This window comes from Netta rufina (assembly GCF_964035555.1).
Source record: "Netta rufina genome assembly, chromosome: 4".
Lineage (NCBI taxonomy): Eukaryota > Metazoa > Chordata > Aves > Anseriformes > Anatidae > Netta > Netta rufina.
In genome coordinates, this window is record NC_140127.1 from 7,956,930 (window position 1) to 8,017,877 (window position 60,948).

General features: G+C 44.8%; 4 protein-coding genes across 4 annotated transcripts; 3 read left to right on the forward strand and 1 right to left on the reverse strand.

Annotated features, from left to right (window-relative positions):
* Positions 1-16,774: 16,774 nt before the first annotated feature.
* Positions 16,775-26,517, forward strand: LOC311209022 (alcohol dehydrogenase 1; the record flags this gene model as incomplete). The annotated part of the gene is made up of 9 exons (XM_084286075.1): positions 16,775-16,792; positions 19,064-19,165; positions 19,882-20,020; positions 22,155-22,242; positions 22,350-22,569; positions 23,259-23,519; positions 24,010-24,145; positions 24,497-24,635; positions 26,493-26,517. 9 exons carry the CDS (start codon positions 16,775-16,777, stop codon positions 26,515-26,517), a joined length of 1,128 nt encoding a protein of 375 aa, XP_084142201.1.
* A 2,552-nt stretch (positions 26,518-29,069) lies between these two features.
* On the forward strand, positions 29,070-32,937 carry LOC311208970 (alcohol dehydrogenase 1-like; the record flags this gene model as incomplete). The annotated part of the gene is made up of 9 exons (XM_084286020.1): positions 29,070-29,087; positions 29,167-29,268; positions 30,242-30,383; positions 30,660-30,747; positions 30,857-31,076; positions 31,199-31,459; positions 31,746-31,881; positions 32,306-32,444; positions 32,913-32,937. 9 exons carry the CDS (start codon positions 29,070-29,072, stop codon positions 32,935-32,937), a joined length of 1,131 nt encoding a protein of 376 aa, XP_084142146.1.
* A 4,968-nt stretch (positions 32,938-37,905) lies between these two features.
* On the reverse strand, positions 37,906-45,236 carry LOC311208971 (alcohol dehydrogenase 1-like; the record flags this gene model as incomplete). Its single annotated transcript, XM_084286021.1, has 11 exons — positions 37,906-37,930; positions 38,399-38,537; positions 38,837-38,972; positions 39,255-39,515; positions 39,637-39,856; positions 39,966-40,053; positions 40,330-40,471; positions 41,447-41,548; positions 41,628-41,756; positions 42,113-42,337; positions 45,168-45,236. 11 exons carry the CDS (start codon positions 45,234-45,236, stop codon positions 37,906-37,908), a joined length of 1,536 nt encoding a protein of 511 aa, XP_084142147.1.
* A 6,468-nt stretch (positions 45,237-51,704) lies between these two features.
* On the forward strand, positions 51,705-59,727 carry LOC311209021 (alcohol dehydrogenase class-3). Its single transcript, XM_084286074.1, has 9 exons — positions 51,705-51,755; positions 52,711-52,812; positions 53,391-53,532; positions 54,112-54,199; positions 54,923-55,142; positions 55,602-55,862; positions 56,593-56,728; positions 57,416-57,554; positions 59,396-59,727. The coding sequence occupies exons 1-9, from the start codon at positions 51,744-51,746 to the stop codon at positions 59,418-59,420; spliced, it is 1,125 nt and encodes a 374-aa protein (XP_084142200.1). The 5' UTR covers positions 51,705-51,743; the 3' UTR covers positions 59,421-59,727.
* The last annotated feature ends 1,221 nt before the right edge of the window (positions 59,728-60,948 follow it).

A 60,948-nucleotide genomic window follows, 5' to 3' on the forward strand; every position in this document is an offset into this window, starting at 1 on the left:
TCACGTTGTCAGCCTGAGATTGTGCGCTGCTGAAAAATGGGTAAAGATGCTTGGTGGAATGAAATGAAGGTAATGACTGCATTTGCATAGTGGAGAGTGTTTAGGGTAGGTTGTCAGCAACAAATTTATACCGAAAAGGGCTTTAAGAGAATTTTTCAGTGTTTACTTCTGAGTAAGCTTCACTCAGTGCGAAGCTTAGTGCTTCGCTCTCTGCAATGCTATCATGCAGGGACCGTATCACTGCATGTCCATAGTGCCTCCTTGAGGTCTCAGTATTTTGGCCATGACTGATCACGGTTCTGAAAGCAGGATCTCTTACTGAGTTGTGCACAGGAAGCGGGAGCACAGGGTGTTTTTTGAATAAAGCTGCATTACACCGGCATTTCTCTATGTGCTTGCCAGGGCAGACTTGCCAGGGTGTGTGGACTATCCCCGTGGTCCCAAACAGCTCTCACCGGGGATGTGGCAGACCATCCGAGGGTGGGGGATGTTCCTGGAGAAGTAGTACTTCCCCGCCGCGCAGCTGGAGTGCGAGTAACGGCGCTGGTTCCGTGGCACATCGTGGCTGGCCTCGGCTTCACACCCTGGCCTGGGGCTGGTGTTCATCGTGTGACCGTCCCTGCTCTCTTGCAGGGTGTCTTCCTGCAGGGCAGGCTGGCTCTTCTGCTCTCCAGCCGAGGCCAAATGCTGGAGGTGAAGAACAGGAATTGACATTGACTTTTCCGCTATTTTCTGCCTATTTCTATTTTTTGTAAAGCACTTTATTTCTTATTTTTACCTCTTCCATAAGCATTTTGGAGAAGCTGTAAGCACAGGGTGGTGAAAGCAGGCTGCCTACTGCTCCATACCTAGGTAGTTACCTCAGCCAACTAAGTTACATCAGCGCAACCACTGCTTGTGGTCCCTTTGGAGCTGCCTTCATTTCCTTGCTGTCTCTGCTCACATCTCAGAATACACATGGTATTGGGCAGCTGAGACCCTCTTTTTTTTGCAGAAACAGATATATGGGAGTGGAGGGAGAAGATTGCTTTCTGATTGTGGAGAGAAGTGCAGGGACAGGTAGTGCCAGCAAAGGAAACGTCTGGGCCTTTTGGATTTCCATCTTTACTAAAGGTCGTGCATCCAGAGAGGAGGTCCCGCGTCTCCTAATACTTGGTGTCGGTTCTAGATTTTATTCTTAGATGTTGAATAATAGACTTGTGGCCATTATTACTGTTACCTTGATTATTTGTTCCTTCCGTGCAGGAGAAATCACAGATATTCACACTGTTCTTTGCCTCTGACACCTTTGTCAGGATACTCAGTACCATAACCTTGAAGACTGGGGACATTCCAAGAATGGTGGTTTATTTAAGGCATCTTGCAAATCTCACACAGCGGGTTTGTCTAATCTGTTTTGTGATGGCCTGGAATCAAGTTAATCTATAAATTAACCTGTGGGTCTCCTGGCAGTAAGAGTCTGCACAGGCTGAGAATGGAGTAAGTGTTCATCAGCTACCTGTTAGGGTCAGGAAGCAGTGTGTGGTTGCTGTTAGTGTTTTAGGGAATATGTGGAGAGAAGAGGTTTGGAAAAGGAAAACAACTCTTAACATTTTGCAAGGTTATTTTTATTGCATGGCTGTGTATGACTCAGGAAAAAAACTCCAGTGAACTGACAGATTTTGCAACATGTGCAGAAGATCACTGGATGCGATGGGTGCCCATCTGAAAACAAAAAGTGCAAATTCTAGAGTTGAATGTCCTGCATTAAGGTCATTGTATGCCCTGACAAACCAAAAAGGTCAGTGTTTGTCCTCTGTTATCATACCATTTCAGTGCAGCTCTGCTAGGATGGAAGCAACTGTACATATAAATGTTTTGTAGCTAATGGCAAGCTCTTTTTATTTTATTTTATTTTATTTTATTTTATTTTATTTTATTTTATTTTATTTTATTTTATTTTATTTTATTTTATTTTATTTTATTTTATTTTATTTTATTTTATTTATTTTTAAATTTGGGAATGCCTGGAAGCATATGGAGTAACTTAGGAAATAACATGACTAATAAACAAAAGCTGAAAATAACTAAACAAAATACAGGGAAGGGCAGGAGATTAAAGCCAATACTCAATTGCGTATGATTTGAACTACCAAATCATTTTAGTTGCCATTTTCGTCCCATACAGCAATACTGGCACATTGCAGGTGTCCTGGTGTTATTCCTGCAGACTGCTGCCCTGCAGAAATTATTCTTGATTAAAAAGCCCGGGCAGCCTGCCAGATGCTCTGTGCTCTTCAGTAGTGTTAGAGTGCAGTCAGTAATTTTCTCTGATATTTCGGACGTTTAATTTTTCATAAATTGAACGATAAAGTCAATTTTCACATCACCACCAAGTTTTGTACTAATGGAACTCTACTAGCTTGTTCCCGATTTAAATGAAATTAAATTTGAAGTCAGAGTTTTGGTTTTGGAGAAAAAAAAAATAAACCTGAATGCTAATTTTAAGTAGCAGCTCTAAGGAAAGCCCTGTTTTGAACCGTGAAGCAAGGTTTGAAGCAGTTACCAATTAGCGCTATCTTTGGTTGTGATGATTAAATTGTATGATGGGTTTGTGTTATTCTGTGTTATTGTAAGCGTGTTCAGAGGAAATATTTTGGTTTTAGTGGATAGAAATGGTAGGTTGCAGCAAAGCTGTGGAATGATGGATTAATCAGCACAGTGAATTCAAGGTTGCAAAGAGATGCCATGATTTGTGTATTTTCGAGAAGAATTTGACTCTGAATTGTATAGCTCACTGAACTTTGTGTTGTTGTGTCGCTTTTTGTTTGTTTGTCTTGTTTTTAACCACATCTAGTAAGACTGCATGAAATGAATTTTGATCAAAACATTTTGTTGGGCTTGTTGACCACCAGACATCTGCCTATCCAATGTCTGCTTTTAATGCTGCAAAAACAATGCCTCTGTGCCATTAAGCTCTGACGTCTATGCTGTCACAGAAGTCCAGCCTAGCTTTCATCTGCTCTAAACTCAATCAAATACCAAAATACCAAAAGTTGATAGGAGACTTTAACAGAAAGAGGGAAGGAGGGAGGGAGGGGAAGGAGGGAGGGAGGAAGGAAGATATCATAACAATATTGAAATAGACTTTTTTTTTCCAGATAAATATAAAAATAGACATTGTAAAAAGTAATTCTTTATAACAATGGGATGTATAAGATATACTCAAAGTTAAAAATATCTGTATCTGTTTAAAAAAACAAAAAAACAAAACAAAAAAAAAAAACAACAAAAAAAACACTTTTCTCCTGGTATTGGCTGTAGTGGATTGATGGAATAACTAAAATAATGGAAATGGCCAATTTGTATAATATCTGATAACTTGTATAACTTTGATTAAAAAAAAAAAAAAAAGAAAATAATTGGAGATTAGCTTTTCCAAAGCCCTAGAATTTTTCTAAAATGTGTAGACCTTTAACATATTCTGTCTCTATGTTTAAGATGAAATGCTTACTGAAAAAGAGTGTATACGGTAATTTGTAGGAGCAGAATATACTTTCTTTTTCTGTGGCTTCTGATTATCTACATAATTCTACTTAGGCTTTTATGTTGATTACTTATAAAGGACTAACTATGCCTAACTCAAGTTTTTTGAAATTCACGTGGGAGGGTTTTCTTCTTTACTGAATTGTTTAGTAGATTTTCTTGGGTAATCTAAACCATCTTGTGAAACATGCATATAAAATCCCACTAGTTATTTAGAAACCTCAGAGCATTACATCCCAAATTCAAAGTATTGCCTCAAAGTATGTATAGAAAGTATAAAATTATTGTTGGCAGAGTGTGTTTGGGGGATTTTAGGTGCGTTACTTTGTCACAATGCTGTGTTAATATTTAAATTAGTGAAATTAAATGCAGTAACTTCACAGACAGTTGGATGTTTGACAGAACTATGCTACCAGCCAGCACGATTGTTTTCACACTGTAGATAAAATCACACCCCAAATGTTGATTATCATTGCAGCATTCAAAAATACTTCAAAGGCTTCCCATTTCCTTATGGAGGATGCATACAGTAGTTGCTTAGAGCCGTCTGTTATCTGGCTCTGATAATGTACTCTTGAGGGACAATGTAATTTACACTGTTTATTGCTTTATTTGCCAGCTCTCAACTTTTACCTGGAAAGCGTGTCAGAAGTCCCGGTGGTATAATGGAGGGAAAGGCTGAGCTCCCTGAGAAGCAGTGCTGCAGAGGGCTTCCTTCTCAGTAGGGTGCCAGGCCGGCGTGCCTTCTTTTTTAGCTACAGCAGGTAAACATCCCTCCGTAGCAGGCAGTTGTGTGTTCCCTTGGGCAGGGGTTTTCAGCTGAGCAAGTGGAAGCCCAGATTTGCTGTGCTGAGCAGCCTGCAGAGGGCAGGGGGCTGGGGATGGATGGATGGAAGCTCTAGAATCCCCCCGGTGCTTTGTGACACCGCGGCAGCAACGCCACCACAGCTCCTGCCTCTCATCAGCTGAGAGAAATGCTCCTTTACCACCAGTTCACCCATCACGTTTTTATCACTCTTCCTCTTCAATGTGAGAGGAATATTAATGACCAGGAAGAACTAGTTTATGGAGAGAAGTAATGTCTGCATGTGGATGCTGAAAAAAATAGATGCACACAGGACTGTAAAATCACCTGGCCTTGGTTTTGTGTGTTCATGAAAATTCACACTTTTGGAGAAGATTTCAGGGATGAATTTTTCTGGAGTACAAAAGTACAGTGTTAAATAGTCTACCTGTTCATTTTCAGCACGGGAAATTGGAAAGTAAATCTAAGAAGGGGATTGATGCATTACGAAGTGGCCACTGTTTCTTACCCGAGATGTCTTTGTCAGTGTGTCTCAGCTTTTAGGCTCTTACATCACTGCTTATATTCCAGAAGGCACAGCTATCAGAGAGGGCTTTTCCCTCCCTTTTAAAGGTAGACCACAATTTTGGTCCCACTGGGGTGCCTTAGTGATCTGTTATCCTGTGATCTCAGTTTCAGGGCATTGTACCTGCGAGTGATTTCTACTCATTTAATTTTTGGCTTTGTTGGTTTGCAAGCCATTTTGGAAACAAAGAGGAGGATAAAAGCTTTGGCTAAGAGGTCAGCAATAAATTAGGTTTTATCCCACTCCAGGAGTGGGAATATGTGGTATTGTGCACAATAAATGGGAGGATTAAAAAAATAATAAAAAAATTGCTTGTTTGTTTACATTTGGAAGGGAAAAAGGAGTGTTCCTGGTGTGACTCTTGTATTAATCACTTTGACAAATGTTTGGATAACTTACAGGCTATCAGGCTAAGATGCAGTTGAATCTCTTCAAGAAAAAAGGTGGCTGATAGCAGAAGCTATCTGAGAAAGGGTCCGTGCAGCTCCTAGCTTTTGATCCTGCAGCCCAAAATGGCCTGTTATCATTTGCTTTGCTGTAAAGCCCATGTAGAAAAGAGGCTGTTGTGGAAGCACAGAGGTAGCATGAAGCGTAGGCTGATTTTGAGTTGTCACGTGTGGGGAGGCAAACTGCCAGAACCCCAGCACATGTGTTAAAATGTGTGTTCGGTTCCTGAAAGCACTCGTACAGATTCTCTTTAAATCAAGCCAAGGAGAACGGCATGAAATTGTGGATCTACTTCCTCAGGAGCTCTGTGTCTGTGGGTTGGGGGAGAGCAAAAGAGAACCAGAGTTAACAGAAGACACCAGCACCTTTGCTACACGTAACAGGCATTGTTGTAGGGAGAAATTCAAGAAATCCAAAGGATGTGGAAGGCACTGCAAAATAGGAGTCTTTCATGCTGCTCTTCAGTTAATTTTCCATCAATGTCCTATATGATAGTCAAGTAAACTATGTCAACAGAATGGCTTCCCAGGGACCATAGCTGTCTGCCTACAGAGCAGAGTTCAAGCTGCAAACCTTGTTTTTCCAGTGCACTGCAGCTTTTTACAGTTGCTTGGGGTTTACACGTAGTTGCTATAAAAGCAACTTAAGCAAATAGCCAGTTGAATTCGTTAAAAGGTATTTGCTGTTAAGATCTCAAATAACGCAGTATTGCCTTTATCCAAACATAGCAAACAAAAGTGAGGTTCTGGAACAGCATTTTAGTGAGATGCAGTACAAGGAGCTTAACCCTATCTGGTAAATTGATGAAAAGGATCATTTGGGAAATCTTCTTTTCTTTTTACAAAGCAAAGAGTAAATTCATAGACTGAAATTCAGTGTAATTCTGTGACTGGGTTGCATATCAAGAGCTACTACGGCCAAATAACAATGCATAATATGTTAAATGTTAAAGAGGCAATGACATATCTAAAAGAAGAAAGAGTCGGGTAAAGGCCAGTAATGTTAGTTGCCAAAGTTATGTGTCTTGGGAGAGATGGATATTCTACAGTTCCTTTGTTCAGCTTAGCCTGTTGGCTACAGTGGAAAGTTAAAGGACGAGGCATTATTAAGGTATAAGAATCTGCCAGTAATTCTGGCATGTTGCTTTTTCACACTTTCCTTTCCCCAGAGTTGATCTATATTTCGGCCATTACAGCACTAGAAAAATGCTGAGATATTTTTTCATTTTTAAGGGAATAGCTCTTATGGGTCTGTATTCTGTTGTGCTATGAAAAACCCAAGTCCAGTTTTCCAAATGTTAATTAATTAAGATAACTTTCTCAATGCCAGATGTTCTTCAGGCAAAGGAAATACCATCTCTGTTTTAGATCACGTTCATGGCAGTTGCTAAAACAAGTTTACAGGCAGAACAGTCTCGGTCAATAAATAGCAACTGAGAGTAAGCAATGAGAAAACCAACAGAAATGCTGGATAAAGCCAAGTGGAGAAAAGTCTGTGATCTTTCTATGTTCAAGTATCTTCAGCATGTGAGGGGAAGGGCTGCCATAAAATTTTGAGGTCTGGATCCTTTCATGAACTGCCAGTTGAAGATGTTGCAAGGCAGATCTTATCAGTTCTTACTATGGGCAGGGAACCTGCTCCCTTCTGGCTGAATTCCATGTTTTTATCACTCCTTCCAGGGCTGAGTTTAATATGTTCCGTAACACCAGATATGATTACTCAACAAGTAGGAATATTTATTTAGTAATTAATTGCCTCTCTTGGTTCTAATTTCTGGCTAAAATCAGGCAGTAAATATCTTTGATTCTCTGAGCTTTTTCTTTCCGCATATTTATCTTACTGGTATCAGATAACAATAATTGCATTTTAAGAAAGGCAGAGATTGTATATCTCTTGTTTGAACTGGCCAGGGCTCATTGCAGCAGTTCCGGTGATGGCTTCCTCAACACCTTTCACTTGATTTCACGCTTGAAGTATGTAGCTGCTTGTTTTCAAGGAGTAGTTGGGTTTTGAAGTATATGAAGGCAACAAATTTTTTGGAGTTGTATTGACAGTGCATTCTTGACAGTGAAAAGCAATTCTAAAGAAAGAGCAAATTTGCTTGGTAAGGTCCTCTCTCATTCATACTTCTTTGATTGGGTTATTCAGAGAAGCGTATTGTTATGAAATTCCCAGAAATGAATTGAAAGCAGTGTTATTGGCAGCCTTTCATGTTCACGTGAGATAAATGTGGACAAGAGATTAACCAATGCCTTTATCTCTGTAATTTTCCTGCTGCATTTCTATGAGGAGACTTTGATAACTGAACAATGCTGATCTGAAAGTCTAAGAACCGAACATACTTATCATGAAGGAATTAACTGACAAATCATTGCTTTCTTCATCTGTGTTTTGAAGCAACAATCTTTTGGAGTTAGAAGAAGGCTTGGTCTCCAAACCAATTCACATCATTTGACTTGCTGCTAAGTCTAACTAATAACTCATGAATGTGATTGCTAGCTGTTTCGCAAGCTGTCCTAATTGTGAGGATTTTGATCAAAATAATTTAACACAGCCCACAGAACAGGGATCATCAAACATAAATGTATGGCATTTATGAACACTGTGGCAGTAACATCGTTGTATTGCAAGGTAAACTTGGAGAATTACACTAAACTCTCACTGAAAGTCCTTTTACCCATTTTGTGGAGGAAATACAGCCCCAGCCAACATACTCCATTTAGGCTCTGGATATGTAGGTGCCCAAAACACTCTCTCTCCAGGGCAATTTGCAACACCGCTGTAGGAAGTTACAGGTCTCAGGTGTAACTTTGCAATAAGGATTCCCATGTTCATCTGTACCTGCCTTCTGGGTTTTCTGCAGGTTTTTCTTTGCCAGCTGGTCCCAGGAGGAAGGTGGGGTCTGACAGCAGAGGTACAGCTGTAGGGGACAAAGGCCCACAAAGGCATCTAGGAGTGCTCGTGCTGTGCAGGGTCTGAGCAGCAAGAGGTCTGGTGTGGGGTGCACAATGCTGTAGCTGTCTGAGCAGCTACAAGGTCCTGTGCAGAGCCAGACTTCTGCAGGCACAAGTCATTTTGCCTCTTGTAACACCACCTCTTGTGTTGTGAGGATGTTTGCCCTCTGTCACTGCCACTCCTGTAATGTTTTGGTCCCTAAATATGCCGGTGGTGGACATAGAGATTCCTCCACTTCCACTTGCACAGTGCTGCACACGGAAAAGGTGAGGTGGGCTTGGAAAGGAAAGCCAAAACAGCTCTACAGGCAGCATGTACCACTGGCTTTGGAGGTTACTAAGTGTACCTTTTTAAAATTTATTTTCATTTTGGATTTATTTATTGTATGCAAGTTGTAGCACTGTTTGGCACTCCAGTGTTCTAGCTTGTAGCTTGCATTATTTAAGAAAGCACTTTTATCTTCTGTTTGTAATCTACAGACCCGGCTGTATTAAGATTTTCCTTGGACACACCTGAATATTTCAGGTGTGGAAGACTGAATCAGAGATGGAAGCAGAGATGAATTTCTGTATTTGTTTGTTTGTTTGTTTGTTTTGTAATAGGAAAGGACAAGGAACTAGTTTTAGAGGACAGTACTAAAAAGTTATACTCCTATTTACATTTACATATACACTTACATTTATACCTACTCCAAAATTTATTAAAGAAAAATCCTTCTTTGAATCCAGCTTCAGCTGTACAAAGTTAACAAAGCTGTAGAAAAATAAACTGAGAAGTTACGTGCTTCACCCTGCTGTCCCTAGGGCAGATAATCTGTGGTATGCTTGTCTAACCCTGTCTTACAGATCTCCAAGATAACAGCTCCGCACCACTCACCATCTCTAATGTAATCTTTTTTTTTTTTTCTTTTTTTTTTTCCCCACCAAGAAAAAAACTTTTTTTCTGAAGTATAATTTGAATTGTCCTTGATTCAGTTTAAATCAATTCTTCACTTGTCTGCTGTGATGATGGAGAACAGAACATTAAAGAGAAAAGCTGCACAGAAGTGCTACAAGGCTATGATCAGTGTTTCACCATCAGGCATCATTGCCCTGCTTAGGAAAGCTGTGATTTTCATAAAACCTTTTTTACAAGGTTTGTGAAATTTCAGGTGCGGCCAGAACTATTACTTAGCAACCCTAAGCAGCTGCTGAACAGCAGAAAACATCCAGAGATATTTACATTTTTCCCTTCCCTTCCTGACAGATATACCAGATTTCTGAAGCCTGGAACCCCAGTAGTGCTCATCTGTGCTGTGGCAGTTTCCCAAACACTAGTACACGACTGCAGGTTAGTGTACTAGCCCCCTGTTTGTTCTTTTCTTGGATTCAGGTCAATTTATCTCTGATTTGGTTTCCAAATAGACTCCCGTTCCGTGTCATATAAGTTTGTTGTGACTCTCTGTTTGCTTATGGAGCAATTCTGTTCAATTCTAAACTTGACTCTGCAGGAGGACGTCTGAATTATTTGACTGCTCACAATGTAAACTGAGCAATAGGTTCAGCCTACAGGAAGGTTTTAGCTTTTAGGGAAACCAGAACCACCTAAAGTGAAGATGCTGTAGCACGTCACGTTTCAAGTATCTAGGTTCTGTGTCAGACACAGGAACTGGCATTCAGCATTTAAAACTGTTGCTGCATATCACACACCCTCCAAAAAGAAAGGAAAAATTGAGAACGTTTTGGTTTTGACTACTAAATCCAGGCCCTCTCTACATACCCCACCTGAGGGGCTTTCAGTCAGGATGGCCACGGGTGGTATTTCTTGCCAGCACAGGGGTGCAGCCAACTGGGAGGGTCCATGCTGACCAGTTACTCCAAATACCTGTGTCAGTACCTTGGCTTAGGGCAGCTTGGCTGCCAGCTGTAGCCAGGACACAGCTTGTGCCTGCCCTTTGCACCCCAGAGCCCAGGAGCCAAAATAGAAAAAATACCTGAGTGGAGTGGAGGACTGCTGGGCTTCCCTTTGAAATATGGTTACCTCTTGCCATCAGTCCCTTTGTTGAAATGACTCGATAACCTCACTTTCCTGTGTTGGAAACTAGGAGAAAGATCAGTTATCTGCTATTCAAGTGCACAGGTAGCTGGAAATCTATAGGTAGATGATGAAGTAAGCACACATTTTTTCATAGGTACACCCATGTTGTTGATGCATGCTTTACAAAGATGTAGGCAGCTGTAATGGCTCATTTGGAGATTAATCTGCTCTGATTTGGCAAGGTGGCACAAGGGCTGTCTCGGGATTTCTAAGGAGAGATTCTACAGTGTGATGGGCACATTTAGGTGGCTTGCATGTATTAACAATGCATTTACTTATTGATATATTTGTAAAACAGACCTTGAGGATTGCATTTCTAAAATCCTCAGTGCTTGGAGATAAGATGGGAGATGATTGAAGAGTGCCAGTGTTTCTTTGATTTAAACAGAACTTTTTATTGCTAGGGATATGTTGTAGATCCAGCGTGCAACTAATTAGCTAAGCACACTGAAGCTGATACTTTCACTGTACTGTTTACTTGTATTGGTTCATATTGCTGGAAAGTATCGCTTTACTGCACCAGATTTTAAAATAAGCTTTAGGTAAGCACACATTCTTCTTGTGATAATTTATTTGGAAAAGTAGAGGTGAACTTCAGTATGATGGCAAAATCTAAGGCTGACTAAACTTTAGATCATCTTTGGAATGTGTGGCTTAGTTGTCTCTCTTCCAAGAAGGTGGCTCGATCAGCTGAAACATCAGCATCTAATGTCTTGTGAGCACTCCTAAGGGCAGGAGTTAATAAAACTGTTATTCATACTCATTCCATTTTGCTCCATTTTTACTTTTAACATAGTGCCATATATCCTTTATTCTTCTCATCTATTTTGTAACTAGGCTGCATTTTTTTTTTGAGATCTAAAGGGAAGATAGAAGATATTAAAAAAAAAACACAAAACCACAAGCATTTGTATTTGAATAAGGACTTTCCTTAGATACTATTTTTTGTCTTCAAATTACTTGAATACTTGCTCTAAACCCACAAACTTTCATAACTGGTGCTTAGCTAATTTGCAGCTTCCACCTTTGGCTTTAGTTCTTCGTTTTACTAAAAGGAGTAAGGCATTGTCCCACGAACAATTCCCAGTTGACTTATTACATACTATCTTTGTGTTCTTGAAAGGTGCTGCTGTTTATTTCCAGAAGTCTTTGGTTATGTTTCTCACAAAACTAGGTGTTGTAATTCTGTGCTTGCTTAATCCAGCTCCATTGCCTTGTAATCCACATTTGTATAATCTTTAGATATTCACTCCAAGCTGTTCGAACAGAGCTGATTTGGCCTGACCTGTGTGCTATCTGAATCTTACCTCAATTTTAACTCTGTTTTAGTATTATACTAGTGATCACCTGCAGTGTTTCATGTACCTAATCCTTTGGACATCCTGAAGCATGTAGGTGGAAGAAATACAAAGGAGATGAGCATTCACAGCTTCCATGCTATGCAGGATGGGGCTTTGGCAATGTTGCATTCTTTTTCTATTTACTATTAACCTGTAGAGTCTAGAGCTGAATCTTTTGTGTTTATCATTTTCTGAAGAGTAAGAAGTGAATTGTAAAAAATTAACTTGGAAATTGCTGTCAGGGAGAAGAAATACTGAAGTTTCAACTTGAAGAACCGCAGTGAGAGCAAAACTATTTACTTACTTAGTTTTGGGCAGTTAAATCATGGTTTGAAAAGAAATATAAATGTACCTTAGTAAGCTTAGAAATAATATTAACAGTATAGATGTGGGAAAAAGGAACCTATGTAAAAAAAAATGCTAAACTATTGGCTAAGGTTAATAATGCTATTATTTGCATGACAATGCTTAGTTTCCACTAAAAACTGTAAAGCATAATTTGCCTTAAAAGCATTTTCTATGAAGAGTTAAATTACTTTAGCTGTGATTATAATTTCATCCTGTTAAATTAGGTCAGGTTCTGTGCAAGACAAAAATTAATCTTGTTTATGTTAAATGATAGTGGTTGCAGAAATTACTAGTGCTTTTTACCTGGAGTCAACTTCATGCACCAGTTCAGGAAAGCAGCTGATGCAAGGCTGTCCAGCCCTGAGGGGAATGAGGAGTGAAAAGCAGGCTGTAATGCTTAAGAAGTGGGAGTAAAAAAGGATCATCCCCCATTACATGCTCCTATAGTTAGAAACTGCAGATATGGATACCATCTGCTGAGCACGTTCAGAGTTGTGTCCTTTGCACAAGTAATAGTCACAAAGTGAAGATGTCCTGGAGCCACAGAACCACAAAATGGTTTGGGTTGGAAGGGACCTTAAAGACCATCCAGTTCCAACCCCCTGCCATGGGCAGGGACACCTTGCACCAGACCAGGTTGCCCAAAGCCCCATCCAGCCTGGCCTTGAGCACCTCCAGGGATGGGGCAGACACAGCTTCTCTGGGCAACCTGTGCCAGTGCTTCACCACCCTCAGAGTGAATAATTTCTTCCTAATACCTAATGTCAATCTACCTTCTTTTAGTATAAAACCATTCCCCCCACTGCCTGACAAAGAGTCCCTCCCCAGCTTTTCTGAAGGCCCCCTTTAGGTACTGGAAGGCCATTAGGAGATGTCCCTGGAGCCTTCTCTTCTCCAGTTGAACAACCCCAATTCCCTCAGCCTGCTTTCACAGGAGAGGTGTTCCAGCCCTTGCTCTGTTTCATGGCCTTCCTCTGCACTCTCATACATCCATATCCTTCTTGTGCTGGGGCCTCCAGAGCTGAATGCAGCCCTCCAGGAGGCCCTGAGTAGAGGAGAATCACCTCCATCACCCTGCTGGCCATGCTTCTTTGGATACAGCCCAGGATATGGTTGGCTTTCTGGGCTAAAAGTGCACTTTGCTGGCTCATGTTGAGCTTCTCATCAATTTACACCACTAAGTCCTTCTCCTCAGGGCTTCTCCCAAACAATTCTCTGCACAGCCTGTGTTTGTGTTTGGGATTGCCTCAGCCCAGATGCAGGACCTTGCACTTGAAGGGCATTGTTGAACTTCATGAGGTTCTCACAGGCCCACCTCTCAGGCCTGTCCAGGCCCCTCTGGACGTCATCCCTTCCCTCCAGTGTGCTGACTGCACCACTCGGCGTGGTGTCATCAGCAAACTTGCTGAGGGTGCACTCAATCCCATTGTCCGTGTCACCGAGAAGGATGTTAAACAGTGCTGGTCCCAAAAACGACCCCCCAGGAACACCATTCGTCACTGGCCTCCACCTGGCATCGAGCTGTTGTCACAATTTAGGGAATATTAGTGCCATGTATTGAGATGGACAACTTAGACAAAAAGGCTGGTAGTGATTACTTATGTCCTAATTGCATAAAGAGGAATAGATTAAGTAGATAAGCTTAAAGAAACTATACTTGTGTAGTTAACTGCCCTAGAGGGGAACAGGATGGGGTCTTGGGAGCAGTTATGTATTTTGTGGCAGTGCCAAATCAAAACATTGAGCAAGAGCAAACCGAAAAGGGGCAGCACTGCAGCTTCCCTGCATTCTGGGGCTGCTGCATGCCTTGTCCCCAAGCCCCACTCCCAGCATCTTGAGCAATCTGGCAGAGCAATGCAGATAAAGCACTTTCTGCAACACAGTTATGCAAGTCGGCTTGTGTTTCACTGGCTCCATGTGCAGTCCTTTATCTTGACAGTTTTTCCCTAAAGACTGTGCCACCTACACCTGGACAGGATCTACTGCCCAGTGCTCCCAGCAGGAGGCAACCAGTCTGGCAAAAGGAAATGGCTTCCAGGTGGCTTCCACTCCAATCCCTGGAAAAATATTTCAGGGAAATGGCATGCAAAAAGGTGAGGACATGAGGGGAGCTTTGAGGGGAAAGGAAGCATAAAGGGAACAAAGAAGAAACTGATAATGAAAGATAGCTGGGAACTTTGGAAGAAAGGAAAAAGACAGCTGTCGAGGAATAGACTGGATTAGAAATTCTTCATTCTGTTGTATTTTATTTATTTATTTATTTATTTACATACAGTCACTAGGTCCTGCCTCCCGAGGCTTTGTGAAAGAGGTCAGCACAGTACAGGAAGGTGAGCCATGTTGTTTTGGGTTAATTTCTATGCAGAGTACACAGAATGTATCTTCTACCTTGAAGGTCTCAGTGGGAGAACTTGGAGGCTTTTCCAACACGTTGTATTTGTGCTGACATTTTGTGTTACAATACCAATTCTCTAATAGCACCACACCTCAGAAATGTTCAGCTTGACAGAACAAGGCAACATGATGAGGCGACTGTGGTATCGCCTGCCCTTTCCTAGAGGTGCCCAGCCTTCTACTTTGGGCTCTTCAGCCATCACCCCAGCAATCAAAGAGCTGCAGCCCCTTCTTTCAGACATGGTGATTATCTGCATGATCTCTGTCTTGGCAGTGAGTTGGTGTCAGTGCCTTGCTGTAAGCAGGACACAGGAGAAAGCATGTGTTGCTTCCAGTTACATGATGGGTCAGTCATAGTGTCCACGTGTGAGCTTGGCCAACGCAGGGCTTATCTGAGATTCCTTTGCCTTAGATGTGCCATGAAGGTTACACAGCTAACAGAGCCTGTAAGCACATCATGTAGTGTCTGCTATACTGCAAGCAGTCATGGCTAATCAGCAGCATCACTGGAAATCAATATGTTTATGAAATCAGGTTCCCTCTGAACTTTGCTGAAAGCAGATGAAATTTCTGTGCCGTCTGTAGCTTTGTATTTTCAAGAATCATCCTTTGAGATGAATTATGACCACTGCTGTATAAAGAAGTGTTACACTGTAAAAGCACTGGGGAGTGGGGAGACTGCAACAGCAGAGCTGCCCCTATGGGTGAGTACCCCGGGGTCTGCCATTCCCTGGAGGTAAGCCAGGTCACCACCTATGGACTCTGTGAGCCTTTTTACAGAGGAAGCCTCAGGTCACACCCTCCTCTTTTTTTCTCTAAGGGTCTTGGAAACATTTCAGCAGGGGCTCTTGGTCTCTGCTTTTCTAGCCTGGGCCAAACGTGGTTTGCGTCCCTGGCTGGCTGGACCTCTTCAGCCTCTTGCACTCTGTTGTCATCCCCAAAGCATTCACCTGACATTACATATATCTGCCACATTTCTCCCCAGCTCCTCTTTCTCTACACCTTCTTAAGATAATTAATCATAGAGGTAATTCTGAGACACCACTGTACTTAGTGCTTATTACTTAGGCTATATGTGGTATTTTATTTCTTTTTTCGCTTGTTTCTGAAGGCAAAATCTTGATTTCAAAGTGTTGGAAATAATTTGAAAATAGACGAAGCTTGAAATCCACAGCAAAGGCATGCGGTGCTGACCACCACCCAGCCTTTCATTGTGTTGTAAAGGTAGAAATCTTAAAAATAATTAATTAAATAATTAAAATAAATAAATTTAAAAAATAGCATTTGGAATATATTTTTATATATTAGAATAGAAACAAGCCTCGAGGAGCTCCCCAGGCTGCCCATGGTGAACCCTGCTTTCAGGAGATGTCCTGCCCTTGCCTGTTGGTATGGGAGCCTTAACCTGATTCAAAGCAACACGGAGCCCTTAAATGCACCTGCACCTCCGACTTCCACTCGTGATACGTGGGCAGCACAACCCCTCGATGTTGTGTCAGGAGAGGATAAGTGTGTGGGTGCCTGTGGAGCAGAGGGGCCTGGGCTTGCTGGTGCTGGTGGATCCAACTGTTCAGGCAGTCTGTTGTGAAATCAGCCGTGTTGCACATCGTAAGAAACATGCATCCTCTCAGCTCCTGGCCAGCTGTTTTTTGTTTTCCCATCAGCATGATCAGCTCTTTGGCCTTGGTCAGTGATCACTGAAAGCAAGCCCAACAGATTAATGAGTAGCCCGGCTGCAAAACTAAGGAATCGGAGGAGCAATTAGGGCTGCAGATTGACAGTGTGTATTTCTTAAGCATCTTGCACAACAGCATGTTCTAAGTCATCAGCTGAGCTCTTAAGAGTGTCAACAAAATAATTCAACAAAGCCCTCGTGTTCCCATGACCCTGCCCCTGTGAGATCAAGAGCAGCTCTCCCCCTTTCTCCTTGCTCCCACAGCTGCACTGGGAGCAGCAGGCTTGGAGGGCAGCCTCCCGGCGAGGTGGAAGGAGGGGACAGCTTCCAGCTGAGGCCAGCCACCGATGGGATGTGAAAAGGGTGGGGATGAGCCTGACAAAGGAATTGGGAAAACCAAGATTTCAGCAGACGGGTGGCTTATTTTCTTTCTCGTGCTTTGGATGTTTAAGGGGTGGGACTCTGAGCTTGGCAGCTCGGCTAAAAGGTCGGAGCAATGCACTTGCAGGAGCACTTTGCTAGACAAGCTTCTAGTGTATTGGACAGGACCTGCGGAATCAGCAACCTGAGCGCTTCACGGCTGACCCAGTCCCTGGCACAAGAAATCAGTGGTGGCAAGATCTGAAACAGACACACCAGTCAACATGAGCACAGCAGGCAAAGTAAGCAGAAATGTTTTTATAAAAGTTTTCGTTTGTTTGTTTGTTTGTTTGTTTGTTTGTTTTTCTGCAGCTGAGTAATGTATCTTAAATGCACTTTCTTTGCAGGGACACCACAAATACTGGTAGTATGGTATAAATGACAGTTTTGGAGAAAGCTGGTATGGTAGAGCTGCCGTTCCATGCAGAACACAGTACGCTCCTAGGAAATGGTTACTACACCCTTCAAGGCAATAATTATTTATGTATTTATTTTAAATACTGAGGCAGCATAAGCTAATGGTGCTAGAATGAGAATTAAGTCACCCCAGGGCAAGCAAGCTAATTTTAACCTCTGTTATAGAATGTAGTGTAGTAAGTGTTCAGATAAATAAAAGTATTTACCAGCTGTGTTGATTTCCATTCTGAGATCCGAGGCTGGTTCAAACTGTTATTAGCTTCTTGACATTTCCCATCAGTTTATTAATGGTTTGTCTTCAGAAAACATTGTGTTATATTTCAGGGTTTGTTTGTGTTAAGACAGTCATTAAGTTTGAATACGCATATAGTGAGTCTAAGGGTTAAGTTAATGAAGACCAAAAGCGAGTATCACATGCAATGCCGTACTGAGCTGGGACTGAATCGAGTATTTACATCTCTGATAGAAAGTGATGAGAGACAGTGAGGTTGCTACCGCTGCTGATGTCAGTGTATCAAGCTTCTCAGGCTACCTGAGAGATGCTAAAATGCACTGAAATATGGCAGAAAGGTCAATGGAGAGGAAGCCATACACAGAAAATGCCTGAAGGAATGCACCTTGCTGGAATGTGCCTTAAGAAAGTACCAGGACCTTGTGCTGCTACTGCCAGCTGTCTTTGCTACTCCAGAGCTGAACAAAACAAGAAAGAGAGGAAAAAAATATATATATAATAAGGGTTTCTTTAACTCTGAGATACAGCAAGTGCAAAATTAATTTTAATTCATGTGGGGATAAATTCAACAAGTTTGGCCCTCCATTCAGCCTTCGACTGACAGTCATAAATAACGTATTGAGGAGGACCTAAACCACTTTATTTTCACTGTGTTTGTCTTGGAGTTAATACATGAGTTACCGTGCAGATTACTTGGTCATGCAGCATGATCTTTACCCTCTGTAAGAGGGTGTGTTTCTGCAACTTACTCAACCTCTGCTGCACTGACTTGTAAGGCTGGTGGAAAACAGGAATAGACAAAAAATAAAATGCTGTGACTCCAGCCAGTTCTTGATGTAAGAGATCAGTTGGGTGAGAAGGTGCAAGTTGGTGCATCTGTGGGACTCTGTTATGGCTGACAAAAGTTCACAGGGCATCAGCCGTCAGCACAGAGCAGAGTTAACCAGTGTCTAATTGTAATGAGAGATATATTTGTTCTCAGCAGTCCACGGTTATTGGCTGCTTTTTGATCTTTAAGCTCTGCATTTGCAAGTTGTGTAATCATTATCGTGCAGTGTGCGAGAGAGTATAAATAAAAATAATAAAGCCCTTTTTTTTTCCAAAGAAATTTCCTCTGCCCTTTAAATGTTGCCCTTTAAAATCTGATCTTCGGCTTCACTTGTAAATTTTTTACTGATCGCACTTGCACGTGGCACATGAAGCATTAAATTTAGTGCAGATGTCTCTCAAGTGTCTTTTTCAAAACACTGTGGTCGTTCCCACTTCGTGTCTGCCTGCTCCCTAGTGCTTGTTTTCTTCACTACCGGTTGACAAGTTCTTGCTAATTAGGCGTCTGTTTTTACTTCAAAAGCTTTGATATGAGAAGGTTGCTATCGTTCCGCACCAGAATTGTGTGGCACAGTGGTGTTACACTGCACAGGAGTCCCCAGTCATGCAGGATGCTTAGGCATGCGCTGAATTTCTTGTATTGTCAAGACGATTCCACCTTGCAGCCACGGAACTTAATGGAGTCGCTGTTGGCCATAAGGGAGACATGGAAAACCTTATTCCATGGGCTGGAGTCCTTTAAAGCTATGGGATGAGCAGCCACCACAAAGAAAGAGCGGGATTGAATGTGGGAGCAGAGAGATGAACAAAGTCAGGCATGATCTTGCTGGTAAAAAAAAAAAACACATGGGCTTACATGTATATACAGTTAGTTTCGTATTGGTTGTGTTTTCTGTTCACTTGTTTTTTTCTCTCTAGTTTTCCCCCTACCCAAGATACGAGCAGGAATTTTGCATGTAGAAATGTAAGAATCTGTCTTGGTGTGGCGACCTTCCCAGTGCAGGTGCCATTCCCTTTTCCTTTGCTCTTTTTGCAGGTTATTAAATGCAAGGCAGCAGTACTGTGGGAAGCCAATAAACCATTTTCTATCGAGGATGTGGAAGTTGCCCCACCAAAAGCACATGAAGTTCGCATTAAGGTACTTAAAAACAAGTGCTATGAATTGCATTCAATCTTGCTGTTAGTCACAATTATTTCTAGAGGTTATTAGGATCCAGTCTCGGAAAATATTAACTAGGTGGGTAGTTACTATTCAGGGAGATACTGTGGAACATACTTCAAGTCCTAAGTGTGATCACGGGTCAGGTTTTTGTTTATTTGTTTTTTTAATAACACACCTGCAACAAGGCAAAAATCTGAATCCCCAGGAAGCAAGAATTTCTCCTTTACTTTCTTAGAATATGTGCTAGGAAACCGCTCGGCATGGCTGGGTGCCTCCTTTTTCATCTGGGTATTGAGCATCTGATACAGTCAGATGTTTTCATTTTAGAGCAGTTTCTAGCGTTGTTCAAGAGAGGTTTCCTCACATGGGGTCAGTGGCTGCACTTGTTAAAATAAAAGCTGTAAAGGCATACCTGAAAGTTTTAAAAGAAATACGGCTGTGCTGAATGCAAGAAAAGGCAAAATGCAATGTAGAATACTACGTATAGCTGATTTTTTTTGGCTGAAACAACACAAATGAGGACAATCATGAGTCACATAATCAAAGGCGTGAATTTAGATTAGTTTTATTGTGTGCATATGTGATTTTGGAGAGAAGAAAGTGGCTTCTCCAAATATATGACATACGTTGACTTCTGTACGTGATATGACATAGTTAAATGCTGAAGCACTCTTGTTCTTCCTCTAAATCAGATCTTGGCCACGGGGATCTGTCGCTCCGATGACCACGTGGTAACTGGAGGACTGGTTATGCCTTTCCCAATAATTCTTGGGCATGAGGCGGCTGGTGTTGTGGAGAGCGTTGGGGAGGGAGTAACTTCGTTAAAGCCAGGTATGAAACAGCTTAACACTGAACACAAACCCTGTGCTGAGTTTTCAGACTCCTGTTTATGTCATGATTGTTCTGTGCATGAATACTTGTATTGCTGAGCGTGTTCCAACTTTGGGTCTTTTCAAGGATATCTTAAAGAACAGTATGTGCTGTTTGTTCACATCTTTGTGTTCCTAATCTCAATTTATTTTCAGATTTTTTGCATTCTATTGCATTTGCTCTTGGCAAAAACATCTGCACCTTGCTTTCCACCAGTATCATCCTGTAGGTTCTCTGCTCTTGGTGAGAGGAAACCAGGTATTGGCTGAAGACTTTGTAATCACAGTTTATACAACTAATCTCTCTCAAGAATAATATAAGTATAGTTTATCATCCCTTGGGAAAAAGCACTAGAAAACATGTTAAAGCACCTTCATTCTCCTAGCATCTAAATAATCTATTAACTTTAGTAGATCAGAACTTAGGTCTTTGTGTGGCATTATTTCATTTTAAGAGTATCAGGACACAACTGAGATGCCCTCCCTGCTGCAAGTTTGCTTGGGTTCAATGTCAGTGCTGAAGTGAGCAATGAAGACAGTGCCAGCAGCACTGCTCACCAAGGGCTCTCTCCTTACGCTGGATGGCTCTGAGCACACTTCCCCACAAGATAATCCTCACGCTGCATCCTCTGTGAACCACAGACTGTAGATACAGAAGTCAGCAAAAGGTGTTGATTTTCCTCTATCCTGCTGCAAGGTTTGACAGTGTTTCACTACAGTTTTCCAGGATTTAACAAAGTCTAACAAGGGCTAAGAAGAAATATGTAGTGAGCTAAATCTGTGTAGAAATGCTGAATTGTTAAACAAGCAGTAGTTTAAGTAGTTTAGGTAGTTTAACCCTTTTAACACCTCTGTACTTCTACTGTCTTTGTACTGGCTGCAGCTATGAAGTCTGTCCAAATCAGGTTGGTATGTGTGATGAGAATAAAGTCTATTTGAGATCTCTGATTTGTTTTAACTCCAAAGAAATATGTGTATTTCAAATTTCAGTGATAGCCCTGGCTGCTTTTTCTCTTAAGTTTTGGTTCAAAAACTTGATAAATCACTCTATTGTCTAATGCTAGCTGCCATGTGTTTCCAGGTGAGCTGAAACAGCAGGTCTGAACACGCACACAGTCATGTTTCTCTGATGTTGCTTAATTTACAACTCTGATTTGTAAAAAAGACACACAAAGCTGTTTTACCAGAATGATTACTAAGCCTACATCAAAAAGTTCTAAATAAAGTGTGTGTGTGTGTGTGTGTGTGTGTGTGTGTGTGTGCACGTGTGCATACATTTTGTGTTCTGTAGGTCATTTTCCACTTTTTAGTGGAAATCAAAGATTTTCTTTGACTTTGAAAACATTAAATACTAGCCACATTTCAAAACTGCCACATCACAAATTGATCTGCATTAGGAATTATCAGTCTACGGATTGTAATGGATTTACCATACTTTATTGTTGTGGAAAATGTACAGCAGTAAAAAATTGCACCGAGGATGTAGCTGCTACTTTGCTACTCACATTGTGCTAGAGAATTACAGATGTCTTACCTTGTGTGTATCAGTGCTTCTCTGAAAAATATTTTACCTGCCTTTACTCCAAAGCAACAGTAATAGGACTGCAAATAAGAAAGAGACACAAGAGGGCTGGGAAACTAATAATTTCCCATTCTTTCTACATGCAGTTTACAGCCCTGTTATCTTAGCATGTCAGCCTCCTGTCCTAATGGATGTCAGTTTTTACCTCCATTTCCTCACCTGCGTAGCATTATTTTTAAGTAGAAGATGGAAAAAACTGCTGAATGAGTAGTTGGTGAGTGGCAACAGCTAGCAAGATTTAATATCAGAGCTAAGACTCAGTTTTATGAAAGCCACCAGGGATATTGCATGTTGATAGTAGTTGTCATAAGTGCATTAATGATGTTGTTTGCATCAGTTTATCTTCCAACAGCACGAGGGCAGATGAAGCAAATAAGTTCAGCACTGCACTACTAGTGCACATTTTTCTATGGATAAAATATGGTTGTTTTATGTTTTTACCTGCATGCTTCCTGCATGCCTTTTGTCTTTTTTTCTTTCTTTAACACCCCTGTCATCACTGTTTTCTTTCTAGGAGACAAGGTCATTCCCCTCTTCATTCCACAGTGTGGGGAATGCGGCGCTTGCTTAAACTCCAAGGGTAATATGTGCATTAAAAATGAGTGAGTTTCCTGGGTTCCCTGTGGCCCTTATTTGATTTTAATTTACACAGAACCGACTGCATCCAACAGATCTCATTTGCCATTATTTCTGGTTATCTTTTGAGCAGCATTGGTTCAGCTGCTGGATTAATGGCTGATGGCACCACTAGGTTTACCTGCAAGGGAAAACCAATTCACCACTTTATTGGTACCAGCACCTTCACTGAATACACAGTAGTGCATGAAACTGCTGCGGTCAAAATCGATTCTGCTGCTCCTCCAGAAAAAATCTGTCTGATCGGCTGTGGATTCTCAACTGGTTATGGGGCTGCTCTGCAGACTGCAAAGGTAAGTACCACGGGCGTTTCTGGGTCATTCAGGATTTTGGGACCTGAAAACAGGTCTTCAGCATGGCAGCCAGGAAGTATAGGCTCCTCTCGCAGAGTTCAGGCTGGAAAGAAGGCACTAGTTCTTCGCCTGCCTACGTTTCTCTAAGGTACTTAGGAATCTTCAATTCAAAATCCAATTAAAAAAAACTTATTACCATTTGTTAGGTCTTCTCTCAGAACTCTAGCTGTATTACCCCTAGAAAAGTGTTATGAGATGAATTATTTTATTGTAACTTAAGTCTAGGAATACAGGGAGCCTATACATGGAAAATCCATGATTAGCAGTACACGAATGTGACTTTTTACAGCTGGAATTATCTCCAATGGAGGGACACTACAGATCTTAACACCACTGGAATATAGAGCATCATAAAAAAAATCTGGTTATAAACCTGAAGCTGAGTGCTGTAATGAAGACCTAGTCTCAGATGTATTTTAGCAACAAATTCCCTTAGTCACAAGTAGGATTATAATACCATAGTTGGCTACTCCACTTGTAGGGTATGCATATGCAACTTTCTTTTACAATTGTGATATCTAATTTACAAGAATTGGCTTAGGTGAGAATGTTGATAGTAAGAAAATGCATTGCACTTTACCTGGGCTGTAACAGGATAACAGGATACTGTATTAATATGGTTACCATAGGTGGAAGCAGGCTCTACCTGTGCTGTCTTTGGCCTCGGAGGAGTTGGCCTCTCTGTTATCATGGGCTGCAAGGCGGCTGGAGCTTCTCGCATCATCGCCATCGATATCAATAGTGACAAGTTTGCCAAGGCCAAGGAGCTGGGAGCCACTGACTGCATCAACCCTAAAGATCACAAGGAGCCCATTCACAAAGTGCTGCTTGGAATGACTGGCTACGGCGTGGACTACTCCTTCGAGGTCATCGGCCGTATCGAAACCATGGTATGCAACCGAAAATGTCAAAAGAGGCATTAGCTTGTTAGAGCTCTCTTCTCTAACCAACTAAGCACCAAGGGTGAGGGGCTGAGAGCCACTGGCGAAGTGTGAAGCTAACTTTAAACCTGAAATCTGGCTATCTGCCACTGAGATGTAAGGACAGAAGGACACTCACGAACTTCAGAAAGGGAGCTTAAATGTAGTCCCTCTATTCTGATAGAAAGGGAGCCTAAGGAGGGTGGCTAAATTTCACGTAACTCTGTATCTTCTTTCCAGCAGTGTCTTATCATTAGTGAATAAGACAAAATAAGGCAACAGAACAAGCTAAAACATGACAGCAGACAAAGGACGTGAGCTTGAGAATTTGTTTAATGTGACTGCAATAACAAAACACGAAGTGCAAGCTGACTCCTGAGAGGAGAAGGAATCAAGTGTTTGTGCTCCAAGTGGCAGGGCTTGCGTGACCCTGGCACGTCCCTCTCTGTTTTAAATGCAGGTTGCAGCCCTGGCCTCGTGCCACTACAACTACGGAGTCAGCGTGATCGTGGGAGTGCCCCCTGCAGCACAGAATATCACTTTTGACCCCATGCTCCTCTTCAGTGGTCGCACCTGGAAAGGGTCTGTCTTTGGAGGTGAGAACTTGGAAAGATGCCATTTAACTGGCTTGGGAACTTGTAAACCATCTTGAATCAAAGCAGATGTATCTAAATTCACTGCTTAGCTTGTCCTATTATACTACTGATAGCTGGACATACTACTGACAACTATTTTGCTGACCAAGTAGCGCAAAGGGAACTCATTAAGGAGACTCACTTATCAGAAGTGGTTACTGGAGAGAGAAAAACAGAGAGGAAGGGGAAGGGAGGAAGAGAGAGAGAGAAGGGAAGAGATTAAAAAAAAAATCTGAGAATTTAAGTCCCTGTTTTTGCCATTTTCACAAGCATTTAATGGTTCATTATACATTGCCTGTGGATTTCTTTCAGGCTGGAAGAGCAAAGATTCAGTCCCCAAGCTGGTTGCTGACTACATGAAGAAAAAATTTGTTCTGGACCCATTAATAACCCACACCCTTCCTTTCAGTAAGATCAATGAAGGATTTGATCTGCTAAGGGCAGGGAAGAGGTAAACACTGCTTAATTATAGAAGTTCTGTATAAATGATGTAAATAACTTATGAAGAACAGAGTATGGCTGACTTCATGACAGAGAATGGTGAAAGCAATGCACTGTGCCCCTTAATCTTGCCCAGCACAGTGTGCGTCCATGAGTTGCAGCTGTAGTAACCAAGGCAGCAACACCTTAGCTTTTGAAATGTAAGGGATGTTTTCTTTCCTTCCAGAGGAACTTTGGGATTCTGTTTCCTGTCTAGTTTGAGCAAAGAGTCTGAGTGGCAGAGGGAGAAAAAACCACACAGAGCAGCAAACCAGTGCCTACTGTGCTTTGGAAAAGGGCAAGCAACCCAAGGAAACTGGAAATGTCAATCTGCAGAGCACCAGCAGTCAGTCACCTCACATTCCAGGCAACGTTTTAGGATGAGGAACAGGAACAGAGGAATAACCTACGTTTACTGGAAAAGCAACTTACCATTCTTCTTATGGGTTAGGGAACAGAGTCCCAGTGCAATTAGTCCTAAAGCCACTGGGTAGCTTGCCCTAAACTTTAGAGCTTTTCAGAAGGGAAACTGCTTTGTGTATATACGCAGCTAGTATTTGCAAGCTCAGAATTTGGCTCTCATGCATTCTTCAAATATTGTGAGTTCAACTCAGACTGTGTTTTCACTGGATGTTGCAATCAGAAATACTGTTTGCCAGAGATGTTTGACAAAGATTCACCACGGCAATGACTGAAAATTCTTGTTGGCAGAAGTGGGAAATACTTTTGTGTATTTCAATACATGTAAACATAAAAATCCTTTAACAGATGAAGAAGAATTTTGCCCCTGATGCTTTCTTTTAGGTTTGTTCCCAGGTTTTAACTACGCAGCACTTACTCCATTTTTTTGACTCTCTTTATTTTAGAGGTGCTGCAAATGTCAGTTTTGGATTTTAGTGTGGCAAACAGTGGAAGTGGCGAGGACACAGACACCATCAGTTTTGCTAAAATACCGATGGTCAACCTGAAGGCTGTGACATGTTGCCCCTGGTCATTTACTCAAACATTTTAGTGTTTACTGAATGAAATAGTGTTCACAATGTTCTGCATAGAGCATGCAAGCACCACACTGCAGTGTACCCACGACTGTTTAGCCAAGACCATTAGAAAGTTCAGATTGCCCTTTTAAACCTTTGCAAGAAAGGGAATTAATCACCTTTCCTGATTATCTCTGATCTATGCACATTGTCCCCATACCTTAGATAGGCCGGCTGCAGTCTAACAGATGAGGGGATGAAAGCCAAGCCCTCCTTTTGAAAAATTAAATTTCTGGCCCCTTTCATCCATCATCCATACCAGAAAGCAACATATCCTGCTTGAGAAAGGAGTCACAGTATATAGCTCAGTTAATTATTTTATTGCATGCTGTTCTTGATCAGAAAAAAAAAAAAAAAAAAAAAAGCCTTAAAAAGTGAATGGGAATGCTCATACCTGGTGGTATTTTTTAAGGTTTACTGTAGCAGGTGTAGCTCCACTTACAGCCTGTAATTTGAGGGGGTTTTAGACCAAATTAATCAAATTAGACCAAATAAATTAGACCAAATTTTCTATTGGAAAGAAAATGCTTGTCTTTCCAATGCTGAAGGTCCCACTACCCTCCTGGCAGCCTTCAGATCTGCTCTCCTACCCCCTTTCTTTCCTCATTTGATACCAAGTATATTCAGCTTGCTGGACCTTGCTCCATCATTTTCCTACAAGCTGAGGCAGGGGAGGTGAGGAGTACCCTGGTTAAGAGTAATACCCTAGATTTTCAGAGGAAGCAGCAGTATTGTGCTGATGTTGTCACAGGGGTTTTCTGCAGTCGCTAACTTGTCATTTTATATTGCAGTATTCGCAGTGTCCTGACGTTTTAGGATTCCCAAATGATAAACAGCAGATGGCTTAGCAGCAGCAGAAACTTCATTGTCCTCCAATACAACGGATGCAAATTGTGAAATAAGACATTTCTGAAAGATCTGCCACCACCACCCTTGAATAAAAGGATCAAGCTCAACATCGAGACTTCAAGCACAGCACTTAGAAAGAAAATAATCATTCCTTCTACTTCAAAGCAGGAATCAGGAAAAATCTCTGTATTGTGCAGCAATTTTCTTTTAATAGCCAATGATACTACCATACTTGCTTTTGTCACAGGTGTTATGGAAGGTTTGGCTTTATTTAAACAGCTTTTAACAGGCAATCTTTTAATAAAAGGAAAAAAAAAAAAAAAGCAAACTGTTTCTTCGGATCTTAATAAAGCTGCAAGTTTAACAGCTCACACACCAGGAAATTAAAGTACTGCTCAATAAAACTCTAGGTTGGAACTAAGTATCCATCCTGAATGATTTTAGCATCCTCTTATTCCATTACCTGATAGGCAAGGAAAACACGGCAGAGATTAGGATTCCTGGGTGATGTGTGGCCGTGTGTTTGAACTAACGATTTCAGTAAGTAATATTTAAGTAAATCATAAACTGAGGTACTGGAGAAAGGCTCACTGCTGGATATTTTACCAAATTAATACTTCCAAGCATTTTATGAAAAATGGTTGTGTTATGTTTTGTTTTTTAAATGGTGTATCTTTTTAGTTGTTTTAGATCTGTTGCCAATCTACACAGGGGTGTCTGATGATTGGAAAACTGAGAATAAATATATGAATGTGCATCGATTATTACTTGTTTCCATTAAACAGAGGGAAGGGTGCCAGGCCTTTAAGTGTGAATACAGAAGAAGAAACAGGAGACAGGTAGCAGTGTGGCAGAGATCAAAGAAAGAATCATAATGCTTTCTGCATCTGTAACATGGAGACATGAACAGAAGCTATTTCTATCTCAGAAAACATGGTCAATATTGACTTATCTTTTAAAAGAGATGGTAGCCACTTACAGCACTGATCAGAGCTTGCCTGGTAGCTGGGTAAAAGAGCCTGTGATAGAAGAGGACAGTGTGCTAATGATGACTTAGCTGTTTGTGTCAGCAAAAAGGGGCCTCGAGCAGCCCAGCAAGGTTAATGATTTGAAGACAGGTTTGCTAAGAGATTAGACCTTAACAGAAAGAGCTGCTTAAATATGTGTGCGTATCATAAACTCAGTTTACACTGCAATTAAGACCCAAATACCAATCATTTGTTTCTGTGTGGTTACCTGTGCGGTCAGGTCTGAAGGTTTTTTTGTGGACCATAAAATAAATCTTTTTAGGTGCAGTTCAGCTATAGGATTATCTCTTCCAGGGCAGGCTGCATGTGAACCAACAGCATGAACTGGATCACTGAAACACTGGAAGCAGAGGGAGAGGGGTTTTAATTCTGCTTTAACTGATCTCGTCTGGAGTAACATGGATTCAGTAGAACAAGAGTGTCTCAGTTCACACAGAAAACATTTTCTGTGGGGCCAAAACTAATTGACTATATCAGCTAAGAAACATCTAACTCATGGTCTAAGCACAAGACAAAGTAGGTTTGTTTATACTTAGCTTGTGGGGATAGAAAGAAGTACAGAGAGGTAAATTATCCTCCATGTGCAAGATACATGGTGTTTCTGCAGTATACCCTATTCCCTGAAGTTTAGAAAATATAATAACAGGATCCGGAGTGGAAGATGGACAAAAAAAGCAAAACAAAAATGGAGTTAGGAAATACGGTACAACAGACCTCCTGGCTTCTGTCCTGTCCATGAGCGTGAAAAGTCCATTTCCATTCCCTATCTCCCAAGCACAGTAAACATCTGCTAGTAGCGTCTTTATAGCTTTGCTGGGGACTGGAACACTCCGAAAAAAAACAAAAGAAACCTCTGAAATCATACTGATCTGAACTACTGCAGTTGACCAAACCCCAAACCTTGGTGGACACAGATCTGAGAGAACGGAGGGCGTTGGCAGAAGGGGAATTGCTTGCACAGCTGGTTGCAAAGTTACATAAAAGTGTCCTTGGAAAATGGCCCCTTGCTGACACGCTCTTCTCGGTACCCAGGGAAAACGGCTGCGGTGCCACAGAGAGCTAAGCTGGACTCCAAAAGGCCGGGCCTGTTTATTCGCCATACCATGCTCTCAAGGTCTTCTTTTCTGCTGTAATTATTAATCCTTTCACAAATAGCTGGGGGGGAGCTGCTGCCCGGCCAAAGGTTGCCCCTCGGCAAGGAGTGGAAGCCCAAGCGGTGCTGTGAGTCTCCTCCCTGCAGCCCGGCCACCAGCCCCTGGAGGCTGCGCCTTTCAGGGGGCACAGGGGACTCCCTGCTCGCAGGGGAACCTCCCGCTCTGCTCTCCACCAGCTCTGGTCCCTCGCCAGGCCGCCCGCCGCGCTCCCTGCTTCCCCCTCCAGCCGCAGCCGCGGGGCCAGGAGCGCTCGGGGCCTTGACGCCAGCTGCGGGTCCGGCCACACAGACGGCAGCTCACCTCCAGCCTGCGCCGCCGCCGGCTCCTCTCACCCCACATGGCCACGTCTGGAAAAGTAAGGACGCTCGCTGCCCTGCTCCCCGCCCCAAGCCGAAGGCGAAGCTCCCCAGCAGCCTCAGTCCCTCTCCTTGCAGGTCATCCGCTGCAGAGCTGCTGTTGCCTGGGCAGTGGGCAAACCGCTCTCTCTCGAGGAGGTGGAGGTTGCACCCCCAAAGGCGCGTGAAGTCCGTGTCAAGGTAAAAGCAAGGGCTGCCGAGCGCGAATGCCAGCCGCAGCTTCTCTCTTCTAGGGAAAAGACTGCTAACATGATTACAGAATCACAGAATTTCTAGGTTGGAAGAGACCTCAAGATCATCGAGTCCAACCTCTGACCTAACGCTAGCAGTCCCCGCTAAACCATATCCCTAAGCTCTACATCTAAACGTCTTTTAAAGACTTCCAGGGATGGTGACTCCACCACTTCTCTGGGCAGCCTGTTCCAATGTCTAACAACCCTTTCGGTAAAGAAGTTCTTCCTAACATCTAACCTAAAACTCCCCTGGCACAACTTAAGCCCATTCCCCCTCGTCCTGTCACCAGGCACGTGGGAGAACAGACCAACCCCCACCTCGCTACAGCCTCCTTTAAGGTATCTGTAAAGAGCAATAAGGTCGCCCCTGAGCCTCCTCTTCTCCAGGCTGAACAAGCCCAGCTCCCTCAGCCGCTCCTCGTAGGACTTGTTCTCCAGGCCCCTCACCAGCTTCGTCGTCCTTCTCTGGACCCGCTCAAGCACCTCGATGTCCTTCTTGTAGCGAGGGGCCCAAAACTGATCACAGTACTCAAGGTGCGGCCTCACCAGAGCCGAGTACAGGGGGACGGTCACCTCCCTAGCCCTGCTGGTCACAAATGCAGACCATTTGGGAACGTGCGGGCTTGTAGGTAAAGGCGCAGACCTGTGCACAGCGGTGCTCTGGGAAGGTGGAGGGCTCACAGCTGGCAGTGGCTGTCCCATGCCCTGCCTGTCACAAACATCTCCCCAGCTTCTGGCACTGAAGCTGTTCAGGCCAAGAGGAAAGGACAGTCTGTACGGGATTATCAGATTCCGTACCAAAACAGTGCGAAGGACTCACCAAGTTGGTGACACCCAAAGAAGTGAAAAGCCTTCTATTAACTGACTACAAAAACACCAGGCTCCTTCTACAGCTCACCTGCTCTTTCCTCTCCAAACAGATCGTGGCCACAGGGATTTGTCGCACAGATGACCACGTTCTGGAAGGTTTCTTTCTTGACATTGATTTCCCAGTCATCCCTGGCCATGAAGGAGCTGGGATTGTGGAGAGCATTGGGGAAGGAGTGACCTCTGTGAAACCAGGTAACCAGCTCGCACCCGCGACTCAGCTCTCAAAGCCCATGGGGCTGCCCAGAGCTCGGAAATAGCCCCCAGCAGCCTGGAGCCATGACCCATGACCGGCTGCACACAGGTGACACTGGACACCCTTTCCTCATCTCCTCCCCAAAGTGCCCGAGTCAGCCTCTGAATTTTTCCTGCGGACAGAGGAGGCAGAGGGCTCATGCCAGGCGCTGTGACAGGCGGCACCTCCAGGCTGCCGAGCGAGAGGCACCTAACGCCAGTTCTGCTCTGTTCCAGGAGACAAAGTCATCCTCTTTGGCCTTCCTCAGTGCGGGGAATGCTGCTTCTGCAAGAATCCGGACTCCAACTACTGCCTGAAGTCCCAGTGAGTTTGCTTCCCCACCCTGTTGCCCATGCAGGCTCGGCTCTCAGCAGTGCTGCCACGCAGGCGAGTGCTCTGCGTGATGAGCGACCCGTGTGCGTGCTCCCTACAGCCTCTCCGTGTCACAGTGCCTGCTGCCCGACAAGACCAGCAGGTTCACGTGCCGGGGGAAGCAGATCCACCACTTCCTCTGGATCAGCACCTTTGCCGAGTACACCGTGGTGCCGGAGTTCACCCTCGCCAAGATAGACGCCGCCGCGCCTCTGGACAAGGTCTGCTTGCTGGCCTGCGGCTTCTCCACAGGCTACGGGGCTGCCATCAACACCGCCAAGGTTGGTACCCAGCCATGTCCAGAGCTAGCGCCCCGCAGCCACCCGCGCGCCCGCAGAAGCGCTCTGCCACAGCCTCCTCCTCCTCCTCCCGCGGGAGGCTGAGCCGGCCCCGTGTTGTGCAGGTCAAACCGGGCTCCACCTGCGCCGTCTTCGGCCTGGGAGGAGTTGGGCTCTCCGTGGTCATGGGCTGCAAGGCGGCCGGGGCCTCTCGCATCATCGCCGTCGATGTCAACAAGGAGAAGTTTGCCAGGGCCAAGGAGCTGGGGGCCACCGAGTGCATCAGCCCTGGGGACTTCCAGAAGCCTGTTCAGGAGGTGCTCACCGAGATGACCGGCTATGGCGTGGACTACTCCTTCGAGGTCATCGGGACAGCTGACACCGTGGTACGTGGCCTTCTGACACAGTGTCCCTTCCAGCTCATTCACAGCATCCCATCGGGGCAAATATCACCACAGAGCGAGCTCTGTTGCCTGGTGCCAGCACCTGTGGGCTTGTCTGTGTGCAGAAAGGCAGTTTTCTGTCTTGGGGAGTAAATCAAGTAGGAGTCTCAAAACGGGATGGTGCTTTCATTGTACAGAAAGGTTTGCAGATAGCTGCGAGTGGCAGACAACTGAAAAGAAAGAATGCATTTCCCATAAGTGTGTCTGATTCACTCTCCTGTCCCATCAGGTCGCTGCCCTGGCCTCCTGCAACATGAACACTGGTGTCTGCGTGGTGGTTGGAGAGGCACCGTCCGGTTCAGTGGTTCCCATGGATCCTTTGCTTTTTCTAAGTGGCCGAACCTATAAAGGGACTCTGCTTGGAGGTATGGAAGTAAAGGAAAGATTTCAGACATTTGAGTGTTGTCCTTTCACAGTAATTCCTGAACTGTCTTTAGAACAGTTACCCTCTAAGGATAAATATATACGTGTATATATATATGTATATATATATATATACACGTATATATATGTATATACGCGTATATACACGTATATATACGTATATATATGTATATACGTGTATATACACGTATATATGTATACATGTATATATATGTATATATACGTGTATATATATAATTATATACGTATATATACATATACGTATATATATACACGTATATACATACGTATATATATACATACGTATATACGTATGTATATACGTGTATATATAAATATATACACAAGTAATAATAGCAGCATTTCTCCAGTCACTCACTGCGGGTGCTTTTCCCCCTTCTCTAGGCTGGAAGATGAGAGACTCCATCCCCAAACTGGTCTCCAGCTATCTGGAGAAGAAATTTAACTCTGACTTGCTGATCACGCACACGCTGCCGATCGCTAAGATCAACGAGGGCTTTGAATTGCTACGCGCAGGCAAAAGGTGAGGATGTGGCTCGCAGGAGCAAGGTCCCTCCACGAGGCAGCGCCCGGCTCGCTGCCCTCAGCCAGCGCCCAAGCAGTGCCAGCAGGCAGGGCCCCAGTCCTGGTGGTGGGAGGCCCTGCTGTAAGGCGGAGCACAGGGAATGAACCTGGATGGGTGCAGCTCAGAAGAGACCCCACAGCCCTGGCACAGCCCCTCAGACCCCACACTTCACTGTGGCGTTGGAAAGCAGAGTGAGGAGGAAGGAGCATCCGTGGGGACCTCGCAGACTGTGCCTTCAGGCTGAGGCACAGGAGCTGCGGGGTGGGACGGGGTGCCTCAGGCTTTCCTTCAGCGGCCTCGCTGAGCTCAGAAGAGGCTGGGGGAGAGCTGAGGTGGCCGGTCCCGGCCGCACCTGCCTGCCCCTCCACCTGCTCCTGAGCACTGCAGCAGCAACTTCGGTAACTGCTCCCTTCTTCCCCCGTCCAGCATCCGCACCGTCCTGCTCTTCTGAGGGACACGGTCGAGGGACGACGAGCGCGGTCACTCCAGACCCTTTCATTTGAACACGAGCTTCTTCTCATCGCATCTCAATGGCTTATTTTCTCTGAATTTTCTTCCCTTCAATTTGTATTTATAATCTGTGCATACTGTGGCCTCCTGAGCAAAATCTGCTGGCTTGTCTCCTGATCTAGTTGTGCTTTTTTGGTATCAGCCTCAGAGAAAGTTAGGGAATGGAACCACTAAGAGAAATTTAACAGTACATTTATGTCCCATACATGTCTATGGCAACAGCAGTATGATTCTGTGGGAGCTACCAACATCACAATTGTTCTGGCAACAGCATTTGTTTTCTGCACAGAACGAAACACAAGGATATGATAGGATGGACTCAAAATTAGCAACTGCTGTAAAACTCCTATTCTCTACTGTAATGCTTTCTAAATTGCAAAACTCAATAGCAAACAAATGGGTTTGCTCCCTAATGTATACATGAAGAAGCATCAGTGTGAACCATCACTCTCTACTGATGCTTACACACTGCTAGAAGTGAATGTAGACGGCACCCAGCTCTCAACAGACCACTGCTTAAAAATATTTTTGTTTTCTGTTTCACTGTATGTCAGTCTGTCCTGTTTTCCTGAACTTGAAATGTGACAATCACATTATATACCTCAGCAAGTGTGCCCTTTCCAAGACTTTCCTACTGTGGAATAAACACAAACACAAATGTCAGTCAGTTTTTGCCTTTAGCACTCCATAAACTAGCCCTTTGTAAGCCTAGCATATTATCTGAATAATCCTTGGATTGATTTTAAGACAAATACTCTTATGGTTGGCTTATACAAATCTTAGGATAGGCATGCCAGATACTCTTTGGTGATTCATATCTTAAGGGCAAGCTAGTTCCCATTCAAATCCAATGTATCACAAGATAGATTTTCTTTGAACATCCTGTAAGTTTGTTAAAACCACAGTCTGCTGATTGAGAGATTAAATAAATAAATAAATAAATTTAAAGTAAATGACTCACTTAAAAACAGAGTTTGAATGATTCTTGAGAGACCATGTAGATTGGACCTTTTCCCAATGCAGCATCAATTCTCTGGATCATTGCTGAGAGAAAACTTGTGCTTAAAGGCCTCCAGCAATGATCTATTCCATTACCATTTTACAGTGCACCAAACTGTTGGGTTGCTGGCATCACGTACTCTTGGGTTACCTGGCACCACGAGAGGCCATCAATCAGGCTGATGGTAATCTCCCTTCCCATTTTTCAAAGCCCTACCGCAAAGTAACCTCATGTTTGGTTGATCTTTTGCCAGTGTGCAAGTTTTAGCTTGGGGTTTAAGTTATACAGATCTCTCATCAGACCACATTTCTACTAATCAATAAAAATTGTAACAATTCTAATATTTCCTTATTAATACTTCCATAACTGGACCAGTATTGGATGGGAAACATATACCATTAGAAAGATCGAAATGGTCAAAGAAGACTGCACATGCTCTTACACATCTGCAAGTAGAAGTGTCATGTTTTTACTTCAGTATATATGCAAACAATGAAAAGGTCTGTCCAAGTTTCTGACATCTGAAATTAATAAGACATATACTAAACCCACAAGATCTCCTTAAGGCAGCATAGCCTATGAGCTGTGACAAATAACAATGATTTCTGACTATTATTTTTGTTCCCAGTCCACTGCTTATTGGCTGTACTGCTCTGAACTTCAACTAGGAAAGTCTGGGTCTAGCCTGAAAAACACATACTCCCCAAAAATTACACCACTAACCTGCAAAGCAGCAATCTTTTGCTGTGGGAATTGTCTCACTATATGGACAGAATTTGTATTCTATGATAACCGCAAAAGACTATACATTATACCTGGTTCAAAATCAGCTGAAGACAAATGGCTGTAATTCCATTCAGCATTTTGCAAGCGTTCGATTAATTGCTCACCTTACTGAATGACTGTGCTATGCTATATATAGTTATACTATACTCTTGTCGGATTTCAGCAGCATTTGTGTGCCTTTTGAGATCAACACAGCTTGTAAGATGTTCCCAAACTGATAGCCTTTAGTCTGCACGAGTTTCCTGTGACGTCCTTCAAGTTAACAAACTCATCTTCAAAACAGAATGGAGTATTGGTTTGTAGTCACCAGAGCAATACATCCAAACCAAGAAACAAGCAGTTCAAAATAAATATTGCACAGGCATTTGTGTAAGAACAGCAAAACGGTGTTTGTACAACCTGCTAGACTGCTTGTGCATAACCCAGATGCTGAGGTACTATCCACCTTGCCCAGCTTTTCCACATCAGTAAGTCAGGTGCATGTGATTTGCTACGTGGGTATTTCAACCATATTTTCCTTTGAACTCTCCATCTCATCATGTTTTTATTCAGAAGACATTGAATCAATTTCCAGTATCGCTACTTAGACAAATTTATTTCAGCCCATTTCCCCATATAAGCATTGGGAACCAAGTCAGAATGTCTAAACGCCTTCAAACCCTGTGCCATACCATTGGGTATGCTCACTGAGAAGAAGATTAGTTTCAGATAAAAAGCGTCTTTCTAGGTCTCACTTTCAACAGCTTTATTTTCTGCCACTGTGCCAGGACCATGACTGGCCCCACTCAAGAACTGTCTCACTCAAATCATGGGCCACTTGCAGGGAGATGTGGTGGTGACAGGCAGGGGTAAAGGAAGACCCAAAATGTTGCCACCATCTTGTGGCACAGGGACACGAGGCATGGGATGAGGAGGGGGCTGAGGAGGCATGGGATGAGTCCCGGTGCCCAAGGGGCAGCCTGTCTCTCTGGCAAGCAAAATGGCCCGGGAAAGGGGCCCCCAGCCCCCTGGCCCTCCTCCTTCCACACCAGGGCCTCTTTCAGGCCGCACAAGTCCCCTCCCAACACGGCCATGTCGGGCCTGGGGCGTGGCGCCATCACTGCGGCCATCACTGAGGCCACAGTGACTTCCAGTACCATTTCCACTGTGGACTCTGGGAGCAGTCCCACTGCCATTCAGTCAGTGTGTTCCCTGCCTGCTCTGCAGGGCGCGGATGCTGAAGTACATCTGTAGCCACGTGGAAGCTCTGGCGCAAGCACGTTTTGCAGTCAAGACTGAGTGTTTGAGACCTATGGTAGTTACAAGAGAAAATGTGCATAAATTCTCTTTCAGACAGGCTCTGTGCAACTGAACATTGAAGTTGTACAAACACAGTTTTGCTGTTCTTACACAAATGCCCGTGCAATGTTTATTTTGAACTGCTTGTTTCTTGGTTTGGATGTATTGCTCTGGTGACTACAAACCAATACTCCATTCTGTTTTGAAGATGAGTTTGTTAACTTGAAGGACGTCACAGGAAACTCGTGCAGACTAAAGGCTATCAGTTTGGGAACATCTTACAAGCTGTGTTGATCTCAAAAGGCACACAAATGCTGCTGAAATCTGACAACAGTGTGGTATAACTTGTAAGCATAGCACCGTTATTCAGTACGGTCAGCAATTAATTGAATGCTTGCAAAATGCTGAATGGAATTACAGCCATTTGTCTTCAGCTGATTTTGTACCAGGTATAATGTGTAGTCTTGTGAGGCTATCAAAGTCCTGTTCCATAATCTGCATCCTAAAGTAGATCTTGAAGAGCATTTGTGTCAGGATTCTCTATGTGCTCCCCATGCTGAGATTCTGGTTACTTGGGGAAATTATTGGTGGTAAGTCTTATTGAGAGATTAGTTATTTGGCATCTGCTAGTCTGATTCACAGGATATGTTGAGTGGTGTCTGTCAAGGTTCTGCTGTTGTCTGAGCCCAGTTAATATCTCTTATTGAGTGACTTCCATGTTGGATTCGAGTACACTCATTAAACATGCAGATAGCAAGAGACTTCCATGCACACGGAAAGAGATGTTTTAAAGAATTGGGATGGAATTCAATAGCAGTAATTGCAAAATTGCAGGTGTGCAAGTGCAAGATGCAGAAAAATGCCTGCAAGAAGTAGTGGATGACAAAGTGAGCAAGAGTTGGCAACCCCCTGCTATGTGGTTTGGCTGTGGAAACAGGGATGCAGTTGTCAGGACGCAAGGAAATGGGAAAAGGGCAGAGGGACATAATAATGGTCTTTGGGGCCATAAAAAGTGGCTATGAGGTTGAGCAAGAGATGTGTTCTCTCCAAGTATGTTATACTTTAAGAGTATGATGCACTTTGAAATAATAATGGAATAGATCATTGCTGGAGGCCTTTAAGCACAAGTTCTCTCTCAGCAACGATCCAGAAAATCGATGCTGAACTGAGAAGAAAAGCTAATCTACGTGGTCTCTCAAGAATAATCCGAGCTCTGTTTTTAAGTGATTTAATTACTTTGATACTCTTTATTTATTTATTTGATCTCCCCCACAGCAGTTTTTAACAAACTTGCAAGCTGTTAAGTAAGCTGTTTTGTGCATCAGCATGCAAAGCATGTGGTACATCAGCATGCAAGGCATTTTGGCGTGACAGTCTGCAAGGCATTTTGGCGTGACAGTCTGCAAGGCATTTGCTATGTCAGCGTGCAAGGCATTTCATGCATAAGCATGCAAGGTGCTTGCAGTGTCTGCATGCAAGGTGCTTACAGATTGGAGGCATCAGCAGGAGAGGGAGCAAAGGAAGTTGCTCAGTGCAGAGAAGAGGGGTGTGGTGGCGGGGTCAGGGGTGCAAGGCAGAGCTCCTCATGTCCTGTGAGGCCCCTGCTGTTCACAGCACTGCGTGGGAGCGTTTGAAGAAAGCTTTTACTTGTGCATGTGTTTCCTCAGGAGAGGCAGCGTTGCAGCTCTCGCAGGGCGTGAAAGCACAGGCAGCAGCACCAGAGCCATCGAGGTCCTCGCGCTCATTTCCTTGTGCTCAGTGCAGGGAGACGGTGAGAGAGTAGGGCCTGCGCCACAAGGGCCTGCTGGGCCGCTGACCGCGCTCATCCTCCCTCAGCCGCATCCCTCAGAAGAGCAGGACGGTGCGGATGCTGGAAGGGGGAAGAAGGGAGCAGTTACCGGAGGTGCTGCCGCAGTGCTCAGGAGCAGGAGGAGGGGCAGGCAGGTGCAGCCGGGACCAGCCACCTCAGCTCTCCCCCAGCCTCTTCTGAGCTCAGCGAGGCCGCTGAAGGAAAGCCTGAGGCACCCCGTCCCGCCCCGCAGCTCCTGTGCCTCAGCCTGAAGGCACAGTCTGCGAGGTCCCCACGGATGCCCCTTCCTCCTCACTCTGCTTTCCAACGCCACAGTGAGGTGTGGGGTCTGAGGGGCTGTGCCAGGGCTGTGGGGTCTCTTCTGAGCTGCACCCATCCAGGTTCATTCCCTGTGCTCCACCTTACAGCAGGGCCTCCCACCACCGGGATCGGGGCCCTGCCTGCTGGCACTGCTTGGGCGCTGGCTGAGGGCAGCGAGCCGGGCGCTGCCTCGTGGAGGGACCTTGCTCCTGCGAGCCACATCCTCACCTTTTGCCTGCGCGTAGCAATTCAAAGCCCTCGTTGATCTTAGCGATCGGCAGCGTGTGCGTGATCAGCAAGTCAGAGTTAAATTTCTTCTCCAGATAGCTGGAGACCAGTTTGGGGATGGAGTCTCTCATCTTCCAGCCTAGAGAAGGGGGAAAAGCACCTGCAATGAGTCACTGGAGAAATGCTGCTATTATTACTTGTGTATATATATATACACACGTATATATAAGTATATATATATATATATGTATATATATAAGTATATATATATACACACGTATATTTACTTATATATATATATAAGTAAATATAATATATATATATTATAATATATATATATATATTTATCCCTAGAGGGTAACTGTTATACAGGCAGTCCGGGAATTACTGTGAAAGGACAACACTCAAATGTCTGCAATATTTCCCTTACTTTCATACCTCCTATCAAAGTCCCTTTACAGGTACGGCCACTTAGAAAAAGCAAAGGATCCATGGGAACCACTGAACCAGAAGGTAATACTCCAACCATCACGCAGACACCAGTGTTCATATTGCAGGAGGCCAGGGCAGCGACCTGATGGGACAGGTGAGTGCATTAAAAACGCTTGAGAGAAATTTCAGTTATCTGCCACTCACAGCTATCTACAAACCAACACTCCTTTCTGTACAATGAAAGCACCATCCCGTTTTGAGACTCCTACTTGATTTACTCCCCAAGACAGAAAACTGCCTTTCTGCACACAGACAAGCCCACAGGTGCTGGCACCAGGCAACAGAGCTCGCTCTGTGGTGATATTTGCCCCGATGGGACGCTGTGAATGAGCTGGAAGGGACACTGTGTCAGAAGGCCACGTACCACGGTGTCAGCTGTCCCGATGACCTCGAAGGAGTAGTCCACGCCGTAGCCGGTCATCTCGGTGAGCACCTCCTGAACAGGCTTCTTGAAGTCCCCAGGGCTGATGCACTCGGTGGCCCCCAGCTCCTTGGCCCTGGCAAACTTCTCCTTGTTGACATCGACGGCGATGATGCGAGAGGCCCCGGCCGCCTTGCAGCCCATGACCACGGAGAGCCCAACTCCTCCCAGGCCGAAGACGGCGCAGGTGGAGCCCGGTTTGACCTGCACGACACGGTGCCGGCTCAGCCTCCCGCGGGAGGAGGAGGAGGAGGCTGTGGCAGAGCGCTTCTGCGGGCGCACGGGTGGCTGCGGGGCGCTAGTCTGGACATGGCTGGGTACCAACCTTGGCGGTGTTGATGGCAGCCCCGTAGCCCGTGGAGAAGCCGCAGGCCAGCAAGCAGACCTTGTCCAGAGGCGCGGCGGCGTCTATCTTGGCGAGGGTGAACTCCGGCACCACGGTGTACTCGGCAAAGGTGCTGATCCAGAGGAAGTGGTGGATCTGCTTCCCCCGGCACGTGAACCTGCTGGTCTTGTCGGGCAGCAGGCACTGCGACACAGAGAGGCTGTAGGGAGCACGCACACGGGTCACTCATCACGCAGAGCACTCGCCTGTGTGGCAGCACTGCTGAGAGCCGAGCCTGCATGGGCAACAGGGTGGGGAAGCAAACTCACTGGGACTTCAGGCAGTAGTTGGAGTCCGGATTCTTGCAGAAGCAGCATTCCCCGCACTGAGGAAGGCCAAAGAGGATGACTTTGTCTCCTGGAACAGAGCAGAACTGGCGTTAGGTGCCTCTCGCTCGGCAGCCTGGAGGTGCCGCCTGTCACAGCGCCTGGCATGAGCCCTCTGCCTCCTCTGTCCGCAGGAAAAATTCAGAGGCTGACTCGGGCACTTTGGGGAGGAGATGAGGAAAGGGTGTCCAGTGTCACCTGTGTGCAGCCGGTCATGGGTCATGGCTCCAGGCTGCTGGGGGCTATTTCCGAGCTCTGGGCAGCCCCATGGGCTTTGAGAGCTGAGTCCCGGTTGCGAGCTGGTTACCTGGTTTCACAGAGGTCACTCCTTCCCCAATGCTCTCCACAATCCCAGCTCCTTCATGGCCAGGGATGACTGGGAAATCAATGTCAAGAAAGAAACCTTCCAGAACGTGGTCATCTGTGCGACAAATCCCTGTGGCCACGATCTGTTTGGAGAGGAAAGAGCAGGTGAGCTGTAGAAGGAGCCTGGTGTTTTTGTAGTCAGTTAATAGAAGGCTTTTCACTTCTTTGGGTGTCACCAACTTGGTGAGTCCTTCGCACTGTTTTGGTACGGAATCTGATAATCCCGTACAGACTGTCCTTTCCTCTTGGCCTGAACAGCTTCAGTGCCAGAAGCTGGGGAGATGTTTGTGACAGGCAGGGCATGGGACAGCCACTGCCAGCTGTGAGCCCTCCACCTTCCCAGAGCACCGCTGTGCACAGGTCTGCGCCTTTACCTACAAGCCCGCACGTTCCCAAATGGTCTGCATTTGTGACCAGCAGGGCTAGGGAGGTGACCGTCCCCCTGTACTCGGCTCTGGTGAGGCCGCACCTTGAGTACTGTGATCAGTTTTGGGCCCCTCGCTACAAGAAGGACATGGAGGTGCTGGAGCGGGTGCAGAGAAGGACGACGAAGCTGGTGAGGGGCCTGGAGAACAAGTCCTACGAGGAGCGGCTGAGGGAGCTGGGCTTGTTCAGCCTGGAGAAGAGGAGGCTCAGGGGCGACCTTATTGCTCTTTACAGATACCTTAAAGGAGGCTGTAGCGAGGTGGGGGTTGGTCTGTTCTCCCACGTGCCTGGTGACAGGACGAGGGGGAATGGGCTTAAGTTGTGCCAGGGGAGTTTTAGGTTAGATGTTAGGAAGAACTTCTTTACCGAAAGGGTTGTTAGACATTGGAACAGGCTGCCCAGGGAGGTGGTGGAGTCACCATCCCTGGAAGTCTTTAAAAGACGTTTAGATGTAGAGCTTAGGGATATGGTTTAGTGGGGACTGCTAGCGTTAGGTCAGAGGTTGGACTCGATGATCTTGAGGTCTCTTCCAACCTAGAAATTCTGTGTGATTCTGTAATCATGTTAGCAGTCTTTTCCCTAGAAGAGAGAAGCTGCGGCTGGCATTTGCGCTCGGCAGCCCTTGCTTTTACCTTGACACGGACTTCACGCGCCTTTGGGGGTGCAACCTCCACCTCCTCGAGAGAGAGCGGTTTGCCCACTGCCCAGGCAACAGCAGCCCTGCAGCGGATGACCTGCAAGGAGAGGGACTGAGGCTGCTGGGGAGCTTCGCCTTCGGCTTGGGGCGGGGAGCAGGGCAGCGAGCGTCCTTACTTTTCCAGACGTGGCCATGTGGGGTGAGAGGAGCCGGCGGCGGCGCAGGCTGGAGGTGAGCTGCCGTCTCTGTGGCCGGATCCGCAGCTGGCGTCGAGGCCCCGAGTGCTCCTGGCCCCGCGGCTGCGGCTGGAGGGGGAAGCAGGGAGCGCGGCGGGCGGCCTGGCGAGGGACCAGAGCTGGTGGAGAGCAGAGCGGGAGGTTCCCCTGCGAGCAGGGAGTCCCCTGTGCCCCCTGAAAGGCGCAGCCTCCAGGGGCTGGTGGCCGGGCTGCAGGGAGGAGACTCACAGCACCGCTCGGGCTTCCACTCCTTGCCGAGGGGCAACCTTTGGCCGGGCAGCAGCTCCCCCCCAGCTATTTGTGAAAGGATTAATAATTACAGCAGAAAAGAAGACCTTGAGAGCATGGTATGGCGAATAAACAGGCCCAGCCTTTTGGAGTCCAGCTTAGCTCTCTGTGGCACCGCAGCCGTTTTCCCTGGGTACCGAGAAGAGCGTGTCAGCAAGGGGCCATTTTCCAAGGACACTTTTATGTAACTTTGCAACCATTTTTGTGAGCAGTTCCCCTTCTGCCAATGCCCTCCGTTCTCCCAGATCTGTGTCTGCACCACACAGCTTGGTGGCATCAACAAACCTGCTGAGGGTGCACTCGATCCCACTGTCCGTGTCACTGACAAAGACGTTAAACAGCGCCGGCCCCAGCACTGACCCCTGAGGAGCACCGCTCATTACAGATCTCCACTTGGACGTCGAGTTGTTGACCACAACTCTTGGAGTGTGATCATCCAGCCAATGCCTTACCCACCAGGTGGTCCATCCGCCAAATCAATGTCTCTCCAATTTAGAGACAAGGATATAATGGAGGATGTAGATGATTTGTCAGGCCCAATCTGCCCATGGTGAAGCCATGCTGGCTGTCACCAATCACCCCTGTATTTTTTCAATGTGCCTTAGCTTAATTTCCAGGAGGATCTGCTCCATGATCTTGCCAGGCACAGAGGTGAGATTGACTGCCCTGTAGCTCCCCAGGCCTTCCTTTTCTCCCTTTTTAAACATGGAGGTTATGTTTCCCCTCTTCCAGTCACTGAGAACGTCACCAGACTGCCATGACTTCTCAGACATGATGGGTAGTGCCTTATCAACCACATCCGCCAGTTCCCACAGGACCTGTGGATGTATCTCATCAGGTTCCATGGACTTGTTAAGAAACCTTCAGGTTTCTTAGCTGGTCTCAAACCTGATCTTCTCCTACAGGGTGTGGTTGAACATTCTTCCACTCCCTGCTTTTCCTTCTGGTGTCCAGGCTGTGTGGCTACTGCTCTTGCCAGTGAAGACTGAGGCAAAAAAAGCCATCGAGTACCTCAGCCTTCACCATCTCCTGGGTGAGCAGGTGTCCCGTTTTCTTCTGGAAAGGGCCCACAGTTTTCCCAGTCTTCCTTTTATCACCTCCTGATGGACGTCTAGAAGCTTCTTGATACTCTTTTTGTCCCTGGCCAAATCTAATTCTAACAGAGCTTTGGCTTTCATTCCGTGCTTCTGTGAACAGACCCTGAAGAAACTCCTAGGAGAACGTGGATGGGGCTGCCTCCTTTTACAGTTTTAACGCAGAACAGCTCCAAAAGGCTTGGGCCAGCCAAAGCACTGCTCTTTTTTGGCTTGGTTTGGTTATGGTTTAAATAGACTGACTCATTCGATCAGAAAGTCTGACATTCAGCATCCAGGTTCCACCTCCACGTAATGGAAGCAGCCTTTTCGTGAAGGTAGTAGTTTCAAGTGGCTCTTCCAAAACCCTCACGGCAGCCAGTGGCATTTGCTGCCCTCCCCTCATCCTACAAGGCCACTTATGTATCTCCATCAAGCATAATTCATGTTGGTAGGTGCTGTGGATGGCAAGGAAGGGCTTGCACACCAACTGCATACCAGCAAGGCTTTAATTGACTGCTGGTAGACCTGGTGCAGGCTGCCCATGCCACCCTTACCCACATGTAGGATATCTGCATCATTGGCCCCACCCAAGCTCCTGTCAAGCATGGGAGCTGCTCCACTTGCTGGGAAACGTGGCAGTAACAGGTTGGGGTTAATGGAGGACCACTGCCCTTCCCGAAATGTTGCCACCATCTTGTGGCACAGGGATGCCAGGCATGGATTGAGGAGGTTTAATTCATATCTTAAGGGCAAACTAGTTCCCATTCAAATCCAATGCATCACAAGATAGATTTTCTTGGAACATCCTGCAAGTTTGCTAAAACCACAGTCTGCTGATTGAGAGATTAAATAAATAAATAAACAAATAAATGAATTTAAAGTAAATGACGCACTTAAAAACAGAGTTTGAATGATTCGTGAGAGACCACGTAGATTGGACCTTTTCCCAATGCAGCATCAATTCTCTGGATCATTGCTGAGAGAAAACTTGTGCTTAAAGGCCTCCAGCAATGATGTATTCCATTACCATTTTAAAGTGCATCATACTGTCAAAGTATAACCCCTTGGAAAGGACACATCTCCTGTTCTTGGGTTACCTGGCATCACGAGAGGCCATCAATCAGGCTGACGGTGACCTCCCTTCCCATTTTTTAAAGCCCTACCACAAAGCAAACTCATGTTTGGCTGATCTTTTTCTAGCCTGCAAGTTTTAGCTTGGGGTTTAAGTTATACACGTCTCTCATCAGACCACATTCCTACCAATCAATACAAATTATAACAATTCTAATATTTCCTTATTAATACTTCCATAGCTGGACCTGTATTGGATGGGAAACTTTTAACACTAGAAAGATCGAAATGGTCAGAGAAGAATGCACATGCTCTTACACATCTGCAAGTAGAAGTGAACAAGCAGTTCAAAATAAATATTGCTCGGGCATTTGTGTAAGAACAGCAAAATGGTGTTTGTACAACCTGCTAGACTGCTTCTGCATAACCCAAATGCTGAGGTACTATCTACCTTGCCCAGCTTTTCCACATCAGTAAGTCAGGTGCATGTGATTTGCTACGTGGGTATTTCAACCATATTTTCCTTTGAACTCTCCATCTCATCATGTTTTTATTCAGAATACATTGAATCGATTTCCAGTATCGCTACTTAGACAAATTTATTTCAGCCCATTTCCCCATATAAGCATTGGGAACCAAGTCAGAATGTCTAAAAGCCTTCAAACCCTGTGCCATACCATCGGGTATGCTCACTGAGAAGAAGATTAGTTTCAGATAAAAAGCATCTTTCTAGGTCTCACTTTCAACAGCTTTATTTTCTGCCACTGTGCCAGGACCACGACTGGCCCCACTCATGAACCGTCTCACTCAAACATGGGGGGCTGAGCCACTTGCAGGGATATGTGGTGGTGACAGGTAGGGGGTAAAGGAAGACCCGAAATGTTGTTGCCACCATCTTGTGGCACAGGGACATGAGGCATGGGATGAGGAGGGGGCTGAGGAGGCATGGGATGAGTCCCAGTGCCCAAGGGGCAGCCTGTCTCTCTGGCAAGCAAAATGGCCCGGGAAAGGGGCCCCCAGCCCCCTGGCCCTCCTCCTTCCACACCAGGGCCTCTTTCAGGCCGCACAAGCCCCCTTCCAACACGGCCATGTCGGGCCTGGGGCGTGGCGCCATCACTGCGGCCATCACAGAGGCCTCCTGATGTCACAGTGGCATCTGCCCCCCGGCGTTGTCCTGGTGCCTATAAAAGCCCCTGCGCCTGGCCCCCCCTCGCTGATCCCCCAGGATCTCTAGCGAATGCCAGCCATGGTTGGTCTGAAGAGAACCTGGGGCGACAGCTGCCCACCCCTGCGTGGGATAAAGGCGAGTTGGGCTATGCGAGGGGAAGGTTCTGGAGTTCCTGCGAGCATAGTGGGAGGGGTTCTGGGTTCCTGAGTGGGACGCTTTGGCACTATATAAGATACTGTCACACAGCAATAAATTGGCTTACGGCACAGAACGCTGGTCGTTGTGTCCGTTTGTCCCAGGGCCTTTCGGTCGGGTTATCCGACCTTTGGTGACCCCGACGTGATACGATTCTCAATGTGAAACCGGTTGGCGCGAGTTAGGCATGGCGCGAGTTAGGCGTGGTGCGTACGTGCTAGGTACGCGGGTGGCCATGGGGCCTGGAGTCAATGAGGTGGTGAGTACTGTTAAATCCTTGGCCAAGGAAGTAGGGATAACACTACGAAAGAAGGATGTACAGTCCCTCTTGTTCTGGGCGACACGCCGGAATCTGGCAGAGTCTCCCGTCCATTGCTTGAGACAGACCATTTTAGAAACGGTGGGACGGGATTTATTGATAGCGCCTGCATCAGGAACAAAGAGGCGCTGAGGTGCAGGGAGGGAGTAGAGAAGATGAAGCCTGCATCTTCTCTGAGGTGCTCTGTGGCAGAAAGGTGAGCAGCACCAGGCCCATACTTGCAGGTGGTGACAGCCCAGGCAGCAAAAAGGAAAAGATTGTCCCCACAAGAGCGTTCAGACAGAACTGGTGACCAGAACGGCTACAGAGTCTCTGTCCTGGTGGGCAGCTGACCTTGACTGCACAATGCTTCCATTAGACCAGAGTTCCCAAAGCCCTTTCCAAATTGGCCTTAAACACTTCCCGGATGAGGCATCCTCTAGAGGAGGGTGAAGATTTGTGCTCCTTCTCCAATCACTTTGTCAATGCCCCCTAGAGAGGAATCCCAGCTGCCTGGCTTCCCTGCCCTCTAATACCAGGCTATTGGCTCCACTGTCCCAGCACCGGAGCAGCCAGGTGACAAGGTGCTCACCTGGACGATGACTGAAATCTTTTTGCATATCTTGTATCTCATCCTGGGATAGGCTTTGGGTAGCTATTGATGCCTGTATGATATCTTCCTCTTTGTCTTCCTGTTCCTCTGATGGCCCAGCCACTTTACAGTAGCCTGCCTGGACTTCTTCTTCCTCCCCAGTCTCAGTAGGAGTTCCTCCGCTTTCTAATAGACCTGACTTTTTCATCCATTGTTTCATCTTGGATACAAGGCAACTGACACTGGCACGGTTTGGTTCCCCGTCCCAGCTTTGGGGCCTGTCACAGGGACTGGAATGGCTGCAGGGCCCGTTGCAGGGGTTGGAGCGGCTGCAGGGCCTGTCACAGGCGTTGAACTGCTGTTTCTGAGGTTTGCAAAGGCAGAACCTGTCTATTTCATTGGATCCAGCAAGGGGAAGTGCTAAGTCCTGCACCTGGGCAGGAGCAACCCCAGGCACCAGGACATGCTGGGAGTTGTCCATCTACGAAGCAGCTTTTTAGGAAAAGACTTTGTGATCCCGGTGGACACCATAGCTAAGCTGACAGCATGTGCCATTGCAGCAAAGGCAGCTAATGGTATCCAGGGCTGTGTTAGACAAAGTGTTGCCAAAGGGCTGAAGGAGGTGATCATTCCCCTCTATTCAGCACTGTTGAGGCCACAGCTGCAGTGCCATATCCAGTTCTGGTCTGCGCAGTAGAGGAGTGATGTGGAGCTGCTGGAGAGAGTTCAGCAGTGGGCCACAAGGATGACTGAGGGACTGGAGCATCTCTCCTGTGAGGAAAGGCTGAGAGAGCTGGGGCTGTCCAGCCTGGAGAAAAAAAAGGCTCAGGGAGGATCTGCCCAAAGGGCACTCACTGATATATTCGAGAACTCAGGCCTGTCCGTCTGAGCTCGGTGTCAAGGAAGCTCATGGAGCTTGTTATCTCAAGTGACATCTCACAGCACTTGGAGGACAACCAGGTGATCAGGCCCAGTCATCATGGTTTTATAAAAGGCAGGTCCTGCTTCACAGCCTGGTCTCCTTCTACAACAAGGTGATGCGCTCAGTGGATGGGGAAAAGGCTGTGCCTGTGGCCTACCAAAAAGCCTTCATTAAGGCTTTTGACACCATTTCCCTCAGCATTTTCCTGAAGAAGCTGGCAGCTCAAGGCCTGGGCAGTTGTATGCTTTCTTGGATTAAAAACTGGCTGTGTGGCCAGGCCTAAGGAGCTGTGGTGAATGGAGTTAAATCCAGCTGGAGGCCGGTCACTACCAGTGTCCCCCACAGCTCAGTGTTGGGGCCAATTCTCTTCAATATCTTTATCAGCCATGTCAGCGAGAGGATCAAGTGCACCCTCAGTAAGTTTCCGGAGTGCTATTCTGCAAGTTAGGCCTGAGTGTTGATCAGCTTGAGGTAGGAGGGCTCTGCAGAGGGATCTGGGTAGGCTGGGCCGATAGGCATCATACACCTAATGCTTTTTGACCTCTTTTGTGCAACTCTTATCCCAGTCAACAGCCCTTTGAGCTTCTGGAACCCCCCTCAGTAGGGTCAGCAATTTCACAGCACATCATGAACACACAAATGAGTTATTAAAGGTTAACAAATCCCATCTTGCTGCCAGTTTGCAGTCATGTTTGCACACAGAACTCACTTTGCCCTGCTGTAAAAGTCACCTTTAATTCTCTTCATTACTTTTTAAGTATAAAACATTAAGGCTACAGGTAATTAGATGACACCACAAGAACTCATTATGTTTTAATTGCGCTTCAGCAGTCCCCTTCCTAGAAAACACAAGTTCCTCCCAAGAAACTTTGACAAAACAAAATTTGATTGCTACAAAATAAGTCTGCCTTGAGTCAATGATAACTTGCACTTTACCAGTTATTTTGTACTCTTCACGTGAAAAATTGTTAAGGGCTGCAGAGTACTGGTATTATATCAGTGCCACCTGGCGGTTACCTCCTACCACTTTCTCTGTGTGCTGCTGATCGACTTTTCCTGGCCAGGCAGGAGGCTCTGGATTTCCACCAGGACCAACATTTGCCTGCAGCAGACGTCCTTGGCTCAGGCTCTCCACGGGCACTAGCAGAGGACTAACAACGACATTTATATGAATGTATCAGAGGAAGACGCTGTCAAGTATGAGCAAGGAATTATCAGCATAACCCTTCCACTATTTTTATCCTTCTGATTTCTCTGGCATGGTATATGCATCAATATATGAGAATCAACCCATAAAAGAACCATCCTTTGTGGCTTATTTGATTTTTATTTTTAAATTATTATTTTTTAAATCAAAGAGCTAAAAATATTAACCATGCACATCCCCAAATGACTCATTTTCATTCCTAAAATATTAAAAATCATTCACTATCCCAGCTTCTTGCATCTCTACTGAAAAAAAAAATCATGATCATTTTACACATTTCTGTATTTAAGTACACTACATTAGCATGGGCCTTTGATTTGAGAAGTTTTTTTACTTTGGCGTGCTTTTAGTATTATACTTCACTATAGTGAAATTACTCTTCTAAATATTTTCCTTTCCAATCAACCTTTTTTTTTTTTTTTTAAGTATTGGATATGGATAATGTTTTTAAACTTATATTTGTATTTACAAAAGCAGAATTTTATAATTCACTCAGGACTATCCAAAGAAATATCAACCAGATTTTTTTTTTTAATTATTTTTTAAATATTTCCATTTCCCAAGCAGCTATGACTTGCGGAAAACAGACTCCACAATCAGTAAGATTGTACAGTAGTTATGTTTATTCAGCGCTGGGCAGCACAGGGGGTTGTCCTACCAAAGTCGTGGGCACCTGACGCGGCAACTTGCCATGGTTATATGCAACAAAGAGTTATGCATGAAGTTTCACAATACGCCTATACATATTCATAACCTGTCCCTGTTTCATATTAAAATTAGTTCAAAGGAGTAATTTCCATAAAATCCTCCCATCTGAATTTGTGCAGTGTCTACTGGTGGTGGTCGTCGGGGGTCGTGGGGATGAAGGTTGATCACTCTTCCTCGTCACTGCTAGTTGACCTCTTGTCTTTGCGCAGACTCAGCTGCTCCTTGGTTCTTGTCTATCCACAGGACCTGTGTCTGCCAGTTTCTTAAGATAGGCTCACACTCTTATTAGGAGACTGACCTTGGTAAGGGGCCCAAGGCTTCTTGCTTTAGTTAATTTGCACAATGCACCATAGTTAGCAAAGACACTAAGTAGCATCCTAGTTCAATGCTGTCAGCGCTCTATCTCTACTTGATAAGATTCTCCCAACTCTCTCAGCTATAGATGGATTTTACAGAAATGAATTGTTGCTTTGAAGTTTCTAATTCTTTTGAATGCTACAAAAATATCTTCCACTACTTCATAGGAGAAGGTAGGAGAGCCTAAATCAGAATTCAGACGGCTGGTTTGGAGAGCAATGCCCCACGAAAAGACTGCTTTACTCAGATAGTCACAGCTGAAATTTCTAGATCTGTCCTGTTCCACCTGCACATGGGAACTTGCAGAATGAGGGCACACATTACCACAGGTTCAAAATGAAATGTATCTATCAAAACTATTAAATCACATTGGTCTTATTTAGGAAATTATGTTAGTGGGAGAAAAAAGTACCTCTGGGGCAATCTAGCACTGATTCTGTTTGTGGAAATGAACCTGGTGATGTTTCCCTGAGGGCATCCCAGATTTTCCAGCAGGTAGGTGTGTCGGTCCCCTCCTCTCCACCCACACCTCGCCACTCTGTTCAGCAGTGCGAGGTGGCAGGCAGCAGTTACAGTGCCACCACCTTCCCATTCCAGTGCTGGCACACTCCTCATTCCTCCCTTTGGCACTCGGGCTGCCCAGGGATGAACACCCTGGCAGATCACTTGCAATTTTTTCCAACACATATTGTTTCCCAGGCTTGCAAGAGACTTCTTTCCCTGGATCTTCTTGCACTTCAAAGCCAAACTAAGGTAGAGAAACACTTTGCTATAAAGCACTCCCTCCAGGAGATGAACAATAATGCAATTCAAAAAATAAAAAGAATTTAAAAAGAAGCCATGTAGATCCCTAGCTGTTTTGGGCTCCCTTTCCCTTGCAACATGGAAAAGAGAACTCCCTCCATGCAAAAACACAACTGCCAGGCCTTTCTCCCACATGCTCACACCGTGTCCAAGCCCCCCTCTTCTCCCAACCCTGGCTAGTGCGGAACATCTGCCAGAATAGCATATGAGAGACCATGACCAACCCAACATAGGAAATAGAGTAGCACTGGGAGGCCTCGCCTACAGACCTTTCCCATATAAACCTGAAACACACATGACAAAGCATATATAGTTCAGCCAACTGCTCCGTGTGGTGACCTGATTTACTTGCATGGTTCAGAGAATAGAAAGAAAGTGGCAAAACTATATACCACATCCAGGGGCTTCCAAGAGTAGAAAGCAACCCTAGAAACTACATGACAAAACAGCAAGAAGGGGAAATGAAAAAAAAACAACGCATTATCTCTGAAATTGGACACTGAGCATTAAGAAGTTATGATTAATGGAGTTACGATTTAGGTACTTATGCTTTTATCTGCCAGAATCAGCACTTATAGTTTCCAGAACATCAGTGATAGGGCCACTAACAGAAGCTGAGCACCTGTGGAGTTGAGCTAACCAGAATGCTTGGAGGCTTTTTGGGAGCACTGACACAAGCAGGGGTGATCAGAAGCACACGCTCTGGGTGCAGATCCTCTCCCTAACCCCCAGCCTGACCCTCCCCTGTCCCAGCTCCATGCCGTCCCCTCGGGTCCTGTCACTGTCCCCAGAGAGCAGAGCTCAGCGCCTGCCCCTCTGCTCCCCTCATGAGGAAGCTTTAGCCTTTATAGACTTCCTTTGGACACTGTCTGACAGTTTTATGTCTTTCTTATACTGTGGCACCCAAAACTGCTCTCAGTTCTTGGGGTGAGGCCACACCAGCACAGAGCAGAGCGGGACAATCCCTTCCCTTGAGCGGCTGGCAGTGCTGTGCCTGAAGCACCCCAGGGCACGCTGAGGACTCATGTTCAACTTGTCATTACGCCATTAAATACTGCAGTTATTATTTACGCCATCAAACCCCATCAAGCTACCAGTGGCACTTGCTGACTCCTGGTACTTAGTTGAGGGGGGACGGGACCTCAGCACCCCCCCGCAACACCTCAGGGGCCGGCACCTGACGGGGACCGGGGCATGGAGACCCCCGCCCTGCCATGGGGTGGCAGTGAAGGGATGGAGGGAGGCGCTGAAGGAGGCACCCGCCATCTTCCCGCCCCTCCTCAGCCTCCGTCCATGGCTCCAGCGGCCATGCGTGTGCCCGCCTTGGAGCGGGGCGGGGTCGGGGTCGCCCTCCCCTTCCGTCCGGAGCGATGGCGAGCGGGGTGAGGCGGCGAGCGGGGTCCCCGTCCCCCCTGGTCCCGTCCTGTCCCCCTCCGGTCCCTCCTCTGTCCCCCTCCATTTTGTGTCACTGCGCCTTGGGGGGGGGTGTCGCGCAGTGCCACCCTCACACCCCCATCCCGCCGCCCGGGACCCCCCCCCCAGCTCCGGGAGGCTTCGACTAACGACGGAAATAATGGGATTTGGGGTTTTGGGGGACCTATATTGGCAACAAAATTAATGGGATTTGGCGATTTTTGCGTGCACCCGCGGCCGTCGCCATCCCAGCAGCCGGTTCAGGGTTCTGTGGTGAAATCCCCTGGTGCGGTTTGGCAGCGTTCAGCCGGGTAGCAGGGAGCAGAGCAAAGGGAATTTGGTCCCAGGGAGCAATCCCTGCTCGCTCTGCTGGGGCTATAAGGTTTTTAAAAGGGCCTTTTTGGGTCGGCAGCAGTCGTTTCAGCGATTTTTGCACGTGGCTGTGCTGTTTGGGGTGCGGTGAGGGTGGTAGCCCTCATGTTATGGAACAAGAAGCCCACCTTTAATGTGGGGGTCTCGGGCTGTTACGTGACTTCCAGTTTGCTTTCCAAATTTCTGAACGAGCACTCTGTGCTCAAGGACCACCTCTTACACACATACCTGTTTTATTTTAAACCACCGCTTTTATTATGCAATCTCTCCATTCCTGTTGCTTGTTTCACTGCAGTGTTTATATATGTCCCAAGCAGTCCTGGGTTTATTATACTTTTGCACAATAAGAGAATAACATTCAAAGTTCAGATCTTGGTTCATTCACTCAGCTTCCTGGGAGCAAATGTAGACCAATTAAGCCTTTGTGCTGAAATGATGTATCTCAGATCTGGGATTCTTTCCAAAAGCCAGTAGCCTTTCTCTCATTTCCTTGCTTGGTTGAACAAGAATTATTTTAACAGATGTTCTCTTTTTCTTGTTGATGTCTTTTAGGTTATTAAATGCAGGGCTGCTGTTGCCTGGGAGGCAGGTAAACCTCTCTCTCTTGAGGAGGTGGAGGTTGCTCCACCAAAAGCTCATGAAGTCCGCATCAAGGTAATTACATCAATCTTTACCTGTATCCATTATGTTTTGGGAGACTGAGTATTAAAGCTGTTTACCAACAGAATAAACATTGAATGGATAGCATTAGTTCATTAGTATCTCAGCGGTTTTACAAAGAAGAAAATTATGGTGTTTAGATCTTCTGTTTATGGAAAACATCTTTGATTTCTGTTGGTCTCAGTCCAGAGCCTGGTCTAAAGTTCATAGCTAGACTTGGAGGTTGATTATTTCAAATCCAGGAACCCAGCCTGCATTGAGATGACTTGCACTACAGATTTATTGCCCGAGGAAACAAGATGACATCATCTACCCCTTTCAACAGCAGGACATAGTTGGTGGAATAAGAAAAGATGCGCTATCCCCCAAATTTTCTTTTTTCAAAGTGTGACGTATACTTTGTGCTGTGCCAGGAGTGATACAGCTTGCTGTATCACAAATGTTACTAGGATTGGCAAACTCCTATTGGCGATTTTGCTGAATGACCAATCAAAGGTTAATATTTAAATCTATGCTACTGTTCTATTCTTCAAGATACCTTGACTTATTTATATTTATCTATTTACTTATAGATAGTTGCCACTGCTGTCTGTCACACTGATGCTTATACACTGAGCGGTGCTGATCCTGAAGGATGCTTCCCTGTGATTTTGGGTCATGAGGGAGCAGGAATTGTGGAGAGCGTTGGGGAAGGAGTAACAAAAGTAAAGCCAGGTAAGAAAATACCTGACATCTTACAAGTTTTCTGACTTCCTTAAAAGTGTGACTTTACTATAATGGCAACTGTCAAATTGGGCCACTCACTTGCTGTATTGCAGGATATAATGTTTTATTCTGAATGTCTGCATACATTTCTTTTGTCTGAGGAATAACACTTATCTATTCAGTGTACCCTCGGTTTAAAGATTGGAAAACTCCAGATTTCTTGCTTGAAATTGGATCGATATAGTTAGAAGATTTTATTTTTTTTTTTCAAATGAAAGTTGTTACCTGTTCTTTTAAACAACTTAATTGTGTTACTATTGGTTTGAGGTTGTTTTGTTTTACAGTAAGTTCCTATTTGTTCTGGAACGATAAAGTTCTGATTGTCTGCTCAGACATGAGAAAAAGTGTTTTATCTAGCACTCTCTATAAACAGTGCTACTCTGGACTGTAAGCAGATTGTAAAAAGAAATGAACAGTTTTAAATCAACAGTTGCTCACATAAAAGCCATACAAACTGAATAACTCCGCTTCTCTCTTTATGCCTTGCTTGACTCACTATTAGCCAGATATTTTTTTTTTCCTCTCTAGGGGATACCGTTATCCCTCTGTACATCCCCCAGTGTGGCGAGTGCAAATTCTGCAAGAATCCTAAAACTAATCTGTGTCAAAAGATCAGGTCTGTATGCTTTTTATCTTGACACACGATATAGTATTTGTTCAACATATACCTGTTCTAGTTATCAAAAGTAAGAAAGTGCATGTTTTAAGGAATCAGACACTACTTTGCATTCTTCCTTAAGATTTCTCCTTAAATAAATCTGTTTTTTTGTTTGTACATTTGTAAAGGTGTAAGCTGGTAGCCTGTTTCCACAGCTTTGAAAACATAAATGCTCTGACTCTGTATTTAATCCATACTTAAAGGAAATACTTCAGGGAATTTAGCTCTTGCTGCAAACACTGAAGGCTTTGAGTGGTACAGAGTTATAGAGAGAGCTCTTTTTCCTTAATACACGCTTGTCTGCTGATTTTGCAGCTGGGTCCAATAAGCAAAAACCCAGGGACATAACTGATGGCTGCTGCTCGAGGGAAGCAGACTAAAGGAGGTGAATGAAGATGGAGTGTGGTACCATGGCACAAGCAGTTAGCACTGGTAGCTAACAGGGTCAATGTGCTGATCCAACTCCCAATTCTTTCCATGCTTCCTTGGAGGAATTAACAATATTAAATGTTTTATTAGGAGACTAGTGTCTAATTTCTGTAAATTCATGGGTTTACTGGAATGTTCCAAAAATTACGGTGCAATTATGTGACTGTATCCCTGTGCTACTTACACAATACTGTCTAGTGAGAGTAATTACTGCTTAAGGCTCTGACTCTACTTTCCTGTCTTTGCCTTAAGAGTTACTCAAGGGAAAGGAGTCATGCCTGATGGTACCAGCAGATTCACCTGCAAAGGAAAGCAGATTTACCACTTCATGGGGACGAGCACCTTCTCGGAGTACACGGTGGTGGCTGACATCTCCGTAGCTAAGATAGACGCTGCAGCACCTCTCGATAAAGTGTGTCTGCTGGGCTGCGGCATCTCCACTGGCTATGGGGCTGTTGTTAACACTGCCAAGGTAAAGGCTGTAGCCATGATGTACCAAATTTCTGGGTTTTTATGCTCTTCAGCTGGTGAAATTTAACTAAGAATTTCAAACGTCCATACAGGGCAGATCAGGTCAGAAGAAAATTAGAGGGTTAGACAAAATCCACGTGGAAGATGCTGCATCTCTTTTAATACCAACTTTGCTTTTCCTGAAATCACTTTTCCAACTCATCTTAATCTGGGTGCAAGTCATTCTGGTAGTTTTGAAGATCAGGGTGGGAGGGAGAGACAGTAGGCGAGCACACGAGGCTGGGGCAGGTTATGGAAGTCAAGTCTTTGGGCAAGAAGGAGAGCCTAGCACGTAAAGAGGTTAAGCGATAAAGTCTTGTAGCCATATATATTTACCACCCCATTTTCTTCATAACAGACTTGCATTTTTCACTCACGTGGAAGAATCTTCTCTGTTTCTCATGGCTTTTTCTTCACCTAGGTGGAACCTGGCTCCACGTGTGCCGTCTTTGGTTTGGGAGGAGTTGGGCTGGCAGTTATCATGGGCTGTAAAGTTGCCGGAGCATCCCGGATCATTGGCATTGACATTAACAAGGATAAGTACGCCAAAGCCAAGGAGTTTGGAGCCACCGAGTGCATTAACCCTCAAGACTTCAAGAAGCCCATCCAGGAGGTGCTGGTTGAAATGACCGACGGTGGCGTAGACTACTCCTTTGAGTGCATCGGTAACGTTGGAGTCATGGTGAGTGAGTGCAGAACAGCAGCAAGGGGAGGGAGGGCACAGCTGGTTGCCACTTCGTTGTTCAGCTAAATGGGAAACCCAGCTGCTTGCTTGTTACAGGAAACATGCCATGCTATTTTTTTTTTTTCAAATAGTAATAACGGCTGTGACTAAGAAGGACAATTTACATCAAACCCTAAATATGCAAATCCTGTTTCTTATACTTTGCAGAAGTTTTTCTATCCTGAGTTTTCAGCTGCTGAAAAATTAACAAAAAACACATAAAATGTATTGTACAATGTACAACATATAATTTACTTATAATAATAATAATAATTTACAAATGTAAAATCTCAAGGACCGCTCGAAATCTCCCTTCTCCCCCAGATAATGAATTTAACTTTTAGAATCACAGAAGTATTGCTGAACGTAAGGCGAGGCTTTCAGGAATGACAACAGCATTTCTAATCTGTCAGTAACATGGTCTGCGTTGTCTCTGCTTGCAGTTTATCCCAGCTTCTAGGGGAGTGACGTTTTTGGAAGCCAGATGGGATATGAAAAGAGCAATCTTTAACAGTGTAAGGAGTCTGAACCAATGGGAAACTTAACCTAATTTTCAGGGGATTTATTGTCCCTTAAACACCAACGTGGCGATTCATTAACTGGGGGAGAGGAAGTGCAACCTGTGCCAGTCTAAGTAGCATTAACATTAGCAGTAAACGATCTGTTCTTGTCCTGTTCTTCTGTGAAGAGGGCTGCCTTGGAAGCCTGCCACAAGGGCTGGGGAGTCAGTGTGATCGTTGGAGTGGCTGCTGCTGGTCAGGAGATCTCTACGCGGCCATTCCAGCTTGTAACTGGGCGGACGTGGAAAGGGACCGCCTTTGGAGGTAACTCTTGTTTTGGGGATAAAAGTAATTTGCTGGGGGCTAAATGCAGGAAGAACATGATATTCCTACAGACTGTCTACAGATAAACACACGAAATACAAGATCTCACATATGTCAAAGAGAGCATATAACCACCCGCTCAGTTCTATAGCAGTGGTATAGTGGGATTGCTTTCTTACTAGCACAAGGTTTGGGATGCAGCAAAGGACCTGGTCTTCGGGGAGATGTGAACTCAAAGATGGTTTTGTTGCTTAGTCAGTAAGCATATTGCGGGGCTAAAATGGGAACTTACAAAAGACCTTGAAAATAAAAAGCAACAAAGTCCTGATAGACCTTTTCTGCCATCAAACCAGAAACCTGGTGAGACTTTTACAGCCACAAGGGGCTGACAGAGATGCTAGTGCATGCTCTCCTAGGTGAGGGCTGCTCTATGCCAAACGTTGAAATACCTAGTGAAAGGTTAGTGCGCTAATGTGGCTGGATAATGTGTGCCCTTGCCAGATCTAGCTGCCCTCTGACATTCCTTATTCACTGCCTGAGTAGAGCAGGAGTAACAAACACCACCAATCTCGGTTCCTTTTCACATTTATCAGATGATAACCCGTAAAAGGGTTGTATGTTTTCCTTCCTCTTTGTACAGAGGTGCGTGGAAAGGGCAAAAACAAATGCACGCTCACTGTCTTTCAGGCTGGAAGAGCGTAGACAACGTGCCTAAACTGGTGACTGACTACATGTCCAAGAAGATCAAAGTGGATGAATTTGTGACTCACACCTTGCCTTTTGACAAAATAAATGAGGCCTTTGAGCTGATGCATACAGGAAAGAGGTAATGTTCATAATACTTCAGCTGTGTTTGTTGGTGGGACAGTGTCAAGATACAGGTTCCCTGCCCACTGTCATGTTTTAAACAGGTAGGATAAGAGCTGACAGGTACCATGCACTTTTATTCTGAGATAAATGCACATTCTCTGAGCTCCTCTCCACATGCCAGAACACAGGCAGAGAGTGAAAAACAAGCAACAATGTCTAAGGGAAATATGCAGATCAGTAAAATTGATAAAGGGGACAAGCCAGTCTTAGCTTTCCATTTCTAAAAGTATTGCTTAAACATTCCTCCTTAAAAAGATAAATGTAGAGAGATTGAAGGGGAGTTATCACAAATACATCTTTACAAGTCATTAAGCCATTAGTCTAATTTGGCTGTTAACTAAATAATAGATTTCGTTGTATTTTCAAACAATTATTTAGGATAGATGACCAGCAGAAACAGTCACTTAGAATGATCTTTAAATGTATTTTTTCAATATTTTTCTCTAGTTTGAACTGGGGTAGAACACCAACATGTACTTCTTAATTTGTACTTCTTAATGTGGCCAGATCACTTTAACAGCAGCTTCTGCCTTCATTAAGGTTAGCAGCAGTTTAGACTGTTCATACTGCGAACTTCTGCCATCCACTGCAGGTGGTGAAAAACCTGCTGGATGCTTATTGAGCCTTTCTGTCCTCATAGCAGTATACCATGTAGGGGTTGTGATCAGGTTGCAGCAGTAGCACAAGGCTCAAAGTGTAGGGTATGCTCACCAGAGGATAGATTGGGTGATGCCTGTGAAGCCCTGTACAGATACAGGAGTGGATGTGCTTGAAGGAAGACAGAGACTACCTGGGGATGCTCTGGCAGGATTTGCATCTGCAGGTTAAAATCCAAGGCGGAAGGATTAGTCAGCTTTAACCTGAGAAATGTTAAAGTTCGCTCTGCTGTGTCAAGTGCAGGCCTCTTTGAAATAAGAATTGTATTGAGATGCTCTCTAACTTGTTGGAAATTCATAGACTGGCATAGCTACCGCTGTCTCTTGGAATAGAAACCAGCTTATCAGCAGTCCAGGTTGCATACATTTTCAGAAGGTGTTTTCAAGAAAGAATCAGATAGTGGGCAAGGAAAATTGGAGAGATGCTCTAGTAAAAAAGACTCTCTCTTCCTACATATTTACATGAATCTCTTTCCATACTTTGCTTTACCTGCACATGGTTAAATAGATATCAGCCTTACTGCAAGAATCCACAACAGTCTTTCTGTTTGACCTCAATCCATATTGATATTATAACTTCCTCAAAAATGACTTTCTCTGCTTTTCCTGATACTTTATCGGTGTTCCTAATTTGGATAAGTCAGTTAACATTAACCACATTTGTACCTTTTACAAATTTGAAGCACTGCATCATCTATGCAAATTTATTCCAGCAGTTGATCCCCGTACCCAGTTACAAAATCTTATGCTCATGCAGGAATAAATCATCAAAATGATTATGTCCTATTAAAATAATAATGAAAGCTACTTAAAATTCGCCAAGCAGCCAAAAGAGGGAAAACCTGTAAATACTGATTTTTCATAATCAATATTCTTGGGTAGTTACTGAAAACTGACACACGTAGTTTGAAAAGGCTTCCTTCCATTTTAAGTACACCCTTTTGGGGGAAGAACTAAAAAATGAATAATGAGCATTTAGCAACCCATTTTTAGGCAGGATTGTTAATAAATATTTATTAGAGGTATAATTTTATTTTTATAAGAAGTTGAAGTTAATTGAGAGTATGTCTCAACAGTGAAGGGGAAGGAAAGGAGAAAATGGACATATTTGTAATTCTTTTTTTTTTTTTCTCATTTTAAGCATTCGAACAGTCCTCAAGTTTTAGAGACAAACGTGGACTTTCCTGCCAGCCAGCCACATGGTAACTCTCCTTTTGTAATGGAGTTTCTGATAGAGGGTAGAATCAGGTAAATGCAAACTCACCAAGACGAGGAGGATGATACATTTTAGGGTGATCATGATGGATACTAAATAACTGTTTCTTCTGAAAAAAACAATCAGTAACCACTGGGGAGCATTACATAATTAACACTGATGTTGGAACTTCTATTTCTGTACCTGTTCCTCAAATTCAGTAATGCTTAATTCAATATAGTTAATAAAAGCTCATTTCTAAACAGAGTGTTGGAATTACTGACGGTAAAGATGCTGAAGGCTGTGTCGCTGTTTTCTTCTTGAGGCTGTGTATTATTCTAATAGAGGAAGAGTGTTTTTCAGAGTCATGTACTGCAACTGCAGCGCGAGAGGGGCAAGAACTGCAACAGCCCTCAAGCTTCTGAGGCTGTTCGGTGAAGAATTTACCACCCTGCTCTCTCTGGAAGCCACCCAGCAGAGCAGACAGGTTGGATGCATGACCTAAATGTCCAGGTGTACCTGTGTTTGCCTGGGCAGTCAAGTCCCTGTGCTGCCTTACTTGCTATCTGGCTCATGACGCTGGCTGCAGGCAGGGCTGTTCTGGAGATGAGAGCAGAGGAGCACTCCACTGGCTTGCCTTAGTGGCGTCCCCTCCAAGGCTTCAGTAGCACAGAGAAAGTTTTGTCATTTCCTTAAACTTCCTGGCAACTGAGGAGGCCTACAGCCAGCACTGCAAAAACAAAACAAAACAAAAACAAATCTAACTTGGGATTGTTATCTGTAGTTGGCCAGAAATAGAATCAATCCACTGAAGAAGGGAGTACTACTGGTAGAGCAGCAGTTTCCTCGTGCAGATCACGGGAAGAACAGTGAAAGGCCTTGACTGAGGAAGGCTTCAGGGTGGGTTGTGGTGTGTTTTTTTTTTTTTTTTTTTTTTTTTTGTTATTAGCGTTATGTGTTTTAATTTGAAATTGCAGGGCTTTTTTTTTTTTTTCCTTTCTTTCTCCCCTTAACTATACTTTGACCCAACTGGATAGAAGGTCTTGGCATCTAAACCTGGAAGCAGCAGCATGGCAGGTCCAGAAAAAGGGGTGAGAGAAAACAGGCTGCAAACAGAGGTGGAAAAACTACCCCGTTTAAAATACGGTTGCATACATGAAAAGCCAAACATGCTCATTAAGGGAGGGATTTCATTTTTAAAGTGAGACTGGTCAAAGCAACTGTTCAGAAAACTCTCAATGCAAACTGTAATCAGGTCAGTGGTGAGAGGCAATTGTCTTCTAATAATTATCTTGCCCCAAGACACTGCTATACAACTGGGACGCTCACATCTTTTCCATTTGTTATTGGAAAGTTACCCTGAGAGCACTCTAAGAATAGTTGAGGTAGCTTTATTTCTAACTTCGTTTAAGACACAGCAAGCAACAAAATCTAATTCCTGTTGAATGGCTTTAAAAATTGAATGTTAAGCAACTGGAAGAAATAACAAGTGAATTTCT

Bases quoted from the DNA above. Each gene is read 5' to 3' on its own strand.
- LOC311209021 (XM_084286074.1), top strand. The intron at 54,200-54,922 runs GTCTGTATGCTT...CTTTGCCTTAAG, and splicing joins AATCTGTGTCAAAAGATCAG to AGTTACTCAAGGGAAAGGAG. The intron at 55,863-56,592 runs GTGAGTGAGTGC...TCTTCTGTGAAG, and splicing joins TCGGTAACGTTGGAGTCATG to AGGGCTGCCTTGGAAGCCTG.